Here is a 63,446-nt window from a genome sequence, read left to right as displayed (position 1 = left end):
TTTAGGGCTCCTAAGATGTTTATGCCCTGGGGGGTTATGATCACTCATAATACTGCAATATTGAATAATAATGATAATAATATTAGTAAAAAAAAAACCAAAAAAAAAACCAAGAAACAGCGCCACAGCAGTCCACAGGTTGTGTCTGGTATTGCAGTTAGACCAAGAGGCTGTGACAAGTTTTATAGTCATCCCATTGATATTACAATATAATCAGTGGGGGTCCAACTTCTGGGGCCCTCTACTAATCACCACAGCCCAGGGGTTGTGTCCTAATAGACCATACTTTATCCGTGGGATAGGGTATAAGTGCCTGAAGGGTGGGGTCTGACACCAGGGACCCCCTATCCCAGTTTTTGTTCTAAAAAAAGTAAAAAAAAACCCGCAGTCCACTATTCCACCACCAGGGGGCACCAGGACCTAAAAAGTAAATAAAGTGTGGTTTTTGGAGAATTTTTGGGTCTGATATCACAGACCCGATGAATATGTTATGTCGGGGGGGGGGGGGGGGGGGGGGGGGCTCTTTGATGTTTGCCCCAGGGGGTGATAACAGATTTTTTTCGATTGTTTGTTGAGATTGTTTAAGTCTTATCCTATTGTTTTGCTAGAGATAAGCGGAGACGGGGAGGGGGGGCAGCCACTTATCTCTCCACAGATTGGGCCTGAATATACAGCTCTAACCTTGTTACATTTGTGTGACCCTATTGCCACATTGTGTCCCAAACCACAGATCATCTGTGTATCACCTGAGAAGGATGCTGACCCTTATGGGGCTCTAGGACTGGTTATGGGGGGCTCTAGGAGTGGTAATAGGGGGCTCTAGGGCTGGTTATGGGGGGCCTCTAGGACTGGTTGTGGGGGGGGGGGGCTCTAGGACTGGTTATAGGGGGCTCTAGGACTGGTTGTGGGGGGGGCTCTAGGACTGGTTATAGGAGGCTCTAGGACTGGTTATGGGGGCCTAGGACTGGTTATAGGGGGCTCTAGGACTGGTTATGGGGGGCTCTGGGACTGGTTATGGGGGAGATCTAGGACTGGTTATGGGGGGACCTCTAAGACTGGTTATGGGGGGGCCACTAGGACTGGTTATGGGGGGACCTCTAAGACTGGTTATGGGGGGGCCACTAGGACTGGTTATGGGGTGAGCTAGGACTGGTTATGGGGGAGATCTAGGACTGGTTATGGGGAGAGCTAGGACTGGTTATGGGGAGAGCTAGGACTGGTTATGGGGAGAGCTAGGACTGGTTATGGGGGGCCACTAGGACTGGTTATGGGGGGGCCACTAGGACTGGTTATGGGGAGAGCTAGGACTGGTTATGGGGAGAGCTAGGACTGGTTATGGGGGACCACTAGGACTGGTTATGGGGAGAGCTAGGACTGGTTATGGGGAGAGCTAGGACTGGTTATGGGGAGAGCTAGGACTGGTTATGGGGGGCCACTAGGACTGGTTATGGGGGGGGGCACTAGGACTGGTTATGGGGGGGGGGCTCTAGAACTGGTTATGGGGGCTCTGGGACTGGTTATGGGGGGGGCTCTAGAACTGGTTATGAGGTGGCTCTAGGTCTGGTTATGGGGGCTCTGGGACTGGTTATGGGGGGGCTCTGGGACTGGTTATGGGGGGCGGCTCTTGGGCTGGTTATTGGGGGCCTCTAGGACTAGTTAAGGGGGGCCCTAGGACTGGTTATGGGGGCTCTAGGACTGGTTATAGGGGGCTCTAGGACTGGTTATGGGGGCCCTCTAGGACTGGTTATGGGGGAGATCTAGGACTGGTTATGGGGGGCCACTAGGACTGGTTATGTGGGGGGAGGGGCTCTAGAACTGGTTATGAGGTGGCTCTAGGTCTGGTTAGGGGGGGTTCTAGGACTGGTTATAGGGGGCTCTGGGACTGGTTATGGGGGCTCTAGGACTGGTTATGGGGGCTTTAGGACTAGTTATGGGGGCTCTAGGACTGGTTATGGGGGCTCTGGGACTGGTTATGGGGGCTCTAGGACTGGTTATGGGGGCTCTAGGACTGGTTATGGGGGGGCTCTAGGACTGGTTATAGGGGGCTCTGGGACTGGTTATGGGGGGGGGCTCTAGGACTAGTTATGGGGGCTCTAGGACTGGTTATGGGGGCTCTAGGACTAGTTATGGGGGCTCTAGGACTGGTTATGGGGGCTTTAGGACTAGTTATGGGGGCTCTAGGACTGGTTATGGGGGCTCTAGGACTGTTTATGGGGGCTTTAGGACTAGTTATGGGGGCTCTAGGACTGGTTATGGGGGCTCTAGGACTGGTTATGGGGGCTCTAGGACAGGTTATGGGGGCTCTAGGACTGTTTATGGGGGCTTTAGGACTAGTTATGGGGGCTCTATGATTGTATGCCGGGGCTCTGTCTCTGTATCTGGGCAGCATTAATAGTTAAACGGAAATCACTTTCTGGTGATTGTGATTAAGGATTAATCCTCTTCGATGTGTACTGCGATATTACCGCACTATTACCGCACTATTACCGCACTATTACCGCACTATTACCGCACAGTGTGATTTGCCGGTCATGTGATTTGTGGATTCCTGGCTCTCTGTGTGTGGGCGGGGCATAGAATGCAGTTCCCGCGGGGTGGGTGTGGTTCCGCTCTGTGATTGGCAGTGTCTTGTCTTTCTCTTCATGTTATGGGCGGGGCTTAGTGGCACTGTTGGTGGGCGTGGTCTGATCTCCGTGATGGACAAGTCGCTATCTCGGTTGCGAGCAATGGGCGGTGTGTGTTGGGTAGTGGGCGGGGTTGTGTCGGGCAGTGGGCGGAGCTGTGTCCCGGCTGTGGGCGGAGTTGTTCGGCGGCAGCGGCCCCTGGCGGTCAGTGTGTGCAGTTCTCTCCTCATTCAGGTGTCCGGGCTCGGTGCCGGAGGACATGGCCGGTGCCCGGTGCTGAGAGCGGACTGTACCCGAGGACACAGCTAGCACAGGCCGCCATGAGCGGGGGCAGCACGGCCTCGGCCGCTCCTCCGTGCCGCTTCGCCCATTACTTCGTGATCTGCGGGACGGATGCGGACAGCGGGCTGGAGCCTGACGAGCTGGCCGGTAAGATGGAGAGCGGCGGCGGGAGGGGGCACCTACCAGGGGGGTGCTGGGAGGAGAGGGGCGATATCAGGGTGCTGGGAGGAGAGGGGTGATATCGGGGTGCTGGGAGGAGAGGGGCGATATCAGGGTGCTGGGAGGAGAGGGGCGATATCAGGGTGCTGGGAGGAGAGGGGCGATATCAGGGTGCCAGCCCGGAGAGGGGTGATATCAGGGTGCCGGGAGGAGAGGGGTGATATCAAGGTGCTGTGAGGAGAGGGGTGATATCAGGGTGCCAGCCCGGAGAGGGGGGATATCAGGGTGCCGGGAGGAGAGGGGTGATATCAGGGTGCCGGGAGGAGAGGGGTGATATTAGGGTGCCAGCCCGGAGAGGGGTGATATCAGGGTGCTGGGAGGAGAGGGGTGATATCAGGGTGCTGGGAGGAGAGGGGTGATATCAGGGTGCTGGGAGGAGAGGGGTGATATCAGGGTGCTGGGAGGAGAGGGGTGATATCAAGGTGCTGTGAGGAGAGGGGTGATATCAGGGTGCCAGCCCAGAGAGGGGTGATATCAAGGTGCTGTGAGGAGAGGGGTGATATCAGGGTGCCGGGAGGAGAGGGGCGATATCGGGGTGCCGGGAGGAGAGGGGGCGATATCAGGGTGCCGGGAGGAGAGGGGGCGATATCAGGGTGCCGGGAGGAGAGGGGGCGATATCAGGGTGCCGGGAGGAGAGGGGGCGATATCAGGGTGCCGGGAGGAGAGGGGGCGATATCAGGGTGCCGGGAGGAGAGGGGGCGATATCAGGGTGCCGGGAGGAGAGGGGGCGATATCAGGGTGCCGGGAGGAGAGGGGGCGATATCAGGGTGCCGGGAGGAGAGGGGGCGATATCAGGGTGCCGGGAGGAGAGGGGGCGATATCAGGGTGCCGGGAGGAGAGGGGGCGATATCAGGGTGCCGGGAGGAGAGGGGGCGATATCAGGGTGCCAGCCCGGAGGAGAGGGGGCGATATCAGGGTGCCAGCCCGGAGGAGAGGGGGGCGATATCAGGGTGCCAGCCCGGAGGAGAGGGGGGCGATATCAGGGTGCCAGCCCGGAGGAGAGGGGGCGATATCAGGGTGCCAGCCCGGAGCAGGGGTTGCGATATCAGGGTGCCAGCCCGGAGCAGGGGTTGCGATATCAGGGTGCCAGCCCGGAGCAGGGGTTGCGATATCAGGGTGCCAGCCCGGAGCAGGGGTTGCGATATCAGGGTGCCAGCCCGGAGCAGGGGTTGCGATATCAGGGTGCCAGCCCGGAGCAGGGGTTGCGATATCAGGGTGCCAGCCCGGAGCAGGGGTTGTGATGGGCACGAGAAGGGTGATGGTGAGGTGCAAGGATAACATTGGGGTACAAACCTAAACAATAATGGTGGGCACCCATTGAATTGGTGATGTTGAGGCTGGAGCAGTAGGTTTCGTGGTGCCAGGCTGGAGCAGAGATGTCACTGGGGTACAAGGCTGGAGATTTATGTTGTGCCCCTATTGAAGGGGTGATGGTGATAATATTAGGGTGTCAGTCTGGAGAAGGGACTAACGGTGGGCACCTACTAGGAGAGTTATACTGAACATTAGGATGATGCCAGGCCAGAGTGGGGAGGGGGGGGGGGCATCTACTAGAGGTGTTATAGTAAAGTGACCACTGATAAATATGTGGGTGCCGGGCTAGCGAGGTGCCTTTAGGTTGGCACATCCTGAAGTGGTGATGGTTTGGTGCCAGACTTTATTAGGGTGCAAGTTTCCAGGGGTGCCCGGTTGAAGCAGCGGCTATTAGTGGGTACCAGTTAGAGGGGAGAGGGTACTACTACTGGTTTGGGCACTACGTAGAGGGGGTGATAGAGAGGGCAGTGCCAGGCTGGAGCAAGGTTATCACTGTGACATTCAGGATGTTGCCACAGGTTTGTCATTGGCACAGCACGCTCAGCACTGCTATGCCAGCTCGTGTTTCTTTAGTATCTGGTCTTGGCTGTGGCTAAGTTGGCATTGATCTGTTAAAGGAATCACTGCCCCCTATACCCGACCCTGGTATTTCTGGGCTCCTGAATGCTCTATTAGATGGGGCAAAGGTCAGTGGTATCCAATATGGCCGCCGCACATGGCGCTGTCACCCAGCTTTCTGGGGCTCTGAACCATCTACGTGCTGTACCATCACCATCTATTGGGCACCTCAAAAGAAGTAATCCCTTTAAGTGAGGGACGTCGGTGTGGGTTGTGAATGGAACAGGTTGTTCAATTAAAGGGATACTTCATCCAATTTCTAATCATATGACGTCACTTTATGATCGTTGGGGGTCTATATATTGGGGGGACCACCAGTTTGGAGAATGAAGACCATCCAGAGCTGGTTTAAAGGGATGTGCGAAGTAATAATATTCAGAAATGGGGGGCCTAGTATTCAGACCCCTGTTATTCTTTGCCCTCTGGGTAGAGTATGGCTTTAAAAATTGGGCCGCCCCCTTTAGCACTGCATAACAGCGCCTCCTGTTCACCATGGCCATGCAAGGAACTGCAGCAGGCTCCTTTTAGTATACACTAATGGGTCCATGTCGTATCTTCCTTGCGCAATCGGGCTACAAGAGACGGGAACTGGACGTATCCCTTTAAGACGTGTGTGCAATCTGCTTATCCTGGCCCATCTTCCAGGATTAGTTATTCCGCCGCGTCTCGGGGATATCCGCCAGCCGTCCCTCCGAGGCCATCCTTCTCCCGCCACTTAATATGTCATCTGCGTCGTCCGCTCCAGAAAGCCAAATTAATTAAGAGATAAATGAATAATGATGAGGAGGAGGAGGATGATTGATCAGAGACTCGGGCGACCCGGTGACGGAGGGGTTAATGCAGTAGTCACCCTCATTTGCATAATGGGGACTGATGGGCCTCGAAAAATATAGGGACTGCAGTTATGTCTCCGAATAGGACAGTTATCAATTCCTTTTTTTTTTTAACTTGGGTGAACTTCCCCTTTAAATTTGTTAAAGGGGTCTTCCAGATTTTTAAAAAGTGAGGTTTTTTTGGGGGGTTTTTTGGCCCCATATGTGTCCTCAGGTTTCCAGTTTTTTACAGGTCGTATTCATCCACTTTGTAGAAGAGAACAGCCATTAAAAAAAAAAAATCACGTTTATCGTATTGTGGGCGGAGATTATTTGTCACATGACCGTTTGAATCGGCCAATGGCAAGGTCATTCTCATCCAATTGTCGGGATGTTTCTCATACATCATTGTACTGTAACCTCAGATGACGTGGCGGGTCTCGTATCTCGAGGTGGACTTCTCCTTTAAGTAGGACTGACGAGAGGATGACGCATCTGACAATTTATTACGCCGCCTGTTTATTGCCCCCGTAATCTCTCTGCAGGTCTTTCTCGTCGCTGTTTACCTCGCGAAGACAAGGTCATACGTAGACAAACACGGGAAGAAGTCACAAACACCGTTGTGTACACATTGTCACGACCTCTGCTGCTGTTGCGGGACATAGTCCACTTCGCTGAGACCCGATTGATGCTAAACTATGGTCAGGAGCGAAGCGTAGGCAGGTTTTCACCCAGCTTTCTGAGGCAGGGATCACCCCCGCCAGAAGAAGAGCACCAGCTGTGATCGAAACGTGGACTATAGGGAACAGAAACCAGACTTTATGGCTGTATACACAAATAATGAACTGCTCATCCTGAGCCTCCTGGTTCATTAAAGACGTTTACACAGCATATATATATATATCACTCTCTCGTCTTCTCTGTGATATTAGTGGAGGAGGCCGTGTAATACTGGAGAGGGGCCAACGATACAAGTCTCGCAACATCTGCTTAGTAACCTGAAGCGGTTCATTAAGACTCCTGCCAAGGAATCCTCGTTATCTATTTGGCTAATTATATGATAGAAGGTGAACTGAGATTGCCAAAAATTGGCTGACAATACAATTAATCTTTGATGTAATCTATTTGAATAGTAATTGGTCCCGGACGAGCCCCCAATATTTTGTTAATGTGCTGGTAAAACTTAAATACCCTTTAAATCCCTTTAAATGAGAATTCTGCCTTTAAAGGGGTATGTGACAGAATATTTATGGGGATTTTTACATGACGCCATCCTTGAACTTTGATTTATTTTATAGATAGTAATTGGCCTTGGGACAAGTCCCCAATATTCCGTTAACATGTCGATAAAACGTAAAATGTACTGCCAAAGGCTTTCTCAGTCCCTTTAAATGCAAATTCTACATTAAAGGGGTATGTGACAGAATATTTATGGGGATTTTTACACAATGCCATCCTTGAACTTTGATTTATTTTATTTGGGTAGTAATTGGTCCCGGACGAGCCCCCAATATTTTGTTAATGAAGTGTGCAAAAAGCATCCCTCGCTAACTTCTGCACTTGGCACTGTTTTAAGTAAGAGCTTTCACTGTGGGTAAACTATAGAAATTAAAAAAAACACAAAAAAACAAAAACACTCTGATTTACCCATCCAGTGTGTACCTTGACCAGCGTCGAAGTGATGCTGTGGGGTTCACTTGGGGTGAAATTAATGATTCATCAGTCTCATCCCGCTGTGCATAGTAGGTTCCTAGATCTTGTACCAGCGTTCCTGAGATTTTTCAGTTTTTTTTAAGGGTTTTTTGTTTTCTTTTTTGTGTTGTTGAACCTTTGTGGGGCTGGGAATTTTTTTTTTTTTTAATATTTGGAATGTCGTAAAGAATTTAATGGCCAGCGGTCTCCCTTGGCAGTGAATGTGGTAGAAATTCCTGGAGCGCCCCCGGGCCTTGCCTAGATGACCATTGTTGATTGTCCGGCTTGTTACGTCCTGATTTATGAGTCGGTAACAATAGTGATCTGATTTATATTTGGTTGGTTGTTTGCAGATGGTCCTTTAGGCCGCCACCCCCCACCCTTCCCCCTCCTGGTGGTCTCACTTATTTAGAGTACCATTCTCTCTTTGGGTTATTTCTTAAGCAGATTGTTGACATGTTTTTTTTTTTTTACGGTTTCTATTAAACAGGAATTTTTGAAATTTTTTGAATAACCACACGGTTCGTAAAAAAACGAAGGCTTCAAGCGTCGGGACAGCGTAGGATAGGTCACACGTTTCTAATCACAGGGACTCCCCCCTCCCATTATGATGAGAAATGGTATAATCTTGTTTAATCTGCGTTAAAACCTATTTGTCTCCGTGGTATCAGACTACAAAGACACTTTTTGTAGTCAGACTCGGAATATTTTATAATTTTTTTTTTTTTTTTTGGTAATTTAATATTTTTAAAATTTATATATATAAATCACATGATCACCTTGTGGCTTAACTCCTTGATAGCCGGATTTAAAGGATCAGATATTACTGGCTCTTAAAGGGGCGTTCTAACACTCAGTGCTGGAAAACCCAGCTGATTTTTGATGCATTTACATCCAGCTGTTGCATCCAGGCTTTTGTAATTATATACCCGTCTCCCTAAATGGCAGCGTCGCGTTACACAGAGGTTATCTGGTAACGCTCTGTCTCCACGTCGGCGTCTATTTTCATCCCGTAATTGTATGGGATTTCCTTCCTCCTTTCTTTCCTGCTATAATAGGATTCTTCCAACTCGTATTTTACGGAGTCCACATCAATCTGCCTTTTGTCCCCTGTATTTATCTCAGGCGGAGGCGAATACGGCCCATTCTCTGTTATCAGCCAAGTTACCGTTTTGGGTATGCATCCTTCCTGCGGTACTATGTGTCCGGCTCCATGTCCGTTCTCCTGAAGTATAACTTTATTGATATTGTTGTTTTTTTTGTTTGTTTGTTTGTTTGTTTCTGCTTTAAGTCGTTTTTTAACAGATCCATGTGTCTCCATGGTAACAGACTACATAAAACCGGCCACGTAGTCAGGTGCTGGCGTCATGTCCGGAAGGTTAATGAGACAAGGTGAACAGATAAATTGGATTATAGCCACAGGATCTATTTGTATTAACAGCCTTTTGCAGGACCTGTCTACACAGATTTTTTTTACGTAGTCTGTTGCTAAGGAAACGTATAGATCTGCCTGGTAGCTGCAGACAAAAAGTGATATTGAGTGATAAAAACACACAAAAAAACCTTTGAAAATAGTGAAGCTTTCAAGCTAAATACAGATGAACAAGGATTTTTGACAGTTTTAATCATTTTTCATTTTGTTTACAGTTACCATGCAGAGCTGTGTGTTTCCTAGGTAACAGACGACAAAGACCCCGCGCAGTCAGATCATGCACATTTGCTAGTGACTGTTCACCAGGATTTTTCTGGTCGCATTCTCTCGACCATCGTCGATATATGAATCCAGGATCTGACTACAGTGGGGTGTTTTATGTAGTATAACAGATCTACGTGTCTCCATGGTAACAGACTACATAAAACTTCCAGTGTAGTCAGATCCCCCAGTCATGTCCAGAAGATTGTCGAGACATTGGTGGACGGTCATTATCAAATCTATTTGTCTTTACAGCCTTTCTGCGGGATCTGAATACGCATCGTCATCTTTTTTTCGTCGTCTGTTACCATGGATACACATAGATCTGCATGGGAGCTGTGGACGCGAAATGATAATAACAAGTAAAAATGAATGGTTACTCTGTATATAGCTTGTGGTTTACATTCATAGTCATGGCGGGTGATAGGAACAGTAGCGTAACCTGAACGGTGAGTGGTCCTGGAGGTAGGTACCTCTGCTAGGTGCATGTAGTGACGGAGAGGAGCTGTGTCTTTCCCGCCCTGCCTGTTGTTATGGAGTTTTTTTTTTTTTGTTTTTTTTTTTCGCCGGGCTCTTTGTGTCCTCGCGAGAATGACTGGTAAAGAAGTGCGGGATAATGGATGTGCGCGGGTCAGCGCATCACAATGAGACAGCAGGCCCCGCCCCCAGGCCCCCGATACAGCGCACAATGGCAGCGCCGGCCTTACAAGTCACCATCTGCTTCTAGAAGCAGATGTGCCGAGTCAACGCTTCCACAAGCCAAGTGTAACACCCAACTGGGTTTGTTTTTGAAAAAAAAAATTTTCACCAACTGCCAAAAACAACAAAAAAAAATTTCAAAATTTTTTCAAAACTTTTTCTATTTTATTTTAAAATAGTCGACGTCAAGTCTAATCATCTTAAATAGGAGTTAACATTTCTGTTCCGTCATTATTTTTTTTAAGTAAAGTTCTATCCTTCAGAAGCCAAATGTTTTTTTTTTGGTTTTTTTTTTTTAATTAAATTTGAAAACTGGCAAAAACTTTTTAAAATGAAGAAATAAATTCTTGTATTTTTAATTTTTTTTTTCTTCTAAATATTTTGTGTAAAATAGTACAATTTTGATTCTTATCATCTCAGATGGGATTTAAAATTTCTATTCTGTAATTTAAAAAAAAAAAAAAAAAAAATTTAAATCCAATTCTGGGAAAGCTGGGTGAGAGCCAAAACGATACAGCACTGAAAAATGGAAAATAGGTTCTAGACTGATTTTCTCGGGGCTACTGACTGGCAAAGACAACGAATTGTGCAGAGATAGTGGAACATATGTTAACATTCAGGAATCTGGGAAAGCTGGGTGACAACCTACATGGTGGCTAGGTTTCGCTCTACTTTCCTAGAATCCTTAATGGTAAATGTATTCAGGAACGTGTATTCACACGTGTATCGGGATATGTTTTTCAGGACTATGGGAAAGCTGGGTAACGATAATTGTTGATATTACGGTTCCCTCAATGATGAAGTCTGTCTGCATAGACTTGTGTATGGCTAATCTCTGCATGGATATATACAGTGTACACGTGTCATTGTATGTCTAAGTAGGTTTGCCATTCTGGAACTTGGGAAAGCTGGGTGACAACCAATTAGCTTGCACTGGGTCTAACAGTTCCACCTTTTTAGACTCCCGAATAACTGAGCTATTTGTGAATATGTATAAGTGGGATATTCATGTATTGCTTTGTAACGAGGCATGTTAGGCAATCAGGAATCTGGGAAAGATGGGTGACCAAACAAAATGTGGCTGGAGCAGGTCAACTTTCTACAAATTCTTAATGGCAAATCCACGCAGTAAGATTTATGTATGGAGACAACACGCATCGCTGTCATTATAGGCGTATTTGCCTGTCAGGGATGTAGAAAAGCTGGATGTTCACCCATATGCCTACTATTTTGATTCTCGCAGTCCACTATTTGAATAGCAAATCCACTTGAGTTTAGATCTATAGATCAGATATCGATGTATCATCATTATTTGCCATTCAGGACTTTGGGAAAGATGGGTCACTTCTCATATAGCTACTAAAATTATTTTTTAATACTACTTTCTATGACTCGGCAAATCCACCCAGTGAGATGGATAAAGTAACTATGTATCCATCACTCTTGTTTGTCACTCAGGACTTTGGGAAAGGTTGGTGACAGCCCTTATGTCTGGCTATTATTATCATTCTTACGGACTAGTGGCAAATCCACCATGTATAGATATGTTTGATAATCGGGACTCCGGGAAAGTTGGGTGATTGTTCATATGGTTACAGATGCCCTTCTCTCATTCTACTTTCTAAGGCTCCTGAATGGCAAATCCACCCACTGATCTGGATACAATAGCTATGTATCTATTGCTGCAAAGTTTGTCATTCAAGACTTTGGGAAAGCTCGGTGACCGCCCATATGTCTGTCTGCGATTCCCATCCTCACAGACTACTTTCTAAGGCTCCTGAATGGCAAATCCACAAAGTAGTCCACCAAGTGATTTATAGTGTAGCAATGCATGTATAACTGGACACTTGGGTGTATTTGACAGTCAAGACTCTGGGAAAGCTGGGTGATTGCTCATATGGCTCCCAATTCCACTCTCTCATTGTACTTTCTAAGGCTCCTGAATGGCAAATCCACCCAGTGATTTGGATTCAGTAGCTATGTATCTATTGCTTTAGGGTTTGCCATTTAAGACTATGGGAAAGCTGGGTGACAGCCCATAGGTCTGTCTATTACCACTGCCATCACCCAGTGATAAGGATTTATAGTGTAGCTATGCATGCATCACTGGACACTTGGACGTATTTGACAGTCAAGACTCTGGGAAAGCTGGGTGATCGCTCATATGGCTCCCAATTCCTCTCTCTTTTTACTTTCTAAGGCTCCTGAATGGCAAATCCACCCAGTGATTTGGATTTAGTAGCTGTGTATCTATTCCTTCAGGGTTTGCCATTCAAGACTATGGGAAAGCTGGGTGACAGCCCATATGTCTGTCTGCTATTATACGCTATTATACGCTCATTTTACTTTCTAAGGCTCCTGAAAGGCAAATTAACCCAGAGATTTGGATATAAATATAGATCTGTATCAATGCATGCCTTGCTATTTTGAGTTGGGGGGAAAGCTGGGTGACAGTCCATATGACCACTATTAATGGTTATTTCAGGAATCTGGGAAAGCTGGGTGATGCCATCATGTCTTGTGACATACTTGGCTCTGCTGTTCCAGCGTGACTAGGGCTCCGCATTGCAGCACTGTGTTTGCTGTGTGCAGCGCTCCCCGCAGAGCCTCACGTGCCGCGTCGCCCTCCGTGTAATGAGAAGAGACAGATGAGGGCGGCGCAGAGCCCCACACACACTCAGCTCTGCATAACCTGCACGTGACCGGCACCGCAGCATCTAGAGACTGACAGCAGCAGCCAGTAAGTGTTGTATGAAATGTAATACATCCTTGTTGTCTGGTGCCCGGGCACAGCTGCCAGTCTTAAAGGGGCAACAACTTCAACCCAGCAGCTTGAAGATGCAGCTGAGTTATAAGACGGCAGATAACAGGGAGCAATCGATAGACATGACTAATCCTTTGTTCTGCTTCCTGCTGTCATCTCGGAATTTGATATTCCCTCGTCTCCCGACTTCTGACCCCTGACCTCATAACAGAGGAACGCAGAGCGCTAGAGGCATCAATAATTCACATGTCCTGTACATTCACTGAATAGTGAGTGCAGCTCTGAAGTATAATACAGGATGTAACTCAGGATCAGTACAGGATAAGTAATGTCATGCATGTACACAGTGCCTGCACCAGCAGCAGAATAGTGAGTGCAGCTCTGAAGTATAATACAGGATGTAACTCAGGATCAGTACAGGATAAGTAATGTCATGTATGTACACAGTGACTACACCAGCAGCAGAATAGTGAGTGCAGCTCTGGGGTATAATACAGGATGTAACTCAGGATCAGTACAGGATAAGTAATGCCATGTATGTACACAGTGACTGCACCAGCAGCAGAATAGTGAGTGCAGCTCTGGAGTATAATACAGGATGTAACTCAGGATCAGTACAGGATAAGTAATGTCATGTATGTACACAGTGACTGCACCAGCAGCAGAATAGTGAGTGCAGCTCTGGGGTATAATACAGGATGTAACTCAGGATCAGTACAGGATAAGAAATGTCATGTATGTACACAGTGACTGCACCAGCAGCAGAATAGTGAGTGCAGCTCTGGGGTATAATACAGGATGTAACTCAGGATCAGTACAGGATAAGTAATGTCATGTATGTACACAGTGACTGCACCAGCAGCAGAATAGTGAGTGCAGCTCTGGAGTATAATACAGGATGTAACTCAGGATCAGTACAGGATAAGTAATGTCATGTATGTACACAGTGACTGCACCAGCAGCAGAATAGTGAGTGCAGCTCTGGAGTATAATACAGGATGTAACTCAGGATCAGTACAGGATAAGTAAATATCATGTATGTACACAGTGACTGCACCAGCAGCAGAATAGTGAGTGCAGCTCTGGGGTATAATACAGGATGTAACTCAGGATCAGTACAGGATAAGTAATGTCATGCATGTACACAGTGCCTGCACCAGCAGCAGAATAGTGAGTGCAGCTCTGGAGTATAATACAGGATGTAACTCAGGATCAGTACAGGATAAGTAATGTCATGTATGTACACAGTGACTACACCAGCAGCAGAATAGTGAGTGCAGCTCTGGGGTATAATACAGGATTTAACTCAGGATCAGTACAGGATAAGTAATGCCATGTATGTACACAGTGACTGCACCAGCAGCAGAATAGTGAGTGCAGCTCTGGAGTATAATACAGGATGTAACTCAGGATCAGTACAGGATAAGTAATGTCATGTATGTACACAGTGACTGCACCAGCAGCAGAATAGTGAGTGCTGCTCTGGGGTATAATACAGGAGGTAACTCAGGATCAGTACAGGATAAGTAATGTCATGTATGTACACAGTGACTGCACCAGCAGCAGAATAGTGAGTGCAGCTCTGGGGTATAATACAGGATGTAACTCAGGATAAGTACAGGATAAGTAATGTCATGTATGTACACAGTGACTGCACCAGCAGCAGAATAGTGAGTGCAGCTCTGGGGTATAATACAGGATGTAACTCAGGATCAGTACAGGATAAGTAATGTCATGTATGTACACAGTGACTGCACCAGCAGCAGAATAGTGAGTTCAGCTCTGGAGTATAATACAGAATGTAACTCAGGATCAGTACAGGATAAGTAATGTCATGTATGTACACAGTGACTGCACCAGCAGCAGAATAGTGAGTGCAGCTCTGGGGTATAATACAGGATGTAACTCAGGATCAGTACAGGATAAGTAATGTCATGTATGTACACAGTGACTGCACCAGCAGCAGAATAGTGAGTGCAGCTCTGGGGTATAATACAGGATGTAACTCAGGATCAGTACAGGATAAGTAATGTCATGTATGTACAGTGACTGCACCAGCAGCAGAATAGTGAGTGCAGCTCTGGGGTATAATACAGGATGTAACTCAGGATCAGTACAGGATAAGTAATGTCATGTATGTACACAGTGACTGCACCAGCAGCAGAATAGTGACTGCAGCTCTGGAATATAATACAGGATGTAACCCAGGATCAGTACAGGATAAGTAATGTCATGTATGTACACAGTGACTGCACCAGCAGCAGAATAGTGAGTGCAGCTCTGGAGTATAATACAGGATGTAACTCAGGATCAGTACAGGATAAGTAATGTCATGTATGTACACAGTGACTGCACTAGCAGCAGAATAGTGAGTGCAGCTCTGGGGTATAATACAGGATGTAACTCAGGATCAGTACAGGATAAGTAATGTCATGTATGTACACAGTGACTGCACCAGCAGCAGAATAGTGAGTGCAGCTCTGGGGTATAATACAGGATGTAACTCAGGATCAGTACAGGATAAGTAATGTCATGTATGTACATAGTGACTGCACCAGCAGCAGAATAGTGAGTGCAGCTCTGGAGTATAATACAGGATGTAACTCAGGATCAGTACAGGATAAGTAATGTCATGTATGTACACAGTGACTGCACCAGCAGCAGAATAGTGAGTGCAGCTCTGGGGTATAATACAGGATGTAACTCAGGATCAGTACAGGATAAGTAATGTCATGTATGTACACAGTGACTGCACCAGCAGCAGAATAGTGAGTGCAGCTCTGGGGTATAATACAGGATGTAACTCAGGATCAGTACAGGATAAGTAATGTCATGTATGTACACAGTGACTGCACCAGCAGCAGAATAGTGAGTGCAGCTCTGGGGTATAATACAGGATGTAACTCAGGATCAGTACAGGATAAGTAATGTCATGTATGTACAGTGACTGCACCAGCAGCAGAATAGTGAGTGCAGCTCTGGGGTATAATACAGGATGTAACTCAGGATCAGTACAGGATAAGTAATGTCATGTATGTACACAGTGACTGCACCAGCAGCAGAATAGTGACTGCAGCTCTGGAATATAATACAGGATGTAACCCAGGATCAGTACAGGATAAGTAATGTCATGTATGTACACAGTGACTGCACCAGCAGCAGAATAGTGAGTGCAGCTCTGGAGTATAATACAGGATGTAACTCAGGATCAGTACAGGATAAGTAATGTCATGTATGTACACAGTGACTGCACCAGCAGCAGAATAGTGAGTGCAGCTCTGGAGTATAATACAGGATGTAACTCAGGATCAGTACAGGATAAGTAATGTCATGTATGTACACAGTGACTGCACTAGCAGCAGAATAGTGAGTGCAGCTCTGGGGTATAATACAGGATGTAACTCAGGATCAGTACAGGATAAGTAATGTCATGTATGTACACAGTGACTGCACCAGCAGCAGAATAGTGAGTGCAGCTCTGGGGTATAATACAGGATGTAACTCAGGATCAGTACAGGATAAGTAATGTCATGTATGTACATAGTGACTGCACCAGCAGCAGAATAGTGAGTGCAGCTCTGGGGTATAATACAGGATGTAACTCAGGATCAGTACAGGATAAGTAATGTCATGTATGTACACAGTGACTGCACCAGCAGCAGAATAGTGAGTGCAGCTCTGGGGTATAATACAGGATGTAACTCAGGATCAGTACAGGATAAGTAATGTCATGTATGTACACAGTGACTGCACCAGCAGCAGAATAGTGAGTGCAGCTCTGGGGTATAATACAGGATGCAGCTGTCTCTCAGTTCTTCTCTGTATGTAAATATGTCAGGAATGTCGCGCTTGGTGAGTGAGGAGATCTCGTGAGGCGATGCCTGATGCATAATCTAGAGTAACGTTCCTTTAAAATCAAACAAAGAATTTCTTGTGCTCAGTTATCTGCCTCTATTATTCCTCATGGAAATACATGATGTATGTGACCACCTGCAGGGGGTCAGTGTTTTGTTGATCCCATTGACGGGGATGTGACTAGATTCGCCATTCTGAACCCTGGGAAAGCTGGATGAGAGAGATTATAATGGACGATTCTGTGGCAGATGATAGAATAGAGTAGTATCAGATGTCGCTGCGCCGTCCTCCGCCCGCAGAGCGCATTAGCATAGAGGTTGCGTTCCCTGCGCCTCACGCTGCGCTAATTTTGCCCTAATCTGAGGAAACGAGGACGAGGCGGTGATAGAAGAGAAGACCTGAGCCCAATCCTCCCGCCTGGCAGGGAGACCTAAGCCGCAATTGTCACGACTGACCAGCTGTGAGACGCCATTGAGTTCCATATTTTGGCTAAAATGATGCCTTTAAAATTAGTATTGCATCCGATGTGCTGTATTTAAAGGAAAAGTCCAATGAAATTTGAATTCCCGGAAATTATGAGTTGGGTCAGCCTTGTGTTATTCCTCCTGGAAATGAACTGATTACTGTTCCTTTTAGGGTTGGGGGTGTCACTTTACCCCCCTGACTGTATAGGACCACTTCATCCTGTCATGGAGACGCCCATTTGTCAGGCGATTTGTACATTACCGGGAGGAATAACAGATGAACGGTAAATCACTGGGGGTAAAAAGAATGATATAATCAATATTGGGGGAGATTTATCATAAGTTTGAGGTAAAATTGTTCGATTTCCCCCACGGAGAGCCCAACCAATCAGCGCTCAAATTCCATTTTGTAAACAGCTGTGGGAAAATGAAAGCTGAACTCTGATTGGTTGTCAGGGGCAACTAAAACCGTTCTGCTCTGAGACCCTTCTGATGAATCTCCCCCAATGTGTATATGTAAAGAATAACCCGTGACGCCCAATTTTTGGTCAAATTCTACATTTCCAGGAGGAATAACCGAGGAATTACGGGGTGCAATACTATATTATTGTTTAGGGACTGATCCTTAGTGACAGAAATTGCTGTGACGCCCCTTTTTTCAGTCAAACCCCACATTTCCCGGAGGAATAGCAGAGGAATCGGAAAAGCAACGACATCATTAATGTAAATATCTAAAGACTAATCCGTTCTTTTTTTAATCAGCGACTTCCCGAAAGCTGAATAATTTAGCGGCGGAGCAGACGTGTTAGCTTTTCTAAAGACCTGACCTACTTCTGGAGTCACAAGCCATAAATATTCTATCAAAGTTGCAGGAGGCCGCAGCGTCCCGGCACGTGTTGCCCCCCTGGGAGGGTCGGAGGTTATTAAACTAGTTTCGGACTGTGGCGCCCCCGAAACTTGCTTAAGGAGGATTTGTTTTTTTCACTTCTTTTTTGTGGTTATGTATGGTTTTTCAGCAGGTGTCATGTGGGTGGAGTTTCGGGTTGTCACCCGCCAGCTGGCAGCTAAGTAATATCCTGTTATTGAGTGGTCTTCTGATCCTGGACAACCCCTTTAAGTATCCCCTAGTGTATTTTGGACCTGACTTCCTGTTTGGGTGACCACTTTATCCATACAAGTACCTATGTGCAGGGTCAGCAATTCCTAAAAGATCCCTTTAAGGTTTCCTACAACAAATTGACTACTGTGTCAGCCCTTGTATTCAAGTAGTCACCTGCTGTATATGAGAATCCAAAATTCCTAGAAGACCCCTTTAAGGTTTCCTAGCAAACAGTCGTCATCGTATTTGGGTGACCACTAATTCAATACATCACTCATGTGCCCTCAAGTAGTCACCGATGTATAGTAGGGTCTAGAAATCCTGGAAAATTCCTTCAAGGTTTCCTAATATCCTATTTGGGTGACTACCGTCTCAGTACATGTTATTCCTGGAATACCCCTTTAAGGTTGCATAGCAACCTAATACCATCTTATTTGGGTGACTTCTATGTCAATACATGTACCAACGCGCGCTCAAGTAGTCACCAGAAGTTATCTGCTGTATAGTAGGATCTAGGGTTATTGGAATATCCCTTTAAGGTCTCCTAGTAACCAATTGCCATCCTTTTTGCGGGTGACTACTATGTGTACAGTGATTGGGGTTGACCAAAAGACGAAAAGTACAGGCTCTTTCTTCGAAATAACACGCACTGCTTCTGTCCATCGTCTCATATATCATCTCCATTTAAAGCAGGAGCTGCACTGGTTTTGGTAAACGGCGGCCATGTTTTTCTAAGCGTGGACAACCCCTTAAGTTACCACTACTTGAACACTCATATCTACTATTAGTAGTAGTAGTAGTAGTCACCTACCATAGGCCCCGCCTTTTTTATTGTGAAAGTAAATTCTCAGGGACTACTTCACTTTGTGACGGTTAAAATGTAATTTAAGCCGCAAAGTTAGCTGCCATCCAGCTTTCCTAGTCTCCTGAATGTAAAATGCAATGTGTTGGTGAATAAATATAGCCTTTACCACACAAATGGAGAAAAATTCCTGTCAGAAAAGTGAAAATTCCTGTCAGAAAAGTGAAAATTCCTGTCAGAAAAGTGAAAATTCCTGTCAGAAAAGGCGTCACCCAGCTTTTTTTTAGAGTGTGAATAACACAATAAAATAAGAATTCTAGTCATGTTGTTTATCCGTGGTGAGCTTGGAAAGCTGGGTCATAAATAATATACTGACGTCCTTATCCGATTCCTATTGAAGTTGGGATCCAGCTTTCCTAAGTTCCTGAACAAAGAGGGATATCTCATGATTTTGTGTCACTTCATAGCTGGAGATTTCCTATTACGGAGCCTTGGAAAGTTGGGTGAAGGCTTGTTTGAAAATATCCCAAATGTTAAAGTTTTCACCCAGCTTTTCTAGACTCCTCAATGGGAGATGTGCAAAAATATATAGAAATACATTCCAATTTTTTCATGACTTCCATTCAGGAACATGGGAAAGTGTGTATTCTCCCCATTATTAATCTGTAGCTTTGGAAAGCTTGGTGACCTCTGTTTTTCTTGACTTCTCTTTGGAAATATTTCAAGATTTTATAGAATTTAATTAGTGTTTTGGTGACTTACATTCAGAACCCTGGGAAAGCTGATGTAATAAATCTAATTGAGATTTTCACCCAGTTTTTTAGAGTCCTGAATGGAAAATATTTAAGATGCATAGAATCACTGTCCGCTGTTGCAATGATTCCCATTCAGGACCCTGGGAAAGATGATATTTACCCTCTTCATGGCTCCAAGCAGTTCGGGAAAGCTGGGTCATGGCTAATATTGTTCTGTAAATAAGGTTTCCACCCGGCTTTTCTAGACTCCACAATGTAAAATTTGTCTATAATAATACATTTCAACTTTTTAGGAGTCTAGGAAAGCTGGGTGACTCCCTTTCTAGATGCCTAATGATGTATCTACAATGGGACTTGTACCGCTATATTTTGGGAGAGCTGGGTGACTTGTATTGTAGCTGTTCTAATAGACTTAATTGAGGTTTTTTATCCTGCTTTTCTAGACTCCTGAATGGAAACCTATAACGTGTATATGAATTCATACAAGGTGGGAAAGCTGCTATTACCTCCTTTATCGCTCCAGATATAGGCAGGCGTTCAGGAAAGCTGGGTGATGGCTAACATTAGATTATCTTATTGAGGTTTTCACTCAGCTTTTCTAAACTCTGGAATGGCTTCTGTTCAGGAGTCTAGGAAAGCTCCTTTTATAGATACCTATTCATTTCCCTTTACGACTTGTATCGCTATAATTGGGACAGCTGGGTGACTTCTAAGGTAGCTGCTGTAATAAATCTAATTGAGGTTTTCACTCAGCTTTTCTGGAATCCAGAAAAGCTAAATATGTCCTAAATGTAAAGAAACACACTGTCTTTTTTTTAATGATGCCATATAGGAGTCTAGGAAAGCTGGGTGACGACCCTCTATGCGTCCAAAGTGAATAAACGAGTTTGCTCCGCCAAATTTAGGAAAGCTGGGTAACGTGAACATTGTGGGAGCAGTAACGGCGGCCATATTGCCCTGACGCCTCCTATGAAGCTCTAATGGCCGCCCGTGTCTGTAAATAGCCGGGTTTATGTCACTTTCCCCATGAATTATTCAGCGTGCGTCTTCCGCCGCCAGCAGTCGGGATCCATCGCCTCAGACTTCCCTCCGCTACCGCGAATTTTAATCCCCCCTCCTCCCTCAGGAGACATTGACCCTTTCCCCGCGCATCAGCCGCACTAATCGCGTCTCATTCCGCGTATGCAAATACGCTTGGCGCGCGGCTATTTGCGGAGACCGCCGACACGTTTTTTGGTGAGAGCTTCTAAAATTACTCGGCGAGATAAGATTCCCCTCCAAGGTCATCGCTCCGTGATATTTGTTGCCTTGTCAAGATTGTGGCGCGTTTTTTTTTTTTTTTTCTTCCTCACATTCCGATAATGTCCGCGTGGTGACCGGCGATACGCAAGGAATTTTCTAGTAACGGCCGAGGAGATATACCAGGAGGCCCCTGTCGAGCGGCATTGCTGTAACTGGAATAGAATTCCGGAAATTTCCGTAAAGACCGACACAGGAGCAATAGATGGAATCAAGTGATGGGATTGTACTACGAATTTACAGGCCTCGATAGGAAGGTGTTGCCTCATGGCGCGACCGTTTCCATGTAGACCATAGAGTACATAAATACAAGGTCACCTTTAAGTGGGAGTGTACAAAAGAGACAGTACAGGCATATGAGGACCCCTTTAAGTGAGGGCGATGGTGAGAGATTGACCAACAATTATTGTGTAACTACATCGCAGTATCACTCACTCCTTAGTGATGAATCCCACCCATTGTGCGTGTAATTCAACCACCTCACACAAGGGGGGCGCCACATTCTCCATCGTGTGGACACACTTTATTCATCTTCAGGTTGCAAAAACCTGCCCTCAGAAACATTGCCTTTAAAAGAGAGTCTACCATCTCCTCCCAAGCAGAATATTGATGAAGTTGTTCGGACATACCATGTGATCTGTCATTTGAGAGAAACATTCTTTTTAAAAATTTTATGCAAATTAGGACTTTTTTTTGTGTGCACCAGGGGCGGGGCCTAACCTGTTGGTGCTCCCGTGTTCCCTCTTTCTACTCCTTTTTTTTTAATGTGAGATCTCAATGATTGTGTAAAGGGGGGCAAGAGCTATAAGGTTCTAGGTTGTGAAGTAAGAATAAAAGTGGTGCACCACTAGACTTGGCCCCACCCCTAGTGCACCCTAGACACGTTTATTTACATACATTTTTTTAATAAGTGAAATTTCTCTAAAATTCAATCTTTGAGAAAACTGAAAATAGGCGTATGAAACTTATAAACTGTTTTTAGTTGTGAGTTGATTTGCGAGCTGGTACACTCCCTTTTAAAGAAGACTTTCCATCGACTCAATAGTGTATATATCAGCTTTAATAGATGCAGCTTCACTGTTTGCGGCGCAGTTGGAATTTTTTCTCTAGCAGTTACTGTTCCCGAGCAATTGCTGTCATTAGTTTTGGCCCCCAAAATGAAAGGGTCAAGTGGGTGGGAGCAGACAGCTGGCACCACCCACCTAACGATAAAGAGAGTCACAGCAACGAATGTGGATTGCTCCGGAACGGCGAGGGCTAGAGAAAAAATTCCAACTGTGCTTGAATCAGTGGTGTGTCACCTATTAAAGGATCCTGAGGTGGAAGAAGTGATGGGACCTCTTAAAGGGGTGGTTGCTGCGTCATGCTTGCGTACTCATGTTTTGTGTCTCTCCTTATTACTAACCTTGCTGTTTTGCCTCATGACTTCATTCACACGTTCATTTTTTTGTTCACTTAGTTTTGTACCAATGGCTAGAAGCAGACCGACATGGCAGGAGCCAAGACGGTGAGAATAAAGGCGCAGGTAACCTTAGGCTCCGCACCATAAGTCCCTCTCTGCACTTCACCCACTTTCTCCACCCTCTCCAAATCACAACGATTGTTCACTTATGATTTTTCGCTTGCTTCACCTCTCCCCCCCCCCCCCTCCCCACACCTGAGACCTCTTTACCGCCACCGCATCGCTGTCTCGTCAGGCGTAATTGCCGACGTAATGGAAATGAGCTAAAGCATCTTGTGAACATGGCAGACCTGATTGTCTGGAGCACTTAAAGGAATTTTCCATCTGAGAGACGATTATGGTGGATCTGGTCTAGGGAAATCCGAAAAATCGTTTTATTATATTTATTTTTGAAAATTTTTTATTTCATGATAATCTAGCCATGCGCATAGCACGTGGTTTAGAAAAACTGAGAGAAAAAGGGGCCTTGTTTTTCATAAGAACCAATGGTCTGGGCTGTGGTTGCTATAGGAAACAAGCAGAGGCCTAGTTTATGCAAAATCTTTATAGGCCCCTCCTACTGCAACCACTACACCCAATTACGCCCCTCTAAGAAAGCCATTTTTTTCCTCAAAGATGTTTTTAGTAGGCCAAATCTGACCCGAAAAACTGTTTTTCCATCAACCAATCAAGAGATTGGCTGAAATTTTTAAAAGCAGCTTTGTGATTGGTTGCCAAGATAGCAAGGCTTGATGTCCCTGTCAGGCGGTTTTGATAGGTCTTCATTTACCAAAACAGTCTCCCAGAAGAACAACCCCCTTTTCCATGGACAAGAAGGATATATGTTCTACTAGACCATTTTTTTTAATAAGGACAACCCCTTTAAGGACCTACTGATGTGTTTTTCACTTAAAGCCGACTTGTACTTCCCCACCTGGTCATCTGCACTAATCTCCTAATATGTGTCAAGATGTTTTGCTCAATTGTTCCCCCTGGGTTTTAATTAAGATATAAGTGATTTTCTTCCTCCTCCTTTCGTCTGGTGTTTTTTGGTAGTTTTCGGTTTGGGCCTATTCTGGCCTCCATTTTATGCTAGCCACACACGAAATGATATTTACTATAAAATTATTATATTATAATGATTTATAAGAAAAACATAAGAAAAGATTAGATTTTTTTTTTCAGTAGGCTGGGCTAAATCTGACTACGACTACATGGGTGGAGCTTGTAGAGGGAAAGTTACTGTTAACCCCCAGTTACAACTCCAACTTTGTTTACATATGTGGTGGAGTGTCACCTCTTCACTCACCTATAGCAGACGCTCTCTTATCATGGGCCTTTAAGGCCGTCCATTTCTGTGTGGCTATCATCGGTAATCTGATGGTGGTGGTGGTAGTTGGTGGTGGTGATTTTAGATGGTGTTTGATAGTTGTAGTTAATAAATTCCACTCAGATGATATCTTGACCTGCCTCATGCTGGTGGTAAATTCATTGCATCAAGACACTGCCCACTTTTGGGTGGGGTTTCATTACCCTTCCCCCATTGGGGGCTGGGACAATCAGAATTTAAAGGGTTGGAAAAAATTGTGACAATTCCAAACTAAGTTTGGTAAGTGTGCACTGATCCTCCTATATTCTAATCACTGGTATTACTATGTAGTCACGTTTTATGTAAAAACATGAGGTAAGTATTGTTGTTTGTGATGTTTTTGCCCTATTTTACACCATGGTGTCGCGTTGCTGTGGAACTAATCTGGGTGACGATGTCTGACTAAAATGTGAGAATGAATTCTACTTGATCTAGTTTGCACCTTCACACATCTACATCAAATGTTCTCACTTTTTTAATTTTTTTTTTTTCTTTTTGTACTCATTTTGGGTTATTTTAGTCTTCTCTATTCAGAAACTAAGTCACGTTTAGTATTCAGATGGCTGCTCTTAGAAACGGACAGCAATTTAGCTCCTCCCCTCTGTCAACGATGAGGTGTCCCCTTAAGAGATGATTTGGGAGCTGGTACACTCCCTTTAAAGAGGACTTCTCACAAACTCTTAATGATATAAACCCTTAAATAGGCGCTACTCCACTGATTCTGTAGCAGTTGGAATTTTTTCTCTAGCCCCCACCGTTCCCGAGCAATCGGTGCCGATAGTTTTGCCACCTTATATGCTAAGTAGGCTCTCTACTGTCAGGTGGGTTGTTCCAGCAGTTTGCTCCACCCCTGAGGATCTCTCACATATTACTTTATATGCTATGAACAGTGATTACTCAGGAACGGGAAGGGCTAGAGAAAAAATTCCAACTGCGTTGGAATCAGTGGAACGGCGCCTACTATAAAAATAAATATTTATGAAAGCCTCTTTCGCACTCTCTGGTAAAAGGAAGTCAACAGAATTCCAAAATCTGCTTTAGATGTGAATGGTGAAGAAACATCACATTAATCACATATATAGCGGTTTTAGAAGTGCGGTATCCAGGATGTGTAACCACCTCTTCATCCTCCCCCGGCTTTTATGCACTCTCTGGTGTCTGATGGGAGATTTATTGGCGCACTTATGGTTTATTGACCATGTTACCGTTCATGTAATGTGTAATCCGGCTGCCAGTGTCCGGGGAGTTTTATGAGTGACTAAATAAGGGTTTTATATCAAGATGATTAGTGCCGAGAGGATCGGCTGATTACGAGGGTGGGGGGTGGAGCATAAATTTTATTATTATTGTTTTATTGTATAAAATTTTTATTTAGATTTTAATATCCAAGATAAAAAATATAAATAAGGCATGGAAAAAAATTTAATTCGTAATTATATTTCAGATTTTTTTTTGCAATTTTTTTTTTTTATCACCATCATTTTTTAAAATATTTTATGGTTTTATTTGTAATTTCCCCATCTTAAACACACCGCGCACTATACAGAAGCGGCTGTCTGCAGATCAGTCGTGACATGTGTTGTTTGTCCTCTGATGTCAGCCCTGGCGCTCTGCCTAGAAGTCGGCTACGTTGTGGCACCGCGTGTACGGACAGGCAGCTGCGCAGCCTCCGCTCCTGACGCGTCTTATCAGATTTCTATGGGACTTTTCATGGTTCGCTATTAAAGGGGAACTCCATCTCTAACTTAGCATGTATTCTATCGGAAAGAAGGGGCAGAGGACGTCCATGAGTGCCAACCCCTCCCCCACGATTCCTGAAACGGAGGGACCTCAGATTTCTATATTTGGACGTTCTGCCATGTTCTGTTACTTCATGTGATTGTCTTGTGATTTAGGTGAAAACTTTGACCAGAGTCCTGTGAGAAGAACCTTCAAGTCCAAAGTCCTTGCCCACTACCCTCAAAATGTGGAGTGGAACCCCTTCGATCAAGATGCCGTCAACATGGTAAGGTCTAAATCGTGGAGAACCCCCACCCTTGGTTCTCGAAATGCTGGTGTGTGGTGGTCTCTGAACCAGATGCTCATCTAAAGCTGGGGCCTCCTAACTCTTACCTGATGGTCAAGTGTAATGGATTGAGTTGCAATACCAATCGCAATCTGTATTCAATTCAGGCGCACTTAAAGGCGTATTTTAGGAGGGGGTCATGGGTTTGGTCACGGTCATGGGATTGGGGGTCCATTGTACCAATGAATGAATGATTTAGCTGGTTGCATGGTCCAAACTCTGCTACTTCAATTAGCGCCATAGACACAGCATGCATGTCCAACCCACCGCTCCATTGATTTAGGGTACAGCAAATCTCCCCCCCCCCCCCCCCCACTGATTGGCTAGTTAGAACTTGATTTTACTTAATACCCCTTTGATAAGATGGAATACTTCTTTAAATCAAATGTAGACTTTGTTGAATTTTCAGTTGAAGTCGTCAGCAGGCGCCGGCCTTATTATCTCTTATTATCACTATATTTTTAGTGGCATTAATTACAACCACTCACGTAATACAACCATTGGGTTGTAGAGGTGGCGAAACGTGTCTCCTTAAAGGGGTTTTCCCACGAACACAAGTTAGGCCCCGATCCAGATCTTGGAGCGTGGTGCTCGGCAATTTTCATCAGCTCCATAGAGATTAATGGTGCAGAATGGTCATACTCGGGGGGGGGGGGGGGGGTTGTGTCCGACAGAGGTATGTGGGACCCCATCGGACCCCATGTTTTCGTGATCTGTGGCAGTCTAATCACGAAGACCCCCCACCGATCAGCAAGTTAGGCCCTATCCTGTAGATGTATTCACCTTCCGATGAGATGTTTTACCTCCTATATTTCGGTAAAATTAAATCCTAAAACTTAGTGAGAACCTTGTTTACCTATAAACTGTGGAGACAACTGATTGCAATTTCCCTGCAGCACTCCCGCAGGGGATATGTGGTATTGCACATTGTCCATTCATAACAATGCGTTATCTGTGTAATGCTGGACAGGACTGCTCCTCCAGAGCAGGAGACACTCACTTTATTATTAAATTCTAAATTAATACATTATTTGTACAAGTGTTCATATACTAGACAACCCCTTTAAATAGCGTTTTTGCTTGAGAGACACCTTTTTTTTTAAAATAATGCTATAGGAACTGGATTAATATATGAAGACCCCGTTCAGAAATCCCATCAATTTACAAGAGTAACTGCAAATAAGATGTTACACTCTGGAGGACCAAGTACTACATAAACGGCCCATTGATTTCAAAGGGAATGCTGTAATGCCTCATTTGTCCTGTGGGGGCACTGCAGAAGGAGTGAACTCCTGTTGCATTTTTAAGCTTCAGAATACAGTTCATCGTTGTCACCCTGTGAGGAGAAGAGCTGGTAATGACTTGAATTGGTCCATAGCAAACCACCCCTTTTAAAAATGATCTTTAATAATCTCAACTAACCCCTAATCTCATCTTCTACCCTTTTAAAAGGTGACGCTCCACTGATTCGGGTGTCTTTGGAATTTTTTCTCTAGCCCTTACGGTTCCCGAGCAATCAGTACTGTTAGTTTTGAGACCTTATATGCTAATTTGTTTCTTAACTGTCAAGAGGGGCGGGGCAAATAATTTGACTCCACCCACCGTTTTATGAAACCCAAAACGGCTCTCTAATAACAGCACCGATTGCTCAGAAATTGTTAGGGCTAGAGAAAAAATTCCAACTGCGCCGGAATCGGTAAAGTGCCCCCGATTTAAAGGTGGCGAGAGATGCCCTTTAAGTAATTCTGAAATTTTTTTTTACAGCTCTGTCTGCCCAAAGGCCTCTCGTTCAGGACGCAGGCCGATAATCGGGACCCCCAGTTCCACTCCTACATCATCACGAGAGAAGACGGCTCTAGGACTTACGGGTTTGTCCTCACGTTCTTCGAGGAGGTGACCAGTAAGCAGATCTGCACGGCCATGCAGACCCTGTACCAGATGCACAACGCCGAGCAGTGTAGCAGCGTCTACGCCTCGTCCTCCTGCAGCATGGACTCGCTGGCGAGCAGCGTGGAGGACGGCGACGCCACGTCTCTGGCCAAGCTCCAGCGCTACAACTCCTACGACATCAGCAGGGACACCCTCTACGTCTCCAAATGCATCTGCCTGATCACCCCGCTCCCGTTCATGCAGTCCTGCAGGAAGTTCCTCACCCAGCTTTACAAGGCCGTCACCTCCCCCCAGCCCCCGCCGTTACCTCTGGAAAGCTACATCCATAACGTCCTCTATGAAGTGCCGTTACCACCCCCAGGGAGGTCCCTCAAATTTTATGGGGTGTACGAGCCTATTGTTTGTCAGCGGCCCGGACCTAATGAGCTCCCCCTGTCGGACTACCCTCTAAGGGAGGCCTTCGAGTTACTGGGGTTGGAGAATCTGGTCCAGCTCTTCACCTGTGTGTTACTGGAGATGCAGATCCTGCTGTACTCACAAGGTAAGTCCTCATCACCTGTAATAAGCCTCAGCTGCTGCAGGACATCATGGTACACACCTCAGCTGCTGCAGGACATCATGGTACACACCTCAGCTGCTGCAGGACATCATGGTACACACCTCAGCTGCTGCAGGACATCATGGTACACACCTCAGCCGCTGCAGGACATCATGGTACACACCTCAGCCGCTGCAGGACATCATGGTACACACCTCAGCCGCTGCAGGACATCATGGTACACACCTCAGCCGCTGCAGGACATCATGGTACACACCTCAGCCGCTGCAGGACATCATGGTACACACCTCAGCCGCTGCAGGACATCATGGTACACACCTCAGCCGCTGCAGGACATCATGGTACACACCTCAGCCGCTGCAGGACATCATGGTACACACCTCAGCCGCTGCAGGACATCATGGTACACACCTCAGCCGCTGCAGGACATCATGGTACACACCTCAGCCGCTGCAGGACATCATGGTACACACCTCAGCCGCTGCAGGACATCATGGTACACACCTCAGCCGCTGCAGGACATCATGGTACACACCTCAGCCGCTGCAGGACATCATGGTACACACCTCAGCGGCTGCAGGACACCATAACACGCACCTCGGCCGCTGCAGGACATCCTAGTACACCCCTCGGCCGCTGCAGGACATCCTAGTACACCCCTCGGCCGCTGCAGGACATCCTAGTACACCCCTCGGCCGCTGCAGGACATCCTAGTACACCCCTCGGCCGCTGCAGGACATCCTAGTACACCCCTCGGCCGCTGCAGGACATCCTAGTACACCCCTCGGCCGCTGCAGGACATCCTAGTACACCCCTCGGCCGCTGCAGGACATCCTAGTACACCCCTCGGCCGCTGCAGGACATCCTAGTACACCCCTCGGCCGCTGCAGGACATCCTAGTACACACCTCGGCCGCTGCAGGACATCCTAGTACACCCCTCGGCCGCTGCAGGACATCCTAGTACACCCCTCGGCCGCTGCAGGACATCCTAGTACACCCCTCGGCCGCTGCAGGACATCCTAGTACACCCCTCGGCCGCTGCAGGACATCCTAGTACACCCCTCGGCCGCTGCAGGACATCCTAGTACACCCCTCGGCCGCTGCAGGACATCCTAGTACACCCCTCGGCCGCTGCAGGACATCCTAGTACACCCCTCGGCCGCTGCAGGACATCCTAGTACACCCCTCGGCCGCTGCAGGACATCCTAGTACACCCCTCGGCCGCTGCAGGACATCCTAGTACACACCTCGGCTGCTGCAGAACCTCTTGGTTATGCACTGTAGCGGCTGGTGGAGCACCAGTGTATGTAGCACCTGCCAGGCCTGCTGCAGTAGCGGCGCCATGTGTCTCGGTGTCTGTGATTGAGCAGATGCTGGCGATGGTCGCGCCTCATTGGTTTCCATCTCCTGCGTCTCTGTGACCCGGCGCGGCAGATAAAGTACCGTATGTCCTGCAGCGGTGACATGACGGCTCCACCTCGACTCGAGATGTGTATCTGCAGCGCGCGGGGGCGGCTGCGCCGTCACATGTCACCGGGGTAATCACCCTGACAGCAAGCAGAGGAGACAAAGCCAAAAAGATGTCTGTGCCATGTACACCCTGTACTGCTACATGGCAGCCATGTCTGTAGTCTATCACCCAGCTTTCCCTAGTATGGACTGCAGCCAGTGTCATGTACTGTCCCCGGAGAGAGCTGTAATCATATCTCTATGTATGTTAGTAGCAGCAGGACTGTGAATGATGGATTTAGATTCCAGGATTGTAGCTTCTCCACTAGGAGTGTCCTCACACTGCTGTGCACTGTGCTCTCTGCAGTGAGTGTGCCGTATTCTCCCCTGGAGAGATGTGTAAGCTTGCCTTTTATATATGTTGTTAGTAGCAGAACGGTGAAAAATTGATTTAGAATCCATGATCGGGGTGTATTCTCGCATTGCTCTCTATTGCTCTCTGCAGCCAGTGTTGGGTATTGTCCATGGGAAGATGTGTAATCGGACCTTTGTGTATATTGTAGCACTGGGGGGGGGGGGGGGGGGGGTGTCCTCACACTGCTGTGCTCTGATCTCTTTTTCTTCTTCGTGAGAGATGTTAAACCAGACCAGTGTGTGTATGTTGTCAGTAGAAGCAGGACTGTGAGATATGGATTTATATTCCAGGATTGGTGCGGTGTCCTCACACTGCTGTGCTCTGTGCTGTGTTTGGTATTTCCCCTGGACAGATGTGTAATCTGACCTTTGTGTATGTTGTTAGTAGCAGCAGGACTGTGATATGTGGATTTATATTCCAGGATTGGGGCTGTGTCCTCACACTGCTGTGCTCTGATCTCCTCCTTGTTCCTAGAGAGATGTATAGTCAGACGTTTGTCTAGGTTGTTAGTAGGAGCAGGACTGCAAAATAGGGATTTATATTACAGTATTAGAGGTGTGTCCTCACACTGCTGTGCTCTGTGCCGTGTTTGGTATGTCCCCTGGGGAGAGATGTAATTATAGCTTTGTGTATGTTGTTAGTAGAAGCAGGACTGTGATATATAGATTTATATTCCAGTATTAGTATTATATTCCAGTGTGTCCTCACACTGCTGTGCTCTGTGCAGTGTATGGTATTTCTTCTGGAACGATATGTAATTAGATCTTTGTGTATGTTGTTAGTAGAAGCAGGACTGTGATATATAGATTTATATTCCAGTATTAGAGGTGTGTCCTCACACTGCTGTGCTCTGTGCAGTGTTGGGTATTGTCCCTGGAGGTGATGTGTGACCTCTACCTTTCTGTGTGTGTTCTCCCTTCCAGATTACCAGCGGCTGATGACGGTGGCGGAGGGCATCACCTCCCTCCTCTTCCCCTTCCAGTGGCAGCACGTGTACGTGCCCATCCTGCCCGCCTCGCTGCTCCACTTCCTCGATGCCCCCGTGCCGTACCTGATGGGCCTACAATCCAAAGAGGGCACCGACCGCTCCAAACTCGAACTCCCGCAGGAGGTAGGTTATGAAGAACTATGAAACCAAACCCAACTTTCCCAAGTATGGGAAAGCTGGGTGATGTGATGTTTCCTGCCAAGACTTGTGACACGTCCTGACTCTCGTGTTGTCACCGGAGGGGAAGGAAGTGATTGACGGCAGAGAACTGCTGAGCAATCGGGAGGTACGGGGTGACGGCAGGGTCATGTGACGACACGGGGGGGGGGGGTCAGAGTCCTGCTTTCTCGATGACCTCTCGTCTTGATATCAGGACGTCCGCTTTCTCCTATGGACATTGACCTCTTACGTAGTTTGCAGATATGATCATCTGCCTCTTAAAGGGGAAGTCCTAATTCAATTAAATTTTCCCTGAATTTTGCGGAGAGCGCCCCCAATCTCAATAAGTTGGTCCTTGGACTCCGCTCCTACCCATAGCTGTGCATTGTATAGATTAGTAGGACAAGGACGGACTTATTTTTAGTTTTTATGATACGTGATTGTACAAAAAACTTTTGCCCTTTTAAATAACCATAATAGGGTCCCAAAATTTTTTTAGGAATTTAAAGGGATTCTCTATCAAAGTGGGTGGAGTCGTTGGGGGACTGGGAAAGACACTAGTGTTGGAGTCGTGTGTGTGAGTCATGAGCGCCCCCCTCGCTGCTGTGGTGGGATGGGGATAATGCGCACACGATGCCGATGATGTAACGCCAGTCATTTGTATTCCGCTGTGGATGCAGATGAAAGTGATTCAGCCAGTCTGAACAGCTGCCAAGTCTCTCGCAGGAAGCGACTCTTAAAGGGGCGCGCAGAAGCTTCTCATACACAACAAACCTGGAGTTTGTCATAATTTATGGAAAGTTTCCGAATTTGCAGTTCTATTGTAAAGTGGTGGGGGCGGAGCTAATTTTTGCATTCTTAAAGGTGGACTACCGGTAGCGTGAATTATCTAAATTATCGCCTATTATATTACTGTCATAAGTCATCGTTCAGCGGGATCCAAACAGTCTTAAAGGGCAGTTTTATTCGAAAATTTAACTTATTTGGTAGGTCCCTGGTTTCGGCCTCCCGATCCTGGAGGAGGCGGAGTCACCGGAGTCAGTTGGCTGAGTCAGTCACCGGCCTCAGTTGTGGCATATGAATCAGTGGCAGGTGATCTTTGAGGCCAGTGGATGTTACAAACTGTATACAATGTATATGGTGCTCCTGGAGCTTCATTGCCCCCTGGGGAGCTGCTTCTTGGAGCTTCATTGCCCCCTGGGGAGCTGCTTCTTGGAGCTTCATTGCCCCCTGGGGAGCTGCTCCTTGGAGCTTCATTGCCCCCTGGGGAGCTGCTCCTTGGAGCTTCATTGCCCCCTGGGGAGCTGCTCCTTGGAGCTTCATTGCCCCCTGGGGAGCTGCTCCTTGGAGCTTCATTGCCCCCTGGGGAGCTGCTCCTTGGAGCTTCATTGCCCCCTGGGGAGCTGCTCCTTGGAGCTTCATTGCCCCCTGGGGAGCTGCTCCTTGGAGCTTCATTGCCCCCTGGGGAGCTGCTCCTTGGAGCTTCATTGCCCCCTGGGGAGCTGCTCCTTGGAGCTTCATTGCCCCCTGGGGAGCTGCTCCTTGGAGCTTCATTGCCCCCTGGGGAGCTGCTCCTTGGAGCTTCATTGCCCCCTGGGGAGCTGCTCCTTGGAGCTTCATTGCCCCCTGGGGAGCTGCTCCTTGGAGCTTCATTGCCCCCTGGGGAGCTGCTCCTTGGAGCTTCATTGCCCCCTGGGGAGCTGCTCCTTGGAGCTTCATTGCCCCCTGGGGAGCTGCTCCTTGGAGCTTCATTGCCCCCTGGGGAGCTGCTCCTTGGAGCTTCATTGCCCCCTGGGGAGCTGCTCCTTGGAGCTTCATTGCCCCCTGGGGAGCTGCTCCTTGGAGCTTCATTGCCCCCTGGGGAGCTGCTCCTTGGAGCTTCATTGCCCCCTGGGGAGCTGCTCCTTGGAGCTTCATTGCCCCCTGGGGAGCTGCTCCTTGGAGCTTCATTGCCCCCTGGGGAGCTGCTCCTTGGAGCTTCATTGCCCCCTGGGGAGCTGCTCCTTGGAGCTTCATTGCCCCCTGGGGAGCTGCTCCTGGAGCTTCATTGCCCCCTGGGGAGCTGCTCCTGGAGCTTCATTGCCCCCTGGGGAGCTGCTCCTGGAGCTTCATTGCCCCCTGGGGAGCTGCTCCTGGAGCTGCATCGATAACCTACATGGGATTGTCTGATCCTTCCTATGACCCCTTAAAGGGAATGTCTCAAACAAACGCTCCATTGCTCCGATTTCGGTGGCCTTGGCATTAGGACACCCCCCCCCCCCCCTTCTAGCGTATGGTTGATGCAAATTATGTAGTTTCGTAATCTTGTTAGAGACGGCGTCTTACATGTCCGGTCAAAGGTCGTTGTCGTGTCACAGCTGGCCACGAGCAGCCGTTACCCGTTATTCTCTCTGGTGTCGCCAGCAGCTGTCGCTCATCTCGTACAGACGCAGCTGGGCACTAATGGGTTACGTGAGCGCCTGCCCCCGGGATCCAGATGCTGAGTACATTATTAATGCAGCGAGCAGATGGGTGACTAATGACAAGGGGGCGGCTCTCGGAGGATGGCAGCGAGAAGTGAAAACTGCACAGAGAGGGCGCGGGGCCCAACTGCAGTCTTTTTTTGGAGGATGGATTGAGAATCAGTTTAAAGGAATGTGGAAAAAAAAAAACTCTTTTATAATGATTTTGATCTTAAAGCAGGTGTTTGATTTCCCTACAGCGCCCCCGCAGGAGACATTGAGTATTACACTGTTTACACTGATGCCCATTATTATGTATCCAACGAGAGAATAGTAAGGAGTAAGAACCTGTGGGGTCCTCCAGTGAGAGAATAGTAAGGAGCACTGACATGTGGGGTCCTCCAGTGAGAGAATAGTAAGGAGCACTGACATGTGGGGTCCTCCAGTGAGAGAATAGTAAGGAGCACTGACATGTGGGGTCCTCCAGTGAGAGAATAGTAAGGAGCACTGACATGCGGGGTCCTCCAGTGAGGAGAATAGTAAGGAGCACTGACATGTTGGGTCCTCCAGTGAGAGAATAGTAAGGAGCACTGACATGTGGGGTCCTCCAGTGAGAGAATAGTAAGGAGCGCTGACATGTGGGGTCCTCCAGTGAGAGAATAGTAAGGAGCGCTGACATGTGGGGTCCTCCAGTGAGAGAATAGTAAGGAGCGCTGACATGTTGGGTCCTCCAGTGAGAGAATAGTAAGGAGCGCTGACATGTTGGGTCCTCCAGTGAGGAGAATAGTAAGGAGCGCTGACATGCGGGGTCCTCCAGTGAGAGAATAGTAAGGAGCACTGACATGTGGGGTCCTCCAGTGAGAGAATAGTAAGGAGCACTGACATGTGGGGTCCTCCAGTGTGACAATAGTAAGGAGCACTGGCATGTGGGGTCCTCCAGTGAGAGAATAGTAAGGAGCACTGACATGTGGGGTCCTCCAGTGAGAGAATAGTAAGGAGTAAAGGAGCTTAAAAGAGAACATTTTTTTAGGCCCTGCCCACTTGACTATCTCTCCCCTTCTCGTTTTAGGCCAATCTGTGTTTTGTGGATATCGACAACCACTTTATTGAGCTTCCGGAGGAATTCCCCCAATTCCCAAATAAATTGGAATTTATCCAGGAAATCTCGGAAGTTCTCCTAAACTACGGGATCCCCCCGGAGGGGAATCTGCACTGCAGCGAGAGCGCCACCAAGCTGAAGAGCCTGATGCTGGACGACCTGGTCAACGACAAGAAGAACGGGAACCTCTCCAGCCAGAACATCAACATGTACGAGCTGCTGAAGGGCAACGAGACCATGGCCCGGCTGGAGGCCCTGACCAAGAGGACGGGCATCAAGATGGACAAGATCAGCATCAGCGTCCCCCTCCCCGAGGGCGAGGAGCTCCACAAGCTGCAGTGCACCGAGCGCGAGCTCAAGGACTACAAGCTCAACGTGCAGATCCGAGAAGTGTTCGCCAACCGCTTCACACAGATGTTCTCCGACTACGAGGCCTTCGTCATCCAGGCCGCTCACGACATGGAGTCCTGGCTCAACAACCGCGAGCAGATGCAGAACTTCGATAAGGTGAAGCCTATAATAATTTTCTCGTACTTCAGAGCTGCACTCACTATACTATCATGTATGTACACAGTGACTGCACCAGCAGCAGAATAGTTAGTGCAGCTCTGGGTATAATACAGGATGTAACTCAGGATCAGTACAGGATAAGTAATGTCATGTATGTACACAGTGACTGCACCAGCAGCAGAATAGTGAGTGCAGCTCTGGGGTATAATACAGGATGTAACTCAGGATCAGTACAGGATAAGTAATGTCATGTATGTACACAATGACTGCACCAGCAGCAGAATAGTGAGTGCAGCTCTGGGGTATAATACAGGATGCAAATCAGGATCAGTACAGGATAAGTAATTCATGTATGTACACAGTGACTGCACCAGCAGCAGAATAGTGAGTGCAGCTCTGGGGTATAATACAGGATGTAACTCAGGATCAGTACAGGATAAGTAATGTCATGTATGTACACAGTGACTGCACCAGCAGCAGAATAGTGAGTGCAGCTCTGGGGTATAATACAGGATGTAACTCAGGATCAGTACAGGATAAGTAATGTCATGTATGTACACAATGACTGCACCAGCAGCAGAATAGTGAGTGCAGCTCTGGGGTATAATACAGGATGCAAATCAGGATCAGTACAGGATAAGTAATGTCATGTATGTACACAGTGACTGCACCAGCAGCAGAATAGTGAGTGCAGCTCTGGGGTATAATACAGGATGTAACTCAGGATCAGTACAGGATAAGTAATGTCATGTATGTACACAGTGACTGCACCAGCAGCAGAATAGTGAGTGCAGCTCTGGGGTATAATACAGGATGTAACTCAGGATCAGTGCAGGATAAGTATTGTCATGTATGTACACAGTGACTGCACCAGCAGCAGAATAGTGAGTGCAGCTCTGGAGTATAATACAGGATGCAACTCAGGATCAGTACAGGACAAGTAATGTCATGTATGTACACAGTGACTGCACCAGCAGCAGAATAGTGAGTGCAGCTCTGGGGTATAATACAGGATGTAACTCAGGATCAGTACAGGATAAGTAATGTCATGTATGTACACAGTGACTGCACCAGCAGCAGAATAGTGAGTGCAGCTCTGGGGTATAATACAGGATGTAACTCGGGATCAGTACAGGATAAGTAATGTCATGTATGTACACAGTGACTGCACCAGCAGCAGAATAGTGAGTGCAGCTCTGGGGTATAATACAGGATGTAACTCAGGATCAGTACAGGATAAGTAATGTCATGTATGTACACAGTGACTGCACCAGCAGCAGAATAGTGAGTGCAGCTCTGGGGTATAATACAGGATGTAACTCAGGATCAGTACAGGATAAGTAATGTCATGTGTGTACACAGTGACTGCACCAGCAGAATAGTGAGTGCAGCTCTGGAGTATAATACAGGATGTAACTGTCTCTGTCTCTTGTAGGCCTCCTTCCTGTCCGATCAGCCTGAGCCGTACCTACCTTTCCTCTCCCGATTTATCGAGACGCAGATGTTCGCCACGTTTATCGACAATAAAATCATGTCCCTGTGGGAAGAGAAGGAGCCTCTGCTCCGGGTATTCGATTCGCGCATCGAGAAAATCCGCCTTTACAACGTGCGGGCGCCCGCCATCCGGACCTCCACGTACCAGTCGTGCACCACCATTAAAGAAGCGGGTAAGTGAGCAGAGGGTTGTGTGTCCTGCAGATGCATTACTTGTCTGTGTCGGTCTTAACTGCTGCTCTGGTGTTTTATTCCTTATCGGTGGGTTAAGCGTCTTGTTAATAAGTGACGGCCGCTCAGTCAGCACGTTGGATAAGCAGACGTGTAGACTCGTCAGCAGTTGGCTAGGAATCCTCTCTAGCTGCAGGGGCCAGATATTATCGTCCTCTATGTTTGGGGGCGTGGCCTTCGCTGTGTGTGTCGCCCCGAGGGTCCTTTAACGCCACACGTGATCCTTGCTTTTAGGTCACCTGGTTCTCCAGAGATTAGCCGCCGTTCACATTGAAGCCCCGAAGCCGCACGCCTTGTGCGCAGAAGAAGTTCCGGCCGATCGTAAACGTCTTTGGATTTTCTTACTAATTTCACATTTGCTTTGTTTCCTCTTCACCGAAAAACCTCCTAATATCCATAAAAATTATAAACGCGCACCTCCTTCTGAGGAGCAATATAAGAGACCCCGAACTGGACGGCAAAATGGTGAAAACCGCGTCTTGATAACATCTTTGTAGGCCGAGATGTGATGACTGGAAGTTGTAGGCCCCAAAGCCTGAGGCCGCACCACTGAGAGAGCCCCGTAACATCCCCTTAATGTCCTCTTCCGATTTCTGTTTGTTACCCCGGTCGCGATTCACCAGTACAAGTAATTTTGTCTTTGGTAGCCCCTGAGGTGATGACATTTTCTTGTCACGACTTGGAGTAGTGCAGCCTCAGGCTTGAGGCCTACAACTTCAGAAGATGAGATCTCAAGATAGGAGCGAAATATCGCCAAGCCGTTTTCACTTTCGTGATGTACAGTCACCATGTGACAGAGCGACTTCACTGTGAGGATTGTTAACTCACAACTTAATGTTTTCAGCGGCGTCGATCGAGCAGCGGCTGACAAAGATCGATCACGCGGCCATCCACCCTCACCTGCTGGACATGAAGATCGGACAAGGAAAGTACGAGCAAGGGTTCTTCCCCAAACTGCAGTCCGACGTACTGATGAATGGGCCGATCAACAACAAGTAAGAGCCTAGAATATAACTAGTATAATACTGCCCCCTATGTACAGGAATATAACTACTATAATACTGCCCCTATGTACAGGAATATAACTACTATAATACTGCCCCCTATGTACAGGAATATAACTACTATAATACTGCCCCCTATGTACAGGAATATAACTACTATAATACTGCCCCCTATGTACAAGAATATAACTACTATAATACTGTCCATATGTACAAGAATATAACTACTATAATACTGCTCCCTATGTACAAGAATATAACTACTATAATACTGCCCCCTATGTACAAGAATATAACTACTATAATACTGCCCCCTATGTACAAGAATATAACTACTATAATACTGCCCCCTATGTACAAGAATATAACTACTATAATACTGCCCCCTATGTACAAGAATATAACTACTATAATACTGCCCCCTATGTACAGGAATATAACTACTATAATACTGCCCCTATGTACAGGAATATAACTACTATAATACTGCCCCTATGTACAGGAATATAACTACTATAATACTGCCCTCTATGTACAAGAATATAACTGCTATAATACTGCCCCCTATGTACAAGAATATAACTACTATAATACTGCCCCCTATGTACAGGAATATAACTACTATAATACTGCCCCCTATGTACAGGAATATAACTACTATAATACTGCCCCTATGTACAGGAATATAACTACTATAATACTGCCCCCTATGTACAAGAATATAACTACTATAATACTGCCCCCTATGTACAGGAATATAACTACTATAATACTGCCCCCTATGTACAGGAATATAACTACTATAATACTGCCCCTATGTACAGGAATATAACTACTATAATACTGCTCCCTATGTACAGGAATATAACTACTATAATACTGCCCCCTATGTACAGGAATATAACTACTATAATACTGCCCCCTATGTACAGGAATATAACTACTATAATACTGCCCCCTATGTACAGGAATATAACTACTATAATACTGCCCCCTATGTACAGGAATATAACTACTATAATACTGCCCCCTATGTACAGGAATATAACTACTATAATACTGCCTCCTATGTACAGGAATATAACAACTATAATACTGCCCCCTATGTACAAGAATATAACTACTATAATACTGTCCCCCTATGTACAAGAATATAACTACTATAATACTGCCCCCTATGTACAGGAATATAACTACTATAATACTGCCCCCTATGTACAGGAATATAACTACTATAATACTGCCCCCTATGTACAGGAATATAACTACTATAATACTGCCCCTATGTACAGGAATATAACTACTATAATACTGCCCCCTATGTACAGGAATATAACTACTATAATACTGCCCCCTATGTACAAGAATATAACTACTATAATACTGCCCCCTATGTACAAGAATATAACTACTATAATACTGCCCCCTATGTACAAGAATATAACTACTATAATACTGCCCCCTATGCACAAGAATATAACTACTATAATACTGCCCCCTATGTACAAGAATATAACTACTATAATACTGCCCCCTATGTACAGGAATATAACTACTATAATACTGCCCCCTATGTACAGGAATATAACTACCATAATACTGTCCCCTATGTACAGGAATATAACTACTATAATACTGCCCCCTATGTACAAGAATATAACTGCTATAATACTGCCCTCTATGTACAAGAATATAACTACTATAATACTGCCCCCTATGTACAAGAATATAACTACTATAATACTGCCCCCTATGTACAGGAATATAACTACTATAATACTGCCCCCTATGTACAGGAATATAACTACTATAATACTGCCCCCTATGTACAGGAATATAACTACTATAATACTGCCCCCTATGTACAAGAATATAACTACTATAATACTGCCCTCTATGTACAAGAATATAACTACTATAATACTGCCCCCTATGTACAAGAATATAACTACTATAATACTGCCCCCTATGTACAGGAATATAACTACTATAATACTGCCCCCTATGTACAGGAATATAACTACTATAATACTGCCCCCTATGTACAGGAATATAACTACTATAATACTGCCCCCTATGTACAAGAATATAACTACTATAATACTGCCCCCTATGTACAGGAATATAACTACTATAATACTGCCCCCTATGTACAGGAATATAACTACTATAATACTGCCCCCTATGTACAGGAATATAACTACTATAATACTACCCCCTATGTACAGGGATATAACTACTATAATACTGCCCCCTATGTACAGGAATATAACTACTATAATACTGCCTCCTATGTACAAGAATATTACTACTATAATACTGCCCCCTATGTACAAGAATATTACTACTATAATACTGCCCCCTATGTACAAGAATATAACTACTATAATACTGCCCCCTATGTACAAGAATATAACTACTATAATACTGCCCCCTATGTACAAGAATATAACTACTATAATACTGCCCCCTATGTACAAGAATATAACTACTATAATACTGCCCCCTATGTACAGGAATATAACTACTATAATACTGCCCCCTATGTACAGGAATATAACTACTATAATACTGCCCCCTATGTACAGGAATATAACTACTATAATACTGCCCCCTATGTACAGGAATATAACTACTATAATACTGCCCCCTATGTACAGGAATATAACTACTATAATACTGCCCCCTATGTACAGGAATATAACTACTATAATACTGCCTCCTATGTACAAGAATATAACTACTATAATACTGCCCCCTATGTACAAGAATATAACTACTATAATACTGCCCCCTATGTACAAGAATATAACTACTATAATACTGCCCCCTATGTACAGGAATATAACTACTATAATACTGCCCCCTATGTACAGGAATATAACTGGTAGAATACTCCTCCTTGACGGTAAGGATAGAATATTACGCGATCTCTGATGCATATAATGAGGGTTATTGTCCCCTGGCTGCAGGCGCTGATTATCATGTTGTGGTGACACTTTATATGTAAATTAGCCTTATGAATATTAATTCCCTCTGTACCAGTGTGTGTGTACATGGTGGTGATGCCCCCTGGCACCATGTTGCAGTATATTATGTAGAGGAGCCTCTCATCCTCTGTTGTGTATCCGCAGTCGCTGGGTGAGCCGGAACGCCACGGCGCAGCGGAGGAAGGACCGGCAGCGGCAGCACTCGGAGCACCTGGGATTAGACAATGATCTGAGGGAGGTAAGTCGTCACTGTGCCATCACCCGCTCTGTACCGGGCAGCAGATGGCAAACGGCTCGGCTCTCATTTATTTTATGGGATAATCACTGCGGCCTCCCACCTCGTCACTAATTAGATTTGGACGTTCTACATTAACCCCTTATTTTCCTCCAAAATAAGGGTCTACATTGGTTATGTGCCCGGCTATATATAGACTGGGGCGCGGGCACTGCTATATATATATATATATATAATGGGGGCAGGGGGTGCGGGCACTGCTATATATATATAATGGGGGCAGGGGGTGCGGGCACTGCTATATATAATGGGGGCAGGGGGTGCAGGCACCGCTATATATAATGGGGCAGGGGGCACTGCTATATATAATGGGGGCAGGGGGTGCGGGCACTGCTATATATAATGGAGGGCAGGGTGCGTGGGCACTGCTATATATAATGGAGGGCAGGGTGCGTGGGCACTGCTATATATATATATGGGGGCAGGGAGTGCGGGCACTGCTATATATATATGGGGGCAGGTAGTGTGGGCACTGCTATATATATAATGGGGGCAGGGGGTGCGGGCACTGCTATATATAATGGGGGCAGGTAGTGTGGGCACTGCTATATATATATGGGGGCAGGTAGTGTGGGCACTGCTATATATATATGGGGGCAGGTAGTGTGGGCACTGCTATATATATAATGGGGGCAGGGGGTGTGGGCACTGCTATATATATATATATGGGGGCAGGTAGTGTGGGCACTGCTATATATATAATGGAGGGCAGGGTGCGTGGGCACTGCTATATATAATGGAGGGCAGGGTGCGTGGGCACTGCTATAAATATATGGGGGCAGGGAGTGCGGGCACTGCTATATATATATGGGGGCAGGTAGTGTGGGCACTGCTATATATATAATGGGGGCAGGGGGTGCGGGCACTGCTATATATAATGGGGGCAGGTAGTGTGGGCACTGCTATATATATAATGGGGGCAGGGAGTGTGGGCACTGCTATATATATATATATATAATGGGGGCAGGGGGTGTGGGCACTGCTATATATATAATGGGGGCAGGGGGTGCGGGCACTGCTATATATATAATGGGGGCAGGGGGTGCGGGCACTGCTATATATATAATGGGGGCAGGGAGTGTGGGCACTGCTATATATATAATGGGGGCAGGGAGTGTGGGCACTACTATATATATATAATGGGGGCAGGGAGTACGGGCACTGCTATATATATATATAATGGGGGCAGGGAGTGCGGGCACTGCTATATATATATAATGGGGGCAGGGAGTGCGGGCACTGCTATATATATATAATGGGGGCAGGGAGTGCGGGCACTGCTATATATATATAATGGGGGCAGGGAGTGCGGGCACTGCTATATATATAATGGGGGCAGGGAGTGTGGGCACTGCTATTTATAATGGGGGCAGGGAGTGTGGGCACTGCTATTTATAATGGGGGCAGGGAGTGTGGGCACTGCTATTTATAATGGGGGCAGGGAGTGCGGGCACTGCTATATATAATGGGGGCAGGGAGTGCGGGCACTGCTATATATATATATAATGGGGGCAGGGAGTGCGGGCACTGCTATATATATATATAATGGGGGCAGGGAGTGTGGGCACTGCTATATATATATAATGGGGGCAGGGAGTGTGGGCACTGCTATATATATATAATGGGGGCAGGGGAGTGTGGGCACTGCTATATATATATATATAATGGGGGCAGGGAGTGTGGGCACTGCTATATATATATATAATGGGGGCAGGGAGTGTGGGCACTGCTATATATATATATATATATATATAATGGGGGCAGGGAGTGTGGGCACTGCTATATATATATAATGGGGGCAGGGAGTGTGGGCACTGCTATATATATATATATAATGGGGGCAGGGAGTGTGGGCACTGCTATATATATATATATAATGGGGGCAGGGAGTGTGGGCACTGCTATATATATATAATGGGGGCAGGGAGTGTGGGCACTGCTATATATATATAATGGGGGCAGGGGGTGCGGGCACTGCTATATATATATATATAATGGGGGCAGGGAGTGTGGGCACTGCTATATATATATATATATAATGGGGGCAGGGAGTGTGGGCACTGCTATATATATATAATGGGGGCAGGGAGTGTGGGCACTGCTATATATATATATAATGGGGGCAGGGGGTGCGGGCACTGCTATATATAATGGGGGCAGGGGGTGCAGGCACCGCTATATATAATGGGGCAGGGGGCACTGCTATATATAATGGGGGCAGGGGGTGCGGGCACTGCTATATATAATGGAGGGCAGGGTGCGTGGGCACTGCTATATATAATGGAGGGCAGGGTGCGTGGGCACTGCTATATATATATATGGGGGCAGGGAGTGCGGGCACTGCTATATATATATGGGGGCAGGTAGTGTGGGCACTGCTATATATATAATGGGGGCAGGGGGTGCGGGCACTGCTATATATAATGGGGGCAGGTAGTGTGGGCACTGCTATATATATATGGGGGCAGGTAGTGTGGGCACTGCTATATATATAATGGGGGCAGGGGGTGTGGGCACTGCTATATATATATATATGGGGGCAGGTAGTGTGGGCACTGCTATATATATAATGGAGGGCAGGGTGCGTGGGCACTGCTATATATAATGGAGGGCAGGGTGCGTGGGCACTGCTATAAATATATGGGGGCAGGGAGTGCGGGCACTGCTATATATATATGGGGGCAGGTAGTGTGGGCACTGCTATATATATAATGGGGGCAGGGGGTGCGGGCACTGCTATATATAATGGGGGCAGGTAGTGTGGGCACTGCTATATATATAATGGGGGCAGGGAGTGTGGGCACTGCTATATATATATATATATAATGGGGGCAGGGGGTGTGGGCACTGCTATATATATAATGGGGGCAGGGGGTGCGGGCACTGCTATATATATAATGGGGGCAGGGGGTGCGGGCACTGCTATATATATAATGGGGGCAGGGAGTGTGGGCACTGCTATATATATAATGGGGGCAGGGAGTGTGGGCACTGCTATATATATAATGGGGGCAGGGAGTGTGGGCACTACTATATATATAATGGGGGCAGGGAGTACGGGCACTGCTATATATATATAATGGGGGCAGGGAGTGCGGGCACTGCTATATATATATGGGGGCAGGTAGTGTGGGCACTGCTATATATATAATGGGGGCAGGGAGTGTGGGCACTGCTATATATATATATATATATATATATATATATATATATATATATATATATATATATATATATATATATATATAGGGGGCAGGGGGTGTGGGCACTGCTATATATATAATGGGGGCAGGGGGTGTGGGCACTGCTATATATATAATGGGGGCAGGGAGTGTGGGCACTGCTATATATATAATGGGGGCAGGGAGTGTGGGCACTGCTATATATATAATGGGGGCAGGGGGTGCGGGCACTGCTATATATATAATGGGGGCAGGGGGTGCGGGCACTGCTATATATATAATGGGGGCAGGGGGTGCGGGCACTGCTATATATATAATGGGGGCAGGGAGTGTGGGCACTGCTATATATATAATGGGGGCAGGGAGTGTGGGCACTACTATATATATATAATGGGGGCAGGGAGTACGGGCACTGCTATATATATATAATGGGGGCAGGGAGTGCGGGCACTGCTATATATATATAATGGGGGCAGGGAGTGCGGGCACTGCTATATATATATAATGGGGGCAGGGAGTGCGGGCACTGCTATATATATATAATGGGGGCAGGGAGTGCGGGCACTGCTATATATATATAATGGGGGCAGGGAGTGCGGGCACTGCTATATATATAATGGGGGCAGGGAGTGTGGGCACTGCTATTTATAATGGGGGCAGGGAGTGTGGGCACTGCTATTTATAATGGGGGCAGGGAGTGTGGGCACTGCTATATATAATGGGGGCAGGGAGTGCGGGCACTGCTATATATAATGGGGGCAGGGAGTGCGGGCACTGCTATATATATATATAATGGGGGCAGGGAGTGCAGGCACTGCTTTATATATATATAATGGGGGCAGGGAGTGCAGGCACTGCTTTATATATATATAATGGGGGCAGGGAGTGTGGGCACTGCTATATATATATAATGGGGGCAGGGAGTGTGGGCACTGCTATATATATATAATGGGGGCAGGGGAGTGTGGGCACTGCTATATATATATATATAATGGGGGCAGGGAGTGTGGGCACTGCTATATATATATATAATGGGGGCAGGGAGTGTGGGCACTGCTATATATATATAATGGGGGCAGGGAGTGTGGGCACTGCTATATATATATAATGGGGGCAGGGAGTGTGGGCACTGCTATATATATATATATAATGGGGGCAGGGAGTGTGGGCACTGCTATATATATATATATATAATGGGGGCAGGGAGTGTGGGCACTGCTATATATATATATATAATGGGGGCAGGGAGTGTGGGCACTGCTATATATATATAATGGGGGCAGGGTCTTGATGCCCATGAATTAACCCTTTCCGAGCCCCCTTAGACTTGGGCACCATCTGCCCGGGTGTCTGGTACGGAGGGGGAGGGGCACCCGCTATTGTCTGGGAGGTTAAGGTCGCAGTCTGGCGCCGGCTCCTGATCATTGTCTGATGGCGCAGCCTCCTCCATGATATCACTAATACAATCATGGCTGAGCAGTGCGTGTAATGAGCTGTGTACAGATGACGGGTCTCTTAAAGGGGCGGTTCGGGCGTCTTCACTTTATTATAGCGAGCTGAGTGGGAGGTGGTAAAGGGTAGAGGTCATCAGTATGAGGTCATGGGAGTCAGACCACCAGTGCGGAGGCACTTTTAGTCAGATTTGCCGCCTCTTTAAGTAGCTGATTAGTGTCGGGCCCCACAGATCTGTGATTGATTGATCTAGTCTTGGTGCTGCTGACCTGTCCATCAATATGCTGATTCCGGAAAAGCACTTTTAAAGGCATCCAACACGTAAAGAGGGAGACTGTCAGCAGGGTCCAGCGTAAAAACTGCAACCACTGTTAGGTATTGTCCCTGCAGAGATGTGTAATCAGACCTTTGTGTATGATGTTAGTAGCAGCAGGACTGTGATGAATGGATTTCAATTGTGTGCTAAGATTATTGTGACCAAATTGCTCCATCACTTGGCGGAGTTGATTTTTATTAGGCTATGAAACCTGTATGATCCCTAACGGGGAAATATTGAGGATCCACCCAGCTTTCCCAGGATCCGGAATGTTTTCTTTAGCTATTCACTCAGCGGACACATGACTCCATAACAATGCTGATAGTTATTCGTCTTTAACAGAATTTCAACCTAGTTGTGCAGATTTGACAACTGAGCTTATTACCCAGCTTTTCCGTGATCCTGAATGTCATATCTACCTAGTTATAAGTTATTTGCTCATCTTTATGTCTCATGCAGATCTTCCTATCATATTAAACTGCGAATCTGCTTGTTTAAGCTGTTTTTAAAAAAAAAAAAAAACACAAGCAAGGAAATCTGACACTCAGGACCTTGCGAAAGCTGGGTGATGAGCACTATCGCTTCTATTACAGCAAATCCAAGGAAATGTGAAATTTAAGGATGCTGAGAAAGCTGGATGATCAGCAAAAGAGCTGCTTTTCAAAGGAAATATGACATTCAGGGTCCTGAGAAAGCTGGGTGATGAGCAGTATAACTTCTTTTACAGTGATGGTAATACAGGTTTCTCAGCAATATCCCTTTATGAGCTCTAAAAGACGCTGTATTGCTCATTACCCTACTTTCTCAGGATCCTGAATGTTATATTCACTTGGATTTGCTGTGATAGAAGCTCTATTGCTCTAAACTAAGCTTTCTCTGGATCCTGAATGTCCTATTCACTTGTTCTTTTCTCTAATTACTGCATAAACAGACATATGTACCATTTGATATGATCTAAAGACCTGCATGAAGCATAATGGAGACCATATTGTTCATCACCCAGCCTTCCCAGGGTCCTGAATGTCATATATGTCTTGATCATGATGTCATATAAATGTATATCCAGGTTTATTTTCCACTCGTTAAGATACAACTTCCTGTATGAGGCCTGTTTTAAGCCATATTGCTCATCACCCCGCTTTCCCAGGATCCTGAGTGTCAGTTACATCCTTGTGACCTCATGATCAGGCATATAACTAGACACATTTGTCATTTTAATACGATATAGGTAACCTGAATGAGGACTAATAGAAGCCGTATTGCTCATCACCCAGCTTTCCCAGGCTCCTGAATATCTTGTGCCTCCACCTTAAGTCATGACCTGGCCTATAACTAGGCATATTTGTCATGTAATATCACATAAAAACCCGTATGAGATCTATTGGATTCCATGTTGCTCATCACCCAGCTTTCCCAGGCTCCTGAATGTCACATGTCACTTTCACTATGACCTTTTAACATGCTAGGAAACCTGTACGGCCCACTGCCTATGAGCTGGCATTGTTTAGTTGTCCAAGACTTATAACAATTGTCATCCAGCTTTCCCAAGAACTGAAAAAAAAATTTAAAGGGTTTTTTTTTTTCCAAAAATGGGGGCCAAGTTTTGAATAATGAGATTTAAAGATCCTGTATCCCTATAATCCCCCCCCTGGGGTCTGTGATTTGCTCTTCCCATTGTCCTGTCTCATCTCTTTTGTGTTTTTGTTTTTTGTTGTTTATTCTGTATTTACTTTTGTCTTCTCTTCTCTTTTGCTCGGGCCGTGTGCATGCTCCGCCTCCATGCTCCGCCTCCTCTCTTTATTTTGCTATTCTCTCCCGTGTGGTGGGGGGGTCTCCTCATAAGCCGTCGGAGGAGAACTTACTCCGCCAGAACTCTATGGCATTCTGGGAGTGGGATCAGGGCTTCCCCGCTCTGGTACGACCTCCCAAAAAATCCTTCTCTGAGTGCTGCCTGGTACGTCCATCCGTATGCCGGACCCCCGATCCCCCCACAGCCGCCTCATAGAACCCGCCACGCTTCATCCCCCTACAACGTGTAGACCCCTCCTCACGCTTTGTTCCTTCACAGCTGCTTAGATACACCCTGTTTTATTTTAGTGTTATTTTAGTTTTTTATTGTATTTTATTCAATGTGTTTTCTCACGCACACGACTAACTGTATCCCGTTTGCCAACGTTCTCTTCATTCCAGCACAAAAACTGGAAATGCATTGTGGGAAGATCACTAGAAATCCAGAATTGTTCTGCTAGGTATTTAAAGGGGAGTTCCATATACATCACGTTAGGAGAGGGAGATCACTGGTAGATTGGCGTGTGGAGGGAGGGGGTCTGTCTGCAAATCGTGAGAAGGCATGAAATAGACGAGAGTGGTGACAAGGAATCTGGCAGTGCCTGTATCCCTTTAAGGACCACCTACTGATTCATATCTGTGGGTGGCGGGGCAGTAAAAAATGGCCACCCTCTGAGATGACCTATATCACATATAAACACCCATCATGATATCCTTCTCATCCATGATCCTGTTCTGCAATATGAGACAAAACAAAGATTTTTGGGGGTATCCATTTTGGGCAGCCGGGGGGGGGGGGGAAGTGTCTCCCTACTGCATTAATAAGTTGTTGGCCCTAGACAAGTTTTTTCCTGTTGTTCTATGAATGATGTTCATAGAATAAAACCACAACAAAAATACTTTAGGTTCCACATTTCCCGTCAATTTGTGCCTGCAGCTCTTCAGGCGTCCACATGGACTACAAACAGACTCTGTGTAGTCTGGGTAATGGATAAGTTGTTGGCCCTAGACAAGTTTTTTTTCCTGTTGGCATGATGTTTATAGTATCAAAACCACAACAACAAAAAAAGCTTTGCGTTTCACATTTCCTGACAGTTTGTGCCTGTAGCTCTTCAGGAGTCCACATGGTAACAGACTACAAACGGACCTTTCCGTAGTCTGGGTAATGGATAAGTTGTTGGCTCTAGAGAAGTTTTTTCTGTCGTCCATATTATTCTATAAATATCATGCCAACAAAAAGCTTTGGGTTCCAAATTTCCCTGCCAATTTGTGCCTGCAGCTCTTCAGACATCCACATGGTAACAGACTACAAACAAACCAAGTGTAGTCTGATCCCATAGTAACATGAAACGTAAGGCTAAATGTGTACATACAAATTTTGTTTGTCTCTAAAGTTGCAGGTGAACATCTGTGACACATTTTAAGGTTTTACACTTTTGCGCGCCTCCAGGCAATTTTGCTTCAAAGTGTAAAATTCTGCAAAGTTGCATTATACTTCTGTCTCCAAGGTAACAGACTACAAACAGACACTGGGTAGTCTGATCCCATTGTAACATGATTTTTATAAGGCCGAATGTGTTTGTCCGGAGACCACATTTGTGTTTGATCTGCGAAGTTGCAGGTGAACATCAGTTACAACCTGTAAGGCTTTGATGCAAAGTTGCATGGAGGCGCACGGAAGCGTAAAGTGTAAAAATTGTGTAAATTGACCAGTCTCTGCCCCATTAACTCCGAATTGTGCAATTATGATATGGGATCTAACAGGATCAAGGGTGAGAACAACATCGTGGTGAATGTAACGTGTTTGGGGTTGTCCCTTTAAGAGATGAAAAAAAGGTGAAGGATGAATGAAGGCGCTCGATGCTTTGTTCTCATTCAGTTTCTGTGTCGAACAATCGCGGCGCCTTCTGTTCTATTGTTCCGTAATAAAAAGCCTGCCAAGCCCCCCCCCCGCCAGCTCTTTAGTCACCCCCCCCCCCATCCCCCACCGCTCTTTATAGATCAAGGGGCCAGCATTTATTCTATCCTGCTGTACTGATACATTGAAACGAAGCTGCAGCACTGGTAAAGACAGGTCAGGATTGCACTGAGATCAGATTCAGACCCCCACCGTCTGATACTGATCCATTATCCTAACCATAGACCAGCAGTTTACCCAGCCCGGAAGACCCCTTTAACTCCCTGCAGAGGGTTTGGTGCTTTGTGTCAGGAAAAATTAAGTTCAGACCACAATAAATTTGTATTATGAAATAAAACTGTTGTTTTCCCACCAAAAATTCAAAGACCACCCCCCACCCCCTTTCCCCCCCACTAGAGATTGACTTCCCATCTTGTGCTGCAGAAATACATGCAGGAGGCGCGGAGCCTGGGGAAGACGGTGCGACAACCCAAGCTGTCAGATCTGTCGCCGGCCGTCATCGCACAGACCAACTCCAAGTTTGTAGAAGGGTTACTGAAGGAATGCCGGATGAAGGTGAGAGGGGCCGGGGGTCTGCCCGCCGTGTATGATAGATATAGGGATATGAGGAGGGGGGCGGCAGATAACAGAGAGCGAGTGCTGCACGTGCTGATCAAAAGAGCAGGAGAGCCCTGGAGGCACAGAGAGCAAGAGTGTGTGTCCTGGATGTATGGGTGGAGGAGAGGGTGAGGTGCCCCCTGGCGGCGCAGGAAGAGTATGTATGTCCTGGAGGCACAGAGTAAGAGAGAGGCAGGATGTTCCCTGGAGGGGTGTAGAGAGAGAGGGGGGGAGCCCCCTGGAGGGGTGTAGAGAGAGAGGGGGGGAGCCCCCTGGAGGGGTGTAGAGAAAGAGGAGGGGGGGGAGCCCCCTGGAGGGGTGTAGAGAGAGAGGGGGGGGAGCCCCCTGGAGGGGTGTAGAGAGAGAGGGGGGGAGCCCCCTGGAGGGGTGTAGAGAGAGAGGGGGGGGAGCCCCCTGGAGGGGTGTAGAGAGAGAGAGGGGGGAGCCCCCTGGAGGGGTGTAGAGAGAGAGGGGGGAGCCCCCTGGAGGGGTGTAGAGAGAGAGGAGGGGGGGCCCCTGGAGGGGTGTAGAGAGAGAGGGGGGGGGAGCCCCCTGGAGGGGTGTAGAGAGAGAGAGGGGGGGAGCCCCCTGGAGGGGTGTAGAGAGAAGTAATTTCCTGCAAATGACTGGGACTGAAGGGGTAAAGAGGTGGAGGGGGGGTTATAAAGTTTGCAGCGCCTCCTGGTGGTGACTGATGCCGCTTCTCTCTTCTGATTAGACGAAGCGCATGTTGGTGGAGAAGATGGGCCATGAGGCTGTGGAGCTGGGGCACGCCGATGCCAATATAACGGGCCTAGAGGAGAACACGCTGATCGCCAGCCTGTGTGACCTGCTGGAGAGAATATGGAGCCACGGCCTGCAGGTCAAACAGGTAATCTAGAGCCTGGGGGTCCCAGATGTACCGAATATGGGCATCATGAGTGACACTGAGGTCAGAGGTCGTAAACCTTTACATAATTTAATCCCTATGAGACTGATGGATATAGCAGGTACAGCACTCGGCTATTCCATTAGTCTCATAGACTCATACATTGAATATAAGATATTGTAGTCTGTGAGCTCCCCCTAGTGGCAGCTGTAGAAAGTCAGAAATGGATCATTACCCCCTTTTTAGATTTGTGAAGATTTGGGTTTTATACATTTTTGTATTAATTTCAGGGGAAATCGGCTTTATGGTCTCACCTCATGCTGTACCAGGAAAGAGAGGAGAGACACGAGCATAACCTGGAATCACCATGTAAGTTATAATGTGTCCCATTCATTACTAGCAAGGGTCACTAGCGGCGGCCATGACACGTACCCATAGGTATATACTCTTATGGTATATAATAAATATTGTACATTTTTCTATATATTTTTTTATTTATTTTTACCTTACAGTAGCACTTGGTCCTGAGCGGAGGAAATCGGACACCGGTGTACCGATGCCATCTTTGCGAGTGTCTCTAACTCAGGACATGAGGTATGTGTGTGAAGGACATAGACCCGGTATCAGCGGTTGGATTGATGATGATGATGTACTGAAGACATCCAAACCCCTCAGTCATGGCAGGGTGGCTGATACTGTGAGGGGACTTGATCTCTTCAGGACAATAGGATGAATCCAGCTCCATTCTCATGATGCTCTGAATCTCAGGCTTAGCAGTTATCAGCCCCATGCTGATCAGGCCCATCCTGTGGACAACCCCTTTAAATCTGGTAGATCTTGGTTTCTTCCTAGATGTTTACATCCCAGCCCAAGAACCAAAGTATGAATCTTTTATGTTGGTCTCTTACCAGCATCAAATATTAATAGCCTTTCTATTGAGTATTGATCAGCAGTTTGACACGTCCGGGGTTTCGGGTGATTTATTTTTCCTTTGTTTTGATAACCGGTAGATTGTTTTTCTTAAAGGGGCAAACATGTCGATAAAGAACCATATTTATTGACTACATATTTAGGAGCATTAATAATCGAAAATCGATATTATCTCAAGTCTTGAATAATCCCTTCAAATATTAAAATTCTGGCAACCAGCAGTCACCTCTAGGGGGAGCTACTTGCATACATAACTCATGCAGAATTCCTCAGTGCATCAGAGCTCCCCCTGGTGGTGGCTGATAACCAGAGGTGTGTGGTTATAGTGCATCTGTCTGACTCTGTTTTTTTATTTCTAGACATATCCAGAGCCTGAGCGTCATAAAGACGGACGTGGGCCGAGCGCGAGGCTGGATACGACTTTCTCTGGAGAAAAAGTTATTATCCCAACATCTGAAGCAGCTTCTAACCAACCACATGCTCACCAAGTGAGTGTAATTGCATGGTAGCACGTTGTTTGGTTCCAGTTCTAGTAGGTTTTATCTGGATTCTCGCTTGTTTTCAGATTCTAGATCAAGTGCCTGGGCTGTAGCAGGTTGTCCATGTCTAGTGATTGGTGTCTGTATTGTAGCAGATTGTGAGGTTCTAGATCTAGTGAACGGGTACCTTGATGGTAGCATTAGGTCTAATGATGGGTGCCTGGATTGAAGCCAGTTGCTTGGTTCTAGATCAAGTGATGGGTGTCTGGATTAAAAAGTTGTTTGGTTCTAGATCTAGTGATGGGTTTCTGGTTTGTAGGCAGTTGCTTGGTTCTAGACCTAGCAATGGGCATCTGAATTGTAGCCCATTTCTTGATTCTAGATCTAGTAATGGGCACCGGGGTTTAAACCATCTGCTTGGTTCTAGATCTAGTGATGGGTGTCTGGATTGAAGCCAGTTGCTTGGTTCTGCATCTAGTAAAGGGTGCCTGGTTTGTAGCGGATTGCCCTTTCTTAGATCTAGTAATGGGTGCCTGGATTGAAGTGTATCACCTAGATCTAGGGATGGGCGTGTGGATTTTAGCGGATTGTGAGGTTCTAGATCTAGCGACGGGTACCTTGATTGTAGCGGGTTGCCTGGTTCTAGGTCTAATAATGGGTGCCTGTATTGAAGCCAGTTGTTTGGTTCTAGATCTAGTGATGGGTGTCTGGATTGAAGTGGATCACCTAGTTCTAGATCTAGTAATTGGCGCCTAGGTTGTAGCGGATTGTCCTTTCCTAGATCTAGTAATGGCTGTCTGTATTGAAGTGGATCACCTAGTTCTAGATCCACATTGTAGTATGTTTTCCAGTTCTGAATCTAGTGATGGTTCCCTGAGTTGAAGTGGGTTCTACGGTTCTGGGTCTAGCGATGGGGTCTGGCTTGTAGCAGGTTGCCCAGTTCTGAAAATAGTTATGGTTCCCTACATTGAAGTGGATTCCCTGGTTCTAGTTGTGAATCTAGTGATGGCTGTCTGGGTCGTAGTGTCTTGCCATGTTCTAAGTCCAGTAGTTGGGGTCTGGATTGTAGTGGGTTGCCCGGTTCTAGCTGCCTCTGACCCTGGTTTCTCTTTCAGGAAGTTATACAAGCGTTACGCCTTCCTGCGCTGCGAGGAGGAGAAGGAGCAGTTCCTCTACCACCTCCTCTCGCTCAACGCTGTGGACTACTTCTGCTTCACCAGCGTATTCACCACCATCAGTAAGTGACCGGCGGACATCACCTCTGCCTTCTCTACATATCCTGAACTATAAAGGAGGATTCTGCACACGAATGAGGCCTGAGCGGGGGGAGCTTGACAACACTATAGCCACTGTGGGGTCTTTGAATTTTTCGGGTCCCTTTTAGTCCCGGCTTTAGACATGAGACAGTTTTGGCCGGAGTGCTCCTTTAAATGAATTCCTTTACAGATCCTTATAGATGTTGTCTTTCGATGACCTCTCATTAGGCTTCTGACAACCGATGGAAAAAACTTCCTGTGTAATCTCCGCGCACTAGAATTATCTGCCAGGACGTTGACCCACTTTTTATGCAGTGCCTCACGTGATGATATAATGAATCTCCTTTGTTCCCCAGTGATTCCATACAGAGCGCTCATTATCCCCATCAAGAAGCTGAGCAACGCCATCACCACCTCCAATCCATGGCTGTGCGTCTCCGGGGAGCTGGGGGACACCAGGGTCATGCAGATCCCCAAGAACTTACTGGAGATGACCTTTGAGGTTAGTCATCGCTATACCCGTTATATAGATGTTTTATGAAAGGAAACGTGCCAGTTGGTTTGGGACCCCCTAAATTAGTAGCCTGACTTTATGTCCCTGGCCAAACCGGTTTGACTTGCAGCCAGTGGTTGCAGGGTTCTTGATGATCTGTCCCTTCCATCAAGGGCGTCCACTTTGCCCTTCCCTTTTGCCCTCGAGGGGGCGTCCACTTTGCCCTTCCCTTTTGCCCTCGAGGGGGCGTCCACTTTGCCCTTCCCTTTTGCCCTCGAGGGGGCGTCCACTTTGCCCTTCCCTTTTGCCCTCGAGGGGGCGTCCACTTTGCCCTTCCCTTTTGCCCTCGAGGGGGCGTCCACTTTGCCCTTCCCTTTTGCCCTCGAGGGGGCGTCCACTTTGCCCTTCCCTTTTGCCCTCGAGGGGGCGTCCACCTTGCCCTTTTGCCCTCGAGGGGGCGTCCACCTTGCCCTTTTGCCCTCGAGGGGGCGTCCACCTTGCCCTTTTGCCCTCGAGGGGGCGTCCACCTTGCCCTTTTGCCCTCGAGGGGGCGTCCTCCTTGCCCTTTTGCCCTCGAGGGGGCGTCCTCCTTGCCCTTTTGCCCTCGAGGGGGCGTCCTCCTTGCCCTTTTGCCCTCGAGGGGGCGTCCTCCTTGCCCTTTTGCCCTCGAGGGGGCGTCCTCCTTGCCCTTTTGCCCTCGAGGGGGCGTCCACCTTGCCCTTTTGCCCTCGAGGGGGCGTCCACCTTGCCCTTTTGCCCTCGAGGGGGCGTCCACCTTGCCCTTTTGCCCTCGAGGGGGCGTCCACCTTGCCCTTTTGCCCTCGAGGGGGCGTCCACCTTGCCCTTTTGCCCTCGAGGGGGCGTCCAAGACTATATGTCTTCGGTTAGCTCCCCCTACTGGCAACATTTTGTCCTGTGATAATTTTATTTTATATGTATCTCTTCTTCCTCAGTGTCAGAATCTGGGCAAACTCACCACAGTGCAGCTGGGGCACGACAACTCGGGACTCCTGGCCAAATGGTTGGTGGACTGCGTCATGGTCCGAAACGAAATAACCGGGCACACGTACAAGTAAGCAATCTATTGGATTGGATTTGGTTAATGTTATATTAAGTAATAGAAATCTATAGGAAACATGGAATGTTCTCAAGCGATGACATAATGTTCCGCAAGTAGTGATTTAAGTTACGACGTGTGGATGTCCTGGGCGTCCGACGTACGACCTTCCTGTCCAGGACTGGAGTATACAAAAGTGCAGGGGGAAGGGAATAGGCAAGCGTCTGCTTTTCTCTACCCATGGGAGGGTCGGCTTGTTTCTAGCCCTATACAAGCTGTAATGTTACATTACATTACAAGCAATACATCTTCTCCTACAGACCCGCATTTACCAAAAGTGGTAGGAGGGGGGTGTACAGATTGACACAAGGGGGGGGGGGGGGATACTGTAGAATTTATTGTGAAGGACTTACCCCTATTATTGTATATGGGACGTATTCCCGTGATGTTTCACTATTTTTAGCAATCTGCTGAGAGTCGTGAAATACTCCTTCAGTTCAGTAATTGTCTCACAGATTCGATCTGACATATTGTAAGGCAGGAAAGAAAAAAAAATTGGCGTCGCTTTGGGGGCAGCTTCTATCTGGGTCATTCGCTGCATCTTCTGTAGCAGCCATAGGCCCACGTTGCAACTTTATTTAGGGTTCTGTCTTCTCTTTGGTTGCAGGACCTTCAAATGGGTCCTATTGAGCCTGCTGCATTGTGGCAGATGTAGTGTTCACGCAAATGAATAGGTGAGGGGTGGGGGTTGTATCTAGAATGCAATGTGGCATCACTAAATTTTGGCCCCTTTTTAAGAAGTGTTGTACATTTTGGGTTCTAGGTTCCCGTGTGGGCGCTGGTTGGGCAAAGGAGTAGATGATGGAAGCCTGGAGAGGATCCTGATCGGAGAACTTATTACCCCCGTGTCTGACGATGATCTGGGAAAGCAAAGTCGGACCCCACCGCTGCAGAAATCCCCCACCATGGCCCGGCGGCTGAGCATTACTTCATTAACGGGGAAGAACTCCAGTAAGTCTACGTTACCTGGCACAGGATGCAAACAGTTAAAGGGGTTTCCCTGGATCTAGGTGGTTTTCCAAGCTTAAAGAAATTGAGGACCTATATAGAAGATATGACATTTGGTGGAGTCACAAGTTTCGACCAGACTGAGCAGAGCACCGTTCTCTGTGTAGTGGACAGTTCGGGTATCGGCAGTTACACAGCTCAGCCACTACACAAAGAACGGCGCTGTTCCTCTCCATTGTCTGAGGCAATCAGAATCGTGTAATTGCCGTGAATCGAGGATTTACTGGACTATTCTGTTCATTTCCAGAACCAAATGCCGGGCAGATTCAAGAAGGAATCGGAGAAGCCGTAAATAATATCCTAAAACACTTCCACAAGCCGGAAAAAGAGGTAAAAAAAAATCTCCATACGTTCTGCGTTAATATGAAGCAGCAAATCCCAGATCACTGAGCGTCTTCTCCCTGACCTGAAAACGCCATCGTCCTCTAGGATTAACCTACTTATCTACATGACGCTTCATAGCTGAACGTGTTCTTAATAATCTCTCCGATACACGTGGTATAATCCGTCCCTCCTAAGGCCGGAGCTGCAACGGCGCCCCCCCCCCCCCCTATTCATTTGGTTGTGTCCGGTATTGCGATTCTGCTCCACTGAAGCAAATGAGGCTGAGCTGCAGTTCCAGACACAACCTATGCACGGGTGTGGCGCTGTTGTCCCAATTTTATGAATTGCTTGTACCGCTGCATTGATTAGGACGAGTGGGCCCTTTGTTCTCATAACAATAGGGGGTTCCAGTGGATAGACCCCTACAAATCACCTTCCTTCCAAAAAAGTGCAAGTGCTGGCACGTAAGGACCTTCCCTCCCCACCGCGTCTTTCCTGTGTCATTGCTGAGCTGTTGGTATGCGTTGCAGGTCCTTCGCACTAATCCATATTAGTGCCGCCTAGTAAAGCCTCTTACACGATTTTTTTCCCCCCCGCAGCGAGGAAGCCTGACCGTCCTGCTCTGCGGAGAGAACGGCCTCGTCTCGGCCCTGGAGCAGGTCTTTCATCACGGATTCAAATCTGCCCGCATTTTCCACAAGAGCGTCTTCATCTGGGACTTCATAGGTAACGCGATAATCCTGCCGTCCTTGTCGTCTCCTGCCCCGATAGCACTTCAGTTTCAGGCCAAGCGAGTTTTACCGTAACATTGCGGAGACGGGCGCAGTCAAGGTGAATGAGGAGCGTAATCTGAACTGCCGCCTCATCCGTGCACCGGAGGGAACCCAGAGATGAAAGTAAAAAAAAAAAATCTGAAGGGTTTTGTGTAATTTATATCAGTGCGGCACAGATGGTTACATAATAAACCTCTGCCTACTGTCGTCACTAGGGGGAGCTCACTGCCTGCTGCGTCACTAGTGGTTTCACCTTCTCGAGAATCTGTGACATCACTGAGCAAGTAGCCTTTATGTCACCGAGTATTTACAATCCCTATCTCTTTCAATACTCAGTGATGTCACAGATTCAGGTAAAGAGAGAGGCTATTTGCACAGTGACATCACAGATTTTAGAAAAGGGATGGGCTACATACTCAATGATGTCACAGATTCGGGTAGTTTGTTTAGCCTTTATTCAAATCTATGACATCTGTTAGTATGCAGCCAATCCCGTCTCTCGATTCTCTGACATCAGAGTATGTAGCCCATCCCGTTTCTCGAACTGGTGACATCACAGAATGTGGCGTATGCCTTTTTTCAAATCTGACGTCACTGAGAAAGCAGCCTATCCCTTTACTCGAATCTGTGACATCGCCGAGCATTCCACCTATCTCTAAACTAGAATCTGTGACCTCACTGAGTATTTAGTATGTTTACCCATTAGTCAAATCTATGACATCACCGAGTATGCAGCCTATCCCTTCTCTGGAATCTGTGACATCAGAGAATGTAACCTATCCGTTTTCTCAAATTAGTGACATCACTGATTTTGCAGCCTATCCCTTTACGAGGATCTGTGACATCACTGAATATTTATCCTATCCCTTTATACAAGTCTGTGACATCACTTTGTATGCAGTCTATCCTTTTTCTGGAATCTGTGACATCACTAAGTATGTAGCCTATCCCATTACTAGGATCTGTGACCTCACCGAGTATGTAGCCTATCCCTTTACTAGGATCTATAAGATCACCGTTTATGTAGCCTATCCCTTTACTACAATCTGTGACATCACCGAGTATGTAGCCTATCCCATTTCTGAAATCTGTGACATCACTGTGAGTGTAGCCGGTCCCTTTAAAACTGTATAAATTGGGGAAGGATTCTAAAGGGCATTTGCTGTATCCCAGACATCGAATTCAAGTCGATGAGCTTATTCCTGGGAAAATCTATCCTCGCGCAAATGCGCTGCCACCTGTAGGCATTCTCTGGTCATTACACTGTAGAAAACTTAGCCTTTTCACAGCTAAAATGTCAGATATGTCACGTCGCCTGGTTATTGCTGATGACTAATGCCACGTTCCCACTTGACATTTTATGAAAATGTCACATTCCCCCAAAATGTATTGAAGGCGTTCGCTTGTATTGCATCCCGAGAAAGTTCATGCAGGAGATGCATCGTGCTCGGTATGACTTCTCCCCGAGGGTCGCGGAGTAGGATTTTATAGATGACTTGCTATACAATGCACATGGGGCAGTTTTTATAGGATTGGTAGTTTCTTAAAGCGATCTGCAATACCATGTGTAATCCACAAGCCATGGTGGCGCTGTGACTGATGTGCTGTGTTCTTCTTCAGAAAAAGCTGTGGTTTTCTTCGAAGCTACCGATCAGATCGGAGATGGCGAGGAAGACCAGCTGCTGCAGAGATCGTCCTGCAAAACCTTCTGCCATTATGTCAACCGTATAGTGGCCGCTCCTAGAAACATCGGCAAGGATGGAAAGTTCCAGCTCCTCGTGTGTCTCGGAGCAAGGTGAGTTGTTACATTTTAGAAACCCTGTCCTGAAATTCACATATAAACATCCTAAAAAGGCATGACCTGCACATTACCCCTTGTAAATCGATCACCACGGGTCTTTAATGCAGCTCCTGAATTGAAATATGTGTTCTGACTACAAACTAAATGTGTAGTCGGAAAGGGAGGGGGCAGATGGTTGTTCTAGATTGAGGTTGATCTTTGGAGCAAAAGATCTTAAACCGTATATATCTTCATATTTTTTTCAGGGACCACTTGCTCTCCCAGTGGATACCTCTTTTGGCGGAGTGTCCGGCCATCACTCGGATGTATGAAGAGACTGCCCTGCTTAGGGACAACATGATGGTGAATTCTCTTGTCCGGGTCCTGCAGACTCTACAAGATTTTAACATTGTTCTGGAAGGGTCGCTCACTAAAGGAGTCGACGTTTAGGACTACATTTGGGACTTTGTACAATAATAGTTCTCACTTTTTCTGGAATTTTTAGTTTTCTTTTTCCATTTCGGAGTTTTCTCGGAAACCTTTCTAACGTGCTACAGAGTTCTGTGGCGCGATACACTGAATAGTAGCAAATCACTGGAAGCCGATGCCGGGGGCTAGCCGGCGGGACTGAGCCGTAGCCTTGCTGCGAGGCGTCTCTACACTGTTGCATAGTAAATTTGAATCAGATATTTAGTACTATAGAGTATTTTCCTGTTGTGTGTAAATACGGCGGTAGTTTTTTTTAAAAAAGGCAGAAAATATATTCCAGGCGGATTTATCTTCTACCCATTTCTACTTCCCGGGAATTTCTTCTTGGATGGTCGGAAAAATTGCAAAAAAAAAAAAAATTCTTCTCCCGGAAGTTGGTGCTTTATTTGTTCGGTAGATGCTCATTTGTTTCGGTTGCGTAGAACATTCTGAGCCATGATATATACTGGGTACTTGTATACGGTAGATGCGGCTGTTTTATGTGGGGGGTTTATTTATTTTTAGAGGCGCAATTTGGCGACATCACCTGTTCTGCCAGTAAGTCTTTGATTAGGATGAGTAACGACTCGGAGCATGCAGTCAATCCTATCATAAGAACCTACGACATCACTGAACGTGCAGCATATCCCTTTTCTACAACTGATGACGTCACTGACCGGCCAGCCTATCCCTTTTCTAGAACTGGTGACATCACTGAACACGCAGCATATCCCTTTCGAAGAATCGGTACAAAGAATGAACGTTCAGCCTATCCCTCACTAGAATCTGTGACATTGGTCATCGATGTCCATTTTTGGAGCTTATGACATCACACAACATGAAGTCGATCACTTTTTCGAAAACTGATGACACCGTTGAACCCACAGCCGATCCCTTTTGACGAAGCAATGAAATCACTGAACTTTCAGCCTATCCCTCACTAGAAGCTGTAACTTTAGTCATCGATGTCCATCCTGGAATTGATGACATCACTGATCATGCAGCCTATCACTTTTGTAGAACTGATGACATCACTGAACCCACAAGCCTATCCCTTTCGATGAACCAATGAAATCGCTAAACGTTCTGACGATTCCTCACAAGTAGCAGTGACATCTTTTTTTTTTAACTGGAGTGGATGACGTCACTGAGGATGCAGCCTATCCCTTTTCTAGCATATCCCTCGCTAGAAGCGTCTGTCTGTTCCTTTTGCTTCAGTCATTGCTGTCGATCCCTTTACTAGAACTGATGACGGTGAGCATGCTTCAGGGATAGACCTGACTAAAAAAAACTCCTCCTTCACCAGAATCGGTGATGTCTCCAAGCATTCCGTTTTACCGATACCAGAACCTACGTAACAATAGATTCACAGATTTCTTTTTTTTAACATATCATTTCGAAACAATATTCCATGCCCCCCCCCTCCCCAAAACCGCACCAACTACCGCATACAGCTTTCCAGTACCCGCGTTATGTATGTTGTCTACCCGATATACCATAAGCATGCGTGAAGAAATGATGCAAGTTGTAAATAACCTTTGAGAATCCTTAAAAGTAACTATTTTCCTAAGTTATATCACAAGAAACCATTGCAAGTATTTAAGACACGACCACCCTCTAGTCTTGGTCTTCTATATAGTGAATGTAAATCCTATCTGTGGGACCTAGAACGTTCCCGTTACCCTCCTTCTCGACTCGACCATTGCATTTCATAACCGTATACGTGTAACCGGGAAGGGGGTTGTTGTGAGGCGACTGGCAGGAATTTTTCCAATTTCTTCATTGGATGAATTCTGAAGCTGTGATATTATGACTTCTATAGCAACTACTCATCATGGTGTGATTATTCTCGGGAAATTTTTGTTTGTTTGTTTCAAAAACTGTGTGTTCACTTTAAGGGTAAGACCTACATTGATCAAGCAATTTATTATAATATTTTTTTTTCCTTTTTTTTTTCCTTATTATTTTAGTGTAAATCTACCTATTTATTTGCATACACTGGGATTTTTTTTTGGGGGGAAGGGCTGAAATAACAGATATTTTGCACTACTTGTTACATTTGATATGGGGGTTGTACCTTACAAAAGAAAAACTTCCACTAACTGTATATGTTGGTCCACGTTTTTTTGTTTTTCTTTTATAAAATTTTTTCTTTTATTTTTGCCTCTTATCTACAGAGAACATGGAGTCATCTTGAGCAGAGTTTTATCCACAATGTCTATTGTTTTTTTTTTTGTGTGTTTTATATAGTGTTTTGCCGTATATGTTATGTTAGGATCCTTTTAAACGGCTGGTAAGTCTTGCTGGGACTTGTAGTTCAATAATGCCTCAGAGCCACCGGATTCATGAGTTTGCAATAGACCAATGCTGGGATAACTATCAAGAATCAGCGACGTTTCCCATCCCCTTTAAGGGGATTCCTTCATCGTCAAAGCCACTTGGACTTGAGACGACAAAAAATTGTCTCTGTCGTAGCAATACGAAAATGAATATGCTGTACTTAAGACCACTCAGTATCAGATTTTAGTGTGTTATATGTACTTCAGGACATGTGAAACAGTGTTTTTGTTTTTTACTTTTATGTTTTTTCTCTCCAGTAAATGACTGTATCATGGACGTGTTGATTTGACTTGTCTCCTGTGTAACCAGGGAAAATTGCTTTGGGTAATGCTGCTCCTGTTTCCACATCAGTATTAACTTCCCTGAACTGTATGATTTTATTACATCACTGTCACGTTTGTTTGTTTTTTTTTTCTTTTCAGTATTAAATTGTGTTTTACCTCAAATTTCCCAGAGTCTTGGTTGTATTACTTGCTTCACGATTGGCTACGACAGCGACATCACTGGGGTCCTCCCAGAGCTTTCATTCAGCGGAGTCGCTAAACTAGTGCCTGTCGTAGTTTTGCCCCATGGCACGGACGCCCTATGGATACATCAAGTGGTTGAAGCCTCTTGACGTATCAGACAGGACGGGGGTGTGGCCTTTATTGTTCACCGTTTGCATGAGTGATGGCGTATGATAAACTCCTCCCTCTGTGTGTTAAGGAGAGCATAATGCAACGTGAAAGGTTCAGGGGTGAGATGCAAATCACCCTATGTCCTCCTGCGTCAAACAGAACTGCCCTGTGCCGTTTCTGCAACTCCCTTGGAGGTAAACGAGAGTTACGTAGTACAGTGAGCTATGCTACTTCCGTAATTCCCATGTACCAAGAAAATAGTTTTTTTACAACTGCGCAATTCTGTAACCAGGTCACTGGGAGAAGCTACTACTAATTCCCATGTTGGCCACGTTTCTCTGACCTAGTA

The 63,446-nt window shown here is 46.4% G+C and overlaps 1 protein-coding gene across 7 annotated transcripts; it reads left to right on the top strand.

The window, feature by feature from the left end:
- Positions 1–2,799: 2,799 nt before the first annotated feature.
- On the top strand, positions 2,800–62,926 carry DENND5B (DENN domain containing 5B). 7 transcript variants are annotated; one of them, XM_072145266.1, is made up of 23 exons: positions 2,800–3,053; positions 22,451–22,498; positions 25,697–25,806; positions 27,631–28,297; positions 31,104–31,291; positions 34,838–35,374; positions 36,813–37,044; positions 37,947–38,097; positions 41,241–41,334; positions 48,185–48,295; positions 50,471–50,602; positions 51,363–51,515; positions 51,803–51,881; positions 52,025–52,106; positions 52,802–52,930; positions 54,037–54,158; positions 54,534–54,679; positions 55,624–55,742; positions 56,551–56,738; positions 57,043–57,125; positions 57,719–57,845; positions 59,513–59,687; positions 59,939–62,926. In XM_072145266.1, exons 1-23 carry the CDS (start codon positions 2,945–2,947, stop codon positions 60,120–60,122), a joined length of 3,966 nt encoding a protein of 1,321 aa, XP_072001367.1. In that variant the 5' UTR covers positions 2,800–2,944; the 3' UTR covers positions 60,123–62,926. The 7 variants fall into 7 exon arrangements, with proteins under 7 accessions (XP_072001367.1, XP_072001366.1, XP_072001368.1 ...); XM_072145265.1 differs by having other exon boundaries at positions 22,451–22,516; XM_072145268.1 differs by lacking the exon at positions 2,800–3,053 and adding an exon at positions 17,255–17,320 and having other exon boundaries at positions 22,451–22,516.
- Positions 62,927–63,446: the final 520 nt, after the last annotated feature.

Source organism: Engystomops pustulosus, chromosome 4, assembly GCF_040894005.1.
Source record: "Engystomops pustulosus chromosome 4, aEngPut4.maternal, whole genome shotgun sequence".
Lineage (NCBI taxonomy): Eukaryota > Metazoa > Chordata > Amphibia > Anura > Leptodactylidae > Engystomops > Engystomops pustulosus.
This window is presented reverse-complemented; position numbering and strand designations above follow the sequence as displayed.

Bases quoted from the DNA above. Each gene is read 5' to 3' on its own strand.
- DENND5B (XM_072145265.1), top strand. From the start codon at position 2,945: ATGAGCGGGGGCAGCACGGCCTCGGCCGCTCCTCCGTGCCGCTTCGCC. The intron at 35,375-36,812 runs GTGAAGCCTATA...TGTCTCTTGTAG, and splicing joins AGATGCAGAACTTCGATAAG to GCCTCCTTCCTGTCCGATCA. The intron at 50,603-51,362 runs GTGAGAGGGGCC...TCTTCTGATTAG, and splicing joins TGAAGGAATGCCGGATGAAG to ACGAAGCGCATGTTGGTGGA.